General features: G+C 32.9%; 1 protein-coding gene, 3 long non-coding RNA genes and 2 pseudogenes across 7 annotated transcripts; 1 reads left to right on the forward strand and 5 right to left on the reverse strand.

Annotated features, from left to right (window-relative positions):
- Positions 1 to 8,770: 8,770 nt before the first annotated feature.
- LOC146935672 (putative disease resistance protein RGA4) lies at positions 8,771 to 13,019 on the reverse strand (annotated as a pseudogene). Its single transcript, XR_015030317.1, has 3 exons — positions 12,961 to 13,019; positions 11,795 to 11,879; positions 8,771 to 11,448 (listed from the first exon to the last, which is right to left on the reverse strand). The product of XR_015030317.1 is annotated as a putative disease resistance protein RGA4 (transcript).
- Positions 13,020 to 18,863: 5,844 nt separating this feature from the next.
- Positions 18,864 to 19,699, reverse strand: LOC146935673 (uncharacterized). Its single transcript, XR_015030319.1, has 2 exons — positions 19,443 to 19,699; positions 18,864 to 19,305 (listed from the first exon to the last, which is right to left on the reverse strand). It is a non-coding gene; the product is annotated as an uncharacterized LOC146935673 (long non-coding RNA).
- Positions 19,700 to 20,353: 654 nt separating this feature from the next.
- LOC146935674 (uncharacterized) lies at positions 20,354 to 21,664 on the reverse strand. The gene is made up of 2 exons (XR_015030318.1): positions 21,056 to 21,664; positions 20,354 to 20,579 (listed from the first exon to the last, which is right to left on the reverse strand). It is a non-coding gene; the product is annotated as an uncharacterized LOC146935674 (long non-coding RNA).
- Positions 21,665 to 32,571: 10,907 nt separating this feature from the next.
- LOC146935675 (tetratricopeptide repeat (TPR)-containing protein) lies at positions 32,572 to 35,740 on the reverse strand. Of its 2 annotated transcripts, none has more exons than XM_085750794.1 (5): positions 35,129 to 35,740; positions 34,888 to 34,937; positions 34,715 to 34,802; positions 33,505 to 33,621; positions 32,572 to 32,904 (listed from the first exon to the last, which is right to left on the reverse strand). In XM_085750794.1, the coding sequence occupies exons 1-5, from the start codon at positions 35,564 to 35,566 to the stop codon at positions 32,851 to 32,853; spliced, it is 747 nt and encodes a 248-aa protein (XP_085606920.1). In that variant the 5' UTR covers positions 35,567 to 35,740; the 3' UTR covers positions 32,572 to 32,850. The 2 variants fall into 2 exon arrangements, with proteins under 2 accessions (XP_085606920.1, XP_085606921.1); XM_085750795.1 differs by having other exon boundaries at positions 32,572 to 32,901; positions 35,129 to 35,737.
- Positions 35,741 to 37,585: 1,845 nt separating this feature from the next.
- LOC146935676 (uncharacterized) lies at positions 37,586 to 39,598 on the reverse strand. The gene is made up of 2 exons (XR_015030321.1): positions 39,200 to 39,598; positions 37,586 to 37,932 (listed from the first exon to the last, which is right to left on the reverse strand). It is a non-coding gene; the product is annotated as an uncharacterized LOC146935676 (long non-coding RNA).
- Positions 39,599 to 43,806: 4,208 nt separating this feature from the next.
- Positions 43,807 to 48,932, forward strand: LOC146935677 (protein XRI1-like; annotated as a pseudogene). The gene is made up of 10 exons (XR_015030322.1): positions 43,807 to 44,386; positions 44,775 to 44,918; positions 45,064 to 45,122; positions 45,194 to 45,313; positions 45,437 to 45,582; positions 46,459 to 46,522; positions 46,622 to 46,721; positions 46,804 to 46,844; positions 46,961 to 47,044; positions 47,605 to 48,932. The product of XR_015030322.1 is annotated as a protein XRI1-like (transcript).
- The last annotated feature ends 4,438 nt before the right edge of the window (positions 48,933 to 53,370 follow it).

Consider the following 53,370-nt stretch of genomic DNA (forward strand, 5'->3'; position numbering starts at 1 on the left):
TAGAGTTTCACAGCAACATGTGTCAATTAGGGTTACAAAGATTCATCTCGGATCTAATCTCTAAGAGATTTAGCTACTCATAATCGAGTTTACAAATAGCATAATCAATGAAATAATTAAAACATACATGAATTGGTAAAAGGATGAAGAAATCGCCCTTCTAGCCGTCTCCGATGTCTCAAAATCGCACTTTGCTCTCCAAAATCGTAACCCCCGTTCTTCAGATTGAGTGCAGTATTTATAGAAGTCATGGGCCTGACCCATCAAAATCGCGCCGCGCCTTGTTAATTGGCGTGCCGCGATTTCCCCTTTACAGGAAGTGTGTATTTTTGCTTCAAAAATCGCAGCACGGCTTGAAATTGGCGTGGCGCGATTTCCTTCGAACAGACTTCAAATTTTAAGCTTTTTGCACTCCAGAACAGTATAAATTGCATGAGAACTCTATCAAAATGTCACAATAAGTCCCTAATATTACGTAATGACAGAATGTCATCAGAATTCAGCGACAGTGCGTGAACCTTTCGTAATGGATCTAAGCTCAGATCGAAGTTGACGCGAACGCGTCTTCATCTGCGTGAAGCAGTAACTATGAATCTCATCCCAAACCTGCCACGAGTGGCGAAGGAGAACGAATCGCGAAAGTAGCGAAGGCGAAATCGTTGAAAGAATCCAGGTGCAGAGCAATGAATCTTGTTCTTCCCATTCAGTGTAAGCAGGATTCTCCGTTCCTGCTTCGCGTGCTGCATCTGTGAGATAAACCGGTGGAATCTCAGGTGAAATCACAAATTTCACCATCTTCGTTCCGCGAAGAACACCTTCGACTTGTTGCTTCCATTGAAGGTAGTTTGTATCATCAAGCTTAACAGAAACTACTTGTTTGAAGGTTTTGGATGCTGCAGCAGTTACGCGTTGCGCATCAGAGGGAGTAGGAGAAGGCGTAGCAGAAGACATGGCTCTGGATCAAGAAGCTCTAGATACCATATTAGAACTGAAAATATGTTTATTATATCATATTATGTGGTGAGAATGTACATTTATATAGGTAGTAGGAGTCTCCTAGTTAACCCCTAATTAATAAGGAAGATTAATCAACACAATCAATACAATAACTAGTGGAGTTAAAACTAAATAGTCACAATCTTTTCAATATCTCCACTAAGTACTTGATTAATTATTCTAACAAAGCACCAAGAGCATGGTATAGCAATATTGACAATTACTTCATAGAGAAAGGTTTTGAGAAGAGCAAGAATGAGCCTACTTTGTATGTCAAACGACAGGGTATGGTTGATATTCTAATTGTTGCACTTTATGTTGATGATTTAATCTTTACCGGAAATAACTTAAAGTTGATTGAAGATTTTAGAAAAGAAATGATGATGAGATATGAGATGAATGATCTGGGCATACTACATCATTTTCTTGGAATCGAAATTTACCAAGAGGATGATGGAGTCTTCATTTGTTAAAAGAAATATGCTGAGAAAATATTGAAGAAGTTTGGAATGTTTGGCTGCAATCCAACTGATACACCTTTAGTTGTGAATGAAAAACTGAAGAAAGAAGATGGAGGAAAGAAGGTCGATGCTAGTAACTATAGAAGTCTGGTTGGTAATCTATTTTATCTCACTAATACAAGACCTGATATCATGTTTGCTGCAAGTTTACTTTCTCGGTTCATGAATGATCCAAGTCATATCCATCTAGGAGCAGCAAAAAGGGTGTTGAGGTATATTCATGGCACTTTGGACTGTGGAATCAAATATGACAGCAAGGTTGAAAGTAAGTTAATTGGCTTTTGCGACAGTGACTGGGCAGGCTGTATGGATGACATGAAAAGCACCTCTGGATATGTTTTCTCATTAGGTTCAGGAGCAGTTTCGTGGTGCTCAAAGAAACAACAAACTGTTGCTCAATCTTCTGCAGAAGCTGAATATATTTCAGCTGGCTTAGCTACTCAACAAGCAATATGGTTGAAGAGAATACTTGAAGACTTTGGTGAGAAACAAGAAGCTGTGACTATCCATTGTGATAATAAATCAGCCATTGCTATGGCTATGAATCCCATCTTTCATGGAAGAACAAAGCATATAGCCATCAAACATCATTTCATTCGAGAAGCAATTGAAGATGAGGAGGTGCAGCTGAGTTTTTGCAAGACAAATGATCAAGTTGCTGATATTTTCACAAAAGCTCTTCCTAGAGAAAAAATCCAGAAATTAAGAGAAGCTCTTGGAGTTCAAGAACAGCACATTAAGGGGGAGAATGTTGAGTAATGTGCTATATCATAAATGTTTGTATTGGAAAAATGTATCTTATATCATAAATGCTTGTATTGGAAAAATGTACCTAGAGTATTGTAGAATCATGTACCTAGGCTAATGTAAGTTCATTAATGCTTTCTAGAGAGCTCTATCACTCACTATAAATGAGAGTTCTCAACCATCTGATATGTAAGCAAGCAAAAAAAAAAAAAAAAAAAAACAAAGAACCAAACAAGCATTATTCAGCCCCAAATTATTATTCCTTCGATTCTTATTTTTCTGCATAACATAGCAGACTAATCCCCTCTAGAATACCACCAACAATTCTGGTGCTCTGGATTCATCAGCATCATGGACGAGGAGGAGGAGGAGACGGACGAGGAGGAGGAGGAGACTTATAGTGGTGGCCGTGTGGAACATCATCAACAAAATAAAGTAGGCGTCCATCTTTGAGATTCCCAAACAGACATGGCAGCAACATGGTGAATGAAGTAGTAAGCATACATAAATTTCAAATGGAAAAATATATAAATAATAAAGTTCGACCATTTTTACTAAAAAAAAACCACAAATCGAAACTTGAATAACCAGTTCTTGATTCTTGCTAGCTTTGTCAGAAAATGAGATTAATTTCAAATAATTAATCAGTAAAACTCTCTTGCGAAAATTGCCTAGATATGTAGAAAAATGACAAGAATAAAACAAAAATGTAAAAATTCAACAAGTGTATTAAATAGCTTTTTGTTAAACAGATGCATATATAAGTTAATCATTTTTCAAAAGATGTGTATAATTTACTTGCTTTTGAGTACAAAAACCGACTAAATCAATTATTAATCAGATTTTACTTATTTCTGGATCAAACTATATATTATCAATGTTTTTTCTCCTTCTCCCAAAAACCCGAGAGTTATTAGATCAAAAAGAGTAATACTTACTTGTTTGGTGATGGGGCTCAATTTTCCACGGTGGTACCCTTGCTGTTGTTGCCACTTCCATTGACAAGATAATCACGAACAGCAAAGTCAGGTTAATTATAACCTTCTTCAAATAAGGCATGTATCTTCCTGCCAATTTAAGAGAATTTACAACATATATTTACGAGTGTGAGAAGTGGATGAAAATTAGATGGAAATGTATTTAAGTCTTGATGATTTAGCTCAAACTACTTTTTTTTTTTTTAAATTAGATTAGTGGTTTGAAATTCATAATTCATCTATTTAAGGTGAACAAGTAAGATGTACGGGTTCGAACTCTTATCCCTATATATATTATGTAATATTCCTACCACATACACTAAACTTATGGGACTACGAGTACTAGGTACTATTCTCCTAATAATTATTAATAATAGAACTAAAATATATCATCAATCAAAAAATAAAAAGTTAAATTTTCGTTGGACAAAGTTTTTTTTGTTGTCGGTAGGATATAGGTATGAAGTAGCATAATCCATTATTTCTTAAGTCTAAGTTTATAGTCGTCAATTAATAAATTTTGGTACGCATTTGTCAAAAGCAATGTCCTTCGCTATATATAAAAACAAAAGGGAGACGAAATTTCATCCCAAAGAAAAAAGGAAGAGGAAATTTCATCCCAAATTACACCATAGTCATTGTCAATGACTACAAGTTTAGAAATTTATAATCTGAATGACATGACATGAGAAGATGGATTAATACTGATGTTTGACTCACAATTTAACTTGACCAATTTAAATTATCATCTATCATCCATAGAAGTAAACAGATCAATGCATTTCTTTTCTTTTTTTAATAAAAAATTTAAAATGTCGACTAGGAGATCAATTTCAGCCCTCTTAATTTCTTTTGTTTAGTGCACCAAAGAATCGGGCGTCACCCCTCTTTTATTATGAAAAATGAAGAAAAAAAATGAGTGAATGAATATGCCTTTACAAACACCTGTAATCTTTTTATTCAATGACATTACAAATTCGAATCGTATTTGTGATTTGCATATTGATTACTCTATAAATACACGAAATAATTTTCCTTTCACTCCAAACACCTGTAAAATCAACTTTGATAATAATACATGGTTTTATTTTATAATCCAAGCAGTCCATGTTGATAAGCAAATAAACATGCCACCCGATGTTTACTATGAAGATGAAGACGAAGATCAAGATCAAGATCAAGATAAATAAGAGATACAAAATAAAAGGATTTTTAATTTGTACCCAAAAAAAAGATTTTTAATTAATTATATATAAGTCAAACATTATTGTACCGTTTTTGTATCCCTTACATACACACCTTTTTAAGAATTCAAAAATTAAAATCATTTCGTAATAAAAACAATGATCTGGTACCTTTTTAAGAATTCACTAATTAAAACCCTTTCTTAGTAAAATCAATGATAACGCAGTGATACTACCATAACATATGCCAAGATCAAAACAATTAATGACAATTAGCATAGAGAAAATGACACGTGTACTATTGAAAAAAAATAGCGCAAATATATATAATAGAGATGTAATATTCCTACCACATACACTAAACTTATGGGACTACGAGTACTAGGTACTATTCTCCTAATAATTATTAATAATAGAACTAAAATATATCATCAATCAAAAAATAAAAAGTTAAATTTTCGTTGGACAAAGTTTTTTTTGTTGTCGGTTAGCATAATCCATTATTTCTTAAGTTTATAGTCGTCAATTAATAAATTTTGGTACGCATTTGTCAAAAGCAATGTCCTTCGCTATATATAAAAACTAAAGGAAGACGAAATTTCATCCCAAAGAAAAAAGGAAGAGGAAATTTCATCCCAAATTACACCATAGTCATTGTCAATGACTACAAGTTTAGAAATTTATAATCTGAATGACATGACATGAGAAGATGGATTAATACTGATGTTTGACTCACAATTTAACTTGACCAATTTAAATTATCATCTATCATCCATAGAAGTAAACAGATCAATGCATTTCTTTTCTTTTTTTAATAAAAAATTTAAAATGTCGACTAGGAGATCAATTTTCCCCACTATTTGATTCAATTGGGAAACATGAGAGATTCCATACTTTTTTTTTTCTCTTTTTTTATTGGTAAAAAAAATAGAGAAAAAAGAAGAGAGAACATTAAAATATAAAGAGCTGTCAAAAATTTATCACAAAATATTTGTAAAAATATCATTTCTCTTTATTAAAAGAATCAAAACAACATTCGTACAAAACCTCCCAGGTATGAATAATAATAATAATAATAATAATAATAATAATAATAATAATAATAATAATAATAATAATAATAAATTACAAAATGGTAGTTTCAAAATTTTTGTTTTATTTTTTTGAAGGAAAATTTTTGTTTTATTTAACAACAATGTTTAGTACAAAATATAACGGACACTCCAACCTAGAATTAACTTAGTACTAAGTCATAGTACTTGGAATTAACTTATTTAAAAAAATAAAAATATATATATAGTGGTTGGAGACATTTTCTAAAATTATTAAACAAGTTTTGCTAGGATCTTTGTTTTGCTCCCATGTTTATTCTTTGCCAACATACTTGTTTGCCATTCTTATGATTCTGGTGCTCTGAAGAATCAACTGATTGGTGCAGGAGGAGGAGGCACAGCATAGTTATGGGAGCGTGGTCCATCATTAACACCAACAGAATGAAGTAGGCGTCCATCTAACATGGCAACAAGATGAAGGGAATGAATTAGTTAACCACGCACAATTTTAATGGAAAAATAATTCTATAGACATGTGAAGTTACTTAAATGCTTCTCCTACAAAAAGTTACTTACATGCTTCTTTGTGATGATGAGGCTTAATTTTCCATAATGGTACCCTTGCCGTTGCTTCTACTTTCATTGACAATAGAATCATAAACAGAAAAGCCAGGTTTAACATAACACTCTTAAAAGAAACCATTATATATCTCATATTGGAGATACAAATCAAGATTACTAGAAGACTTGTGAAACAACTTGAACACTATACTTTTTTTTGAGTAACTTGAACACTATACTTGGTCACTAAGAAAGATTATTATTGAACCTTAAAAAGTAGTAGGCACCGTCTCCCTTTTCCTTTTCCAAGACTACCGTTTTCTTTTTTAGCTTATAGATAAGTTATAGTTTGCTTAATTGATAAGATTCACATTTGTCTTTTAGTATGTAATGTTGCTTAAGGCATGTAATAGGCATTGTGTAGTATCAATTTTTTGATTGAAAATATAGTGAGTTTATTTATGGGGACAAAGCGCTAACGAACGAAAAATGATTGTTGGTAATTTTGTAGGAATATTAACCCTTGTTGTAATAATAAAAAGGGAATTAAAATATAATTCTAAATCACCAGAATACTCATGCTTTCGGATCTGCAACATTGACGTCAAAATCATCGATTGAATCTATGATTGACTGAAGCTGATCTTTCAATATGAACCAAACAAACACCGCAACAAGGCACAAAATCAAACAACGCCACACAAGACGACGAACAACACAACACCGCATTCGGATGACGAAATCTCGAAAAAAACACAAAAGAAAACACTTATGTGGAAATCACTTATTTAGATTGAAAGAAGGGGGAAAAAGATGCATGAGATGATTCTAGGTCAAAAAATAACCTAAAACCACTCCTCCTTAACGAGTGAAATAGAAAGAAAACTTAGAGAGAAGTTGAAGTTAGATAAAGTAGAAATATTTAATTGGTAATTAAGAAATATTTAATTGGTAAGACATTGCTTAATTTATGTCGGGGACGGGGTTCGAACCCCAGACACCCCACTTCTCCACATTTAAATGTGCGAGCTTCAACCACTAGGCTACTAGAGAAAAAAAAATTAAAATATTTAAAGTGATAAACATATACAACCATACATACATACATACATACATATATACATACATATTATTTAAAAGTTTATACGTGCATAATGGCGGTGTTTGAACAAAAAAACCAGAGATAATTCACTTATTGTTTGTGTATAAACAACGACTTTTAAATCGTTCATGTCATATGAAAATAAATAGGTCAAATGCATCTAAAGGTCCTTTAAGTTTTTCGTTTTTCCCAAAGTGATCATTTAAGTTTCAAAAGTCTCAAACAAGTCCTTTAAGTTTCAAAAGTCTCAAACAAGTCCTTTTAATTTTGGAATCGTTTCAAACAAGTCATTTTAGAGGATTATGGTGATGATTCAGATGATAGCAACAAAGAGCATTATCCACCATTTGTCATACCTAAAAAGATGACTAATTTTAAGTGGGTGTTAGGAGCCAGATTTGCTACCAAAGATGAGTTCAAGGAAGCAATTACCAACTATGCTATCTACAATAGGACTTGTTTGAAACGATTCAAAAACTAAAAGGACTTGTTTGAGACTTTTGAAACTTAAAGGACCACTTTGGGAAAAACGAAAAAACTTAAAGGACCTTTAGATGCATTTGACCAAATAAATATTATATAAGTTACAAGTGCTGAGACGTACCCAGTCTGGGCAAATTTGATAGCTCTAGTTATTTACAAGTTAGATTAGGTTATTAATAGTTGTATAAGCACTCTTGTGCTGTTGTGTTTTCTTTTATTACCTTTTATCAAAATCTTCGATGAACCAATCAAGTTTTCATTATTTATCTCTATTTTTTTTAGGGAATTATTTATCTCTATCCTTTTCCATGGCAGCAACAGGGTGGTGTTTACCGGTGTTTTTGGTAAACAACAAGACTAGTTTTGTTTATTACAAGCAGTATCAAACCAGAAATTTTATGACATGTTGTGCAATCTTTTTCAAGAAAGTGTATGAATGTTCATCATATCCATATGTTGCTTTGTGAACAAGACGAATTTGTGTATGACAATAACTGTCTCTCGACAGGGCAAAATGCAAGTAAAAGACTTAAAAGTTTAAAACGAATAAACTTTAAGAAAATATAAATTGCATTGCATTAATGTAAAAGTGGTTCGTCAAATCAGATTACATACATTCTGTATGACTCTTTTCTCTAGACGTCGGTACTTCGAGTGCTAGAATTCCATAAGTGATTTGCGACTTATTTTTCATATGAAAAACTACTATTTATACATAGTGAAAATAACTGTAAAAAGCTAAATGCCACGAACTGAACTTCTTCCATCGAAAACTGCTTGTCCCCTATGTCTTCAACAAGAAAACTTCTGCTTTTTAAATTCATATTCTTTCCCTTCGACAACAACTGTTTGGCTTCGACCAAATGCTTCTTATCGAACTTCAAAGCTCTTGAACTTCTCCAAATACTAAGTCCCAGACTCTCAAAATCTTCATGCTAGCAATGACATTTTTTTTTTTGCACAAACTAGCAATGACATTTTTAATTCTTGAAAGATCAAAAAGCCAACTCTTTGACTGCATTAAATCAGCCTTTCGAAATTACAGGGTAACAGGTGGATGAATTAGTAAACCAGACATAAATTCAAAAGGAAAAATATATAAATAATGGAATTCAACTTTTTTTGTTAAAAAAAAAAACCACAAATTGAAACTTGAATAACCATTTTTTTCTCCAACAAATTTTATTAATAAAACGTCAATCCGAATATAAGACGCTATTGAATTGAGCTAATGCAAGAAAACAGTATTGTTGTAGCAGTAAACTTCTAAAAGCAACAACGAAATACAACAAGCTCTTAAATAACAAAAAATATCAACACAAGGCTACCCATGATGCCAATGTCAACCACCACACCTTTGTAAATCAACACCAAATAACCTCCCTGTTCATAAGTTCTTGGATGCAAGAGATTTCCCTCACGTTTAATGATACGCAGTTAGAAATGCAAAGTGTCTTCAAAGATACAAGGTTACACACTTCGGACAGTGATGTCAAACTATTGCAATTGTGGAACTCAAGAGTCAAGAGCGATGAGAGATTCCATATCCAGTCTGGTAACTTTTTGCCACAAAACCCATCTATAACTAGTTTTCGAAGTGAGTGGTGATGTGGTTGCAGGCCTTGTAAAATGATCTCATCTTCCTCCATGATCGCATTCTGGTCGACATGATTCCATCGCAATTCCAAATGTTGAAGGTGCCGCTTCTCAAGAAGTACTTTTGCAGATTCAATCTCTGCAGCATTATTTCGCAGGAAATTCAACCCTTTTAATTCTAATCTCCCTCTCAGGTTGTTTAGCTCAGCCAACTCATTTACACTTGTACTTCCAGAGTTCAGTACAAAAAGTGTTAGTGTTTGAAGATCAGTCAACTGTCCTAGCCCCCGTGGCATACATGTCAAACTCTCGCAACCATTTAACTCAAGATGCCTGAGACTTCTATTGAGATTTTCTGGCAATATTTCAAGCTTAGAACAATCAGAAAGTTTTAGAGTTTGCAAGTTCGGTAGGCTAGTAATGGCCAGAGGAAGATTTTTAAGTACATTGTTCCGTGATAGATGAATATATCTTAAATGCTTCATTTCTTCAATACTATTTGGGATTTCTTCAATATTCAACCCACAAAGTGTCAACACACGCAAGAACTTTAAGCCTGAGAAGGAAAAAACATCTGACTGAAGCAAACGATTGCTTGCATTCATTTGTGGACTGACCACGTGAAATGTCCTTAACTTGTAGGAAGATGATGATGTTGGTGATAGCTGTATACCCCTACGAGATGACAAATAACGTGTTCTGTTTTCAATGTTTAGTTCTTCTCCTTCAACCACGACATATTCATTCCCGGTCACTACTCGCGCTAGATCATGCATAATGTCATGCATTTTACAGGTACTTATTCCACCACAATCGTCTATAGTAACATCTTGGAAGAAAGACATTGACAGCAAACTCATGAAGTACTCATGACCAATATCTTCTACACATCTAATATCATTTGATTGTTGAATGAACCCCTCAGCTACCCATAACTGAATGAGTGTCTTCTTTTCAAACATAAAACCTTTTGGAAACAGTGAACAATAGGCAAAGCACTTTTTCAGAAACGACGGAAGATGATCATAACTCAGTTTAAGGATTGAAAAGATATTGTCCTTGTGTTGATCTATCTTTGAAAACTCAACATCCTTAAAATATTCCCAATCAATCCTGCCCAAATTTCGAGAAAACAAAAGGCTGCCAATAGTTCTTATGGCAAGGGGAACGCCAGCACATTTCTTAACAATGTCCCTTCCTATATCTAACAACTCAGCATCATTTTGTTCTTTCAATTCGCTGAAAGCCACTCGAGAGAATAGCTCCTGTGATTTTTCTGAATCCAAACCTTTTAAGAAAAGGGGTGGATGTGTGCGTGTTATATTTGCCACGGTCTGACTTCGAGTTGTAACAATTATCATGCTTCCTCTTCCTCCTTCCATGAATAAGCTCTTCAATTTAAGCCACAACTCAGGATCCTCGTTCCACATGTCATCTAACACAAGCAAAAACTTTTTCCCTTCAATTTTGCTTCTAAGTTGTTGTTGCACTTGCTCCATCTGACTATTCTTTTCATCCCCAATGATATCCCGAGATATTTTCTTTATATCAAATTCATCCGAGACATGCACCCACATTTTTAGCTCAAAATGCCTTTGAACATCATTATCATTGTAGACTAGTTGAGCAAGTGCACTCTTACCTAATCCTCCAATCCCAACTATGGGAATTATAGAAACATTATCTGTTGCATTGACATCTAGTAGACAATTTTTAATACATTTCTTTTCCTCATCTCTTCCAATAACTTCATCTGTACTCACAAAAGAGTAAGTTTGTCTCTGTTCCCTATATACAATTGGATTCTCCATAGGGCGGTCATTCAGCTGCAGTGCATACTTATTTTTAGCAATGTCAACTAGCCTCTTTTGGATTTCTTTCATTCGATAGCCCAATTTAAGGCCACGGGCAATTTTGTTTGAATTTGAGAAGAAAGCTTGTGTCCGTCTTACTCTGTTGTTTCCAGCCATCACTTTTCTTCTCGAAGCTTCAATAGAAAAATCATCTAGTAAATCATCTGCATCATAAAGTACATCTTTCAGCTCCTCCAACCAATTGCTAACTTGATGATTATTGGCCTTGGACTCTGCATCAAGAAGCACGGCTTTTATCATGGAGACGGTGTTCTTCATTCGTTCCATATCCTTTTTGAGATTCCAAATGATTTTAAGGTCTTTGTAAGCTGCAGAGCTCAACTTTTCCAAGACTGTAACAGCAAGGGCTTCCATCCTTTGGCAAATGAAGTTAACACAAGCATGAGTAAAACTAATCACGCGTTCACAAACATGTGTATAATGGATTTAAATGGTTTCTTTATTTTTAATTAATAGAATACTCAGTGATGGAGAATGATTATATGGATTTGATATAGTTTAAAAATCGCAGAGTCACTGCAGTTAACAAAATGAAACTGTTGTATGAAAAACAGATGTCTCAAACTCAAAGTTTACATTTTGAATCGTATTCACTAGAGTCAGAATAATGCAAATTGTTTGAATCTCCATCTGGTCCTAATTAGCTGGCTGCAGTGACTACATGAGTTTTAACTGCAACAAATATAGAGAGAGAGAGTTACCTGGTTTCGAAATCTGAATCAAGAAACAGAATCAATAGCTGTATTGGAATGCTTTGTGTTGAAAATTGAAAGAATCAGCCACTCACTGCAGTTAGCAAACTGAAACCATTAGATGAAAATCAGATGTTTCAAACTCTTAGTTTGTGCTTTTTTCCTCAATAAAATCATGCTGCTAGCAAACACATGTGAACTAATGTTTTTATCACAAAGACTTGTAAGCAGATTATAAAAAGAATAATTAACAATAAACCCTTAATTTAGCTCCTCAAATATCACTCTCTAATTAGCAGGTTCGAAAAAGAATAATTAACAACAAACCCTGAATTTAGTTCCTCAAATATCACTGTCTAGCCCACTCAGTAATGAAAAGGATAAGTAGTCTCAGGTATATAAAATTTAGTTTGAATAATGCTACTAAAAGGTTATAGATTGATATCATAAACTTTAAAAAGACCATGACATGAATTTCAAACTGCTCAACCTAAACAAGCACCGGTGTTCAAGCTTCTATTAGAAAAGGCCACAGAAAAGTGTGCTTATGGAAAAGCTGTTTTAACTTGTTTTCGTATTCTGCTCAACCTAAATTAAGTTATATTGGAGAACTTATGAAAACAAGTTAAAAACAGCTTATGGAAATTGTCATAAGCTGTTTTCCAAAATTCTACCAAACAATCCCACAAAACATGCCAGTAAACAAGCTCAAATAAGACAGTTCAATTAGGCCCTCAATCCATTATGTCATTTGAACATCAAAATAACAAACATTCAAAGTGACGCCATGCACGTTTGATCTCTCTCTTATATGTCTAATTGTGTGGAAACAAGAATTGATTCTGTAAAATTGATTATGAGTAAAAATGAGATGAAAGTAAAGTAATTTATTGAAAGTAAAATAATTTATGTATGGATATATTCATGTAAAAATAAGTTGAATTATAAAATTCCTCAAAAAAAAAAAAGTTGAATTATAAATTGGTGTGTAAAAATCAACTTTAAAATCAAAATCTACAAATTCTAGTTTTAAGTAGAATCAATTCAAGATAAAATCAATTATACTCGTAAGCAACCACACATGTGAAAATAAATTCTACACCTTTGTATCAATTTTGGTTAGTGCATGTGTTACAAGTGTTAAAATACACAAATTCCAGAGAGAGATGGATTACCTTGTTTAGAAATAGGAGCATTAATAAACAGAATCAAGAGTTGTATTGTATTGTAACGTGGCCACTGAGATGATAAAGCATTACCAGAAAAAGAAAAGTGAAGTCAACTCCGGTCAAACATGGGAAGATAAGGAGCAAGATATTTCCATCCATGCATTTTTTTGTTTTTTTTAAGGAATTTCCATCCATGCATTCTCCTTTGAAACAATAAATTTCAACACCTAACTAACGCGTGATTTAGGTGATGTCTAGCATGATGCACTAAATCAAATACAATATTGACTATGGTGGTCTTATTGCCAAAAACATGCAATAGTAAAAAAAAATTAGGTCTTGATTTATACCCAGAAAAAAGTGTACATTTTAGTTTCTTTTAAGGTAGTGTGAATTTTAGTTGAATAATTACTTATTAATATTTATCATTAAACAATAATAAAAAGTAAGTTTCTTTTATTTTTCATTAATCATTTGTTTTTACTAAAAAACATTGGGTTTTTTTTGGCAAAAAAAAATACAGATATTAATATTTTTTTACTAAAATCATTGGTTTTACTAGATATTTTCTTACTGTCCCCGTGAGCTTAACTCAGTTGGTAAGGACAATGCATAATATATGCAAGGTCCGGGGTTCGAATCCCAGACACCACCAAAAAAGATATTTTCTTACTAAAATCCATGTTAAAAAAAATGCAAGGTCCGGGGTTCGAATTCCAGACACCACCAAAAAAGATATTTTCTTACTAAAATCCATGTTTTTTTAATTAAATCCATGTTTTTTTTTTACTAAAATCATTGATTTATTTAAGGGAAATTCATTGGTCTTTTTTAGGGAATCATTGATTATTATTTTTTTTTGAAAGAGGGAAGCATTGATCTTATTAACCAATTTTCATGCTATTCTTAAATTATAACATAAAAAACACCGATAATAACTGTTGTATTTTTTTTCAAAGTAATTAATTATATTTCTTGAAATTCAAACAAATGAAATAAAATGGTTTGGAAGGCTTCACTAATAGAGCTGTAAAAATCTACGGGTTGCTTCATTAGCTCATAAATCTATGTGCCTTATTTTTTTCTAAAAATATATTTTATTCGGATTTTATAATTTAAATGGAGTTTTGAATTCTATAATTCAAAACATTTCAGAGTTCAACAAATATCATGAAAATTATTCAATGACTTTGTAGAATGAACAATGACTTTATACTAATGGAAATATATATCATTATATCAAAAAAAAATCATTACACACACATACATGTATCATTCTATTAAAAATCATTATATTGTTTTTAATGATATACATTTTAACTAATCTGCCCAAGGTTTATGCTACAATCATCAAGTCCAAGGTTTTTGTCCTTTTCAATTTTGACATCATCTCAACCTTCATATCAGCAACAACCTTCATCAGTTATTCATTTCTAGAAATGATATTTTCTATAAGCTGCATTTTCCTTTTCATGTTTCTCCGGCATCTTCTACATCAAGTTCACCTTTACCTGAAATTTCACCCATGACATTTGATACACCTGCATCTGTTTCTCACCTTGTTGATTTACCTACTGATGGTGCCTTTAATTATGTCCCTGTGGTGACTGAGTCGCTTTCTCCAGTTCATGATGCATCCCCTTCTTCTGTTCAAAATATTCCTCAAATTTCATGTTCAAATTATTACTCCTCAATCAATTAGACATTCCACTAGAATTTACAAACGACTCAGTTACTTGGATGATTTTCATTGTAGTCCTCCTGGATCAACTAATCTTGCCTCAGGTATTGCATCTAGCATTTCTCACCCTTTATCTTCTATTTTATCTTTCAATAATTGTACCTCTTCCTATAAAAATTTATGTCTAACCGTTAGTACTTCAGTTGAACCTAAAAGTTTTCTTCAAGACTCTAAACATGAGTGTTGGCAAAAGGCTATGAAAACTGAACTTGATTCACTTGCTTTGAACAATGCATGGTCCATTGTGGATCTTCCTACAGATAAAACTTCTATTGGTTGTCGTTGGGTTCAAAATCAAACATCATGTTGATGGCACTATTGAACGTTACAAGGCACGACTTGTTGCCAAAGGATTTACTCAATTAGAACGGGTGGACTATTTTGAGACCTTTAGTCTCGTTACTCAACTCACTATTGTTAGAGTTCTCTTGGCATTGGTAGCTGCAAAAGGTTGGTTTTTAGAGCATTTAGATGTCAATAACGCCTTTTTACATGGCGATTTGAATAAAGAGGTTTACATGTCATTGCCCCCTGGTTTTTCTCTTCCTAATTCTGGTAATTCCACTAAAGTTTGCAAGTTGCACAAGTCCCTCTATGGCTTAAAACAAGCGAGTCGTCAATGGAATCATAAACTCACTACTACTTTTCTTTTTTTGGTTTGTTCTCAGGCTCAAGCTGACCATTCTATATTCATAAAAGCCTCAACATCGTGTTTTGTGGCTTTGCTAGTCTATGTTGATGTCATAGTCTTAGCTGGAAATTCCATGACAGAAATTAATCATATCAAGTCTATTCTTGATACACAGTTTCAGATTAAGGATCTTGGTCCCATATGTTTCTTTCTTGGTCTTGAGGTGGCAAGATCCAAAGGTGGGATTGCTTTGAATCAAAGAAAATACACATTAGAACTTCTTTATTATAGTGGAATTCTTTCTGCAAAACCTGTTACTACCCCATGTAATCTTTCCATCCAATCACTACAAGAAATATTGCATTTTGCCAGGGGCAGAATCCCTGGTAAAATGCAAAAAGCCTTGGCAAATGGACGTTTGCCAGGGGTTTTGCCAGGAGCAGAATCATCAGCAAATCCGCTCATCGCAAATTGTCCTGCCAGGGGTTTAGCTCCTGGCAAAATGCGCTCCTGGCACAAACCCTGGCATAACCCCTGGCAAAATGTGTCACATGCATGCAGGCTTTTCTGATGTACTCTGGCACATGCAGGCTTTTGCAGAGATCACATCAGTCATTTTCAGACCATGCCAGGGAAATTGCCAGGGGTTTACCCCTGGCAAAATGAGTACGAATTTTTAAAAAAAAAAATTTTTTTTTGTTGTTTAAAAAATCAAAATATTAAAATTTAATAATTAAAATAACAGTTTAAATTACTTTAAAAACAGTTTTACAAATTAATTTAAATTTACAAACTAATAAAAAAGAATTTCTTATTTTTTATTTCTAATTACTATTTCCAAAGTTTTATATCAAGAGTAACCTTATTTCTCATTTCAACCATCAGCAGCAGCATACATGCATACACAACATAATATAAAATAAAAGATCTTATGAGGAACAAAAAAATCAAAATAAAAGATCTTATGAGGAATAAAAAAATCAAGACAGCATAACAAATCTATTTTTTGGAACAGATCATATAAGGAAAAATAATTCAACACATACAGCACCACATTTATTTATTTTTTCGGCCAGAAAAAAATCAACACAATAAAATCCTTTTATTTTGTACATAATCAACACAACACACTTATACTAACCTGTCAAAGAAGAACAACAAACAAATCCAAGAGCAAGCTTCACAGGAGGCAGTGGAAATTACTTTGGCAAATGAGATACAACACTGATGCAGCAAACAAGAAAAAAATAAGTAAATAAGTGAGTATAAAATTTATTGTAAAAATAATACAATTATAACAAAACAATTTTTTACCTCAAAATTAGAAAATAGAAGATGAATGTATTAGAGAGAAAGAAGAAATGAGAAGAGAAAAATTTTCTAAGTGAGACAGGGGTGTTTCAATGAATGAATGGAACGGTGTTGTTTTTGTAGAAATTATAGATTTGCAATTTGCCAGGAGCCCAGCCAGGAGCAACCCCTGGCAAGGCTCGGTCTCCAACACAATTGAGTAGCCGCAGGCCTAAAAAAAAAGGTGTCAGTAATTTGCCACAAAATTGTGCATTTTGCCAGGGGTTGAGCCCCTGGCATATCAGCTTTTCAGAATTTTGTCAAATCTTCTGCATAATGCAGAGATTCCCTTGATTTTAGGGGCTCAAATTTGAATTAAATTTTCCCGCCCAAAATTTGACAGGGGTTACTGCACTTTGCCAGGGGTTTGCTCCTGGCTTATGGTCCATTTTGTAATTGCAATTTGCCAGGGGTTTCCCTGGCATTACTCCTGGCAAATTTGCCAGGAGCTGATGCTCCTGGCATTATTCCCTGGCAAAACGCAAGATTTCTTGTAGTGAATTAAGCAGTAAAGGTAGCCAATCTTACCCTAATCATTCTGCTTATAGAAGGCTTGTTGGTAGGCTATTGTACCTAACCACTACAAGGACAGACATTGCATTCCCTTTACAACAACTTAGTCAATTTGTTGATAAGCCTCTTGAATCTCATTTTCAAGATGTCATAAGAATAATAAAGTATCTCAAATATTCCCCAGCTCAGGGGTTATTCTTTCCTGCCTTCAATTCATTGTCTTTATCTGGTTTTGCCGACTCAGAATAGGCATGCTGCTTGGATTCTCGCAAGTCAGTTACTGGATATTGTGTCTTTTTTGGGCCCTTCTCTAATTTCCTAGAAGTCCAAGAAGAAAAATACCATATCTCGCTCCTCTTCCAAGGCTGAGTATTGAGCCTTAGCTAGTCTTACTTGTGAAATTCAATGTCTTCACTGTTTACTTGATAATCTTCATAATCCTCTCAATACGCCTTCTGCAGTTTACTGTGACAACAAATATGCTATCTACCTTGCCCACAATCCGACCTTTCATGAACGATCGAAGCACATCGAAATTGATTGTCATGTTATCCGTGAGAAGATCCAAAAAGGAATCATTCATTTACTACATGTGCCTTCCTCCTCTCAGCTGAATAATGTCTACACTAAGCCTCTTCATGTCACGTCCTTCACTTCTTTTATTTCCAAGCTAGGCCTTTGTAATTTACATAGCCCAAACTTGAGGGAGGGTGTTACTTAACTTAACTGGTTATAGTTATTTACTTACACTAACCATTGTTAGTTGATTGATTAGTTCTAGTTAGTACCCTAGTTAGTACATAGATTAGTGTGTGTGTGTGTGTGTGTGTGTGTGTGTGTGTGTGTGTGTGTGTGTGTGTGTGTGTGTGTGTGTCACTTGGTACTGTTACTGATTATTAGAAAAACCTTTGTACACTTTTCACTCTAGATTTAATATGAAGATGAGTTTATTATTCTCTCTGTGCTACGATACCAAGATATTTATCTCTATTCTTTTCTATGGCAACGAAATGGTGGAAGAATTAGGGTGTGTTTGTTTCTAAGGAAGGATAGTGGTGAGGAGAGAACGTTGATGGAAATAAACATTTTCTATAGTTTGGAACCCTATAACAAGGCAAAGGAAAGAAAGAATCTAATGGGACCCACCCTAAAAACCTTTCCATGCCAATATGGAGAGAAAGGTTGAGGAACAACAACATTTTGTTTGAAAAGTCCAAAACACCCTTACCTTTATTGTTTTTTTTATTTATGTTACTATCTTATGTTTTCTTTTAAGATACGTTACTATTCCTTATGTTTTTTTTTTTTCCAGTTTGTCATTTCACACTGTAGCACATAATTGAACTTACTCACACTTCTTTTACTGCAGCACGTAATTATATATATATATATATATATATATATATATATATATATATATATATATATATATATATATAGAGGACATATCTAGTGAGAATGAGTAATTTATGTGAGAATGGTGAGAACATTTATAAGCCTTTAGATAAAAAATGAATGGACCAGATTAAAAGCTTCACATGTGTCTCACCCTATTCAATCAATTTTCATGAAATGTTCATCTTCCCCCACAGTTACACGACCTTCGTCTTCCACCCACCTCATTTATGTTAACATTAATCTTCACCCCCATTAACATTGACAGCCAAATCTCAATGGTTTTTTACGTTCTTTTTTTTAATTGTAAATGAAGAGGTTCATAGGAAATGTTAATCCAACCATTCTTTGGTCTTTTAACAACTACAGAGATGAAATCCTACTAGATATTAATTTGGTTACTAAATAATTTTTTGAAAAACAATTCAGTACATGATATATGATTTGGCTTGTATTATATACTGACCCATAAAGAACAAATTGTCCTAACATTTTCTAAAATTATATATAGTGGTTGGAGACATTTTCTAAAATTATTAAACAAGTTTTGCTAGGATCTTTGTTTTGCTCCCATGTTTATTCTTTGCCAACATACTTGTTTGCCATTCTTATGATTCTGGTGCTCTGAAGAATCAACTGATTGGTGCAGGAGGAGGAGGCACAGCATAGTTATGGGAGCGTGGTCCATCATTAACACCAACAGAATGAAGTAGGCGTCCATCTTTGAGATTCCCAAACAAACATGGCAACAAGATGAAGGGAATGAATTAGTTAACCATGCACAATTTTAATGGAAAAATAATTCTATAGACATGTGAAGTTACTTAAATGCTTCTCCTACAAAAAGTTATAACTTACATGCTTCTTTGTGAGGAAGAGGCTTAATTTTCCATGATGGTACCCTTGCCGTTGCTTCTACTTTCATGGACAATAGAATCATAAACAGAAAAGCCAGGTTTAACATAACACTTTTAAAAGAAGCCATAATATATCTTATATTGGAGAAACAAATCAAGATTACTAGAAGACTTGTGAAACAACTTGAACACTATACTTGGTCACTAAGAAAGATTATTATTGAACCTTAAAAAGTAGTAGGCACCGTCTCTTTTCCTTTTCCAAGACTACCGTTTGCTTTTTTTAGCTTATAGATAAGTTATAGTTTGCTTAATTGATAAGATTCACATTTGTCTTTTAGTATGTATGTTGCCTAACTTTTTTTTTTTGGTCGGTGTTTGAACCTCAAACCTTTCCATATCAACTGAGCTAAGTTTACGAGGACGTATGTTGCCTAACTAAAGGCATATAATAGGCATTGTGTAGTATCAATTTTGTGATTGAAAATGTAGTGCGTTTATTTATGGGACAGAGCGCCACAGAACGAAAAATGAATGTTGGTAATTTTGTAGGAATATTAACCCTTATTGTAATAATAAAAAGGGAATTTAAAATAAATAATATTTTGTTGAAAGATATTTGGATACATCATAATATTTGAACCCATAAATTGCCCATATATGTAGAACTCATAAATTAGTAGTGTACTCATAATATTTGGATACAACTCATAGGTTTATTAATTATTAAGGGTTTGTCTAACATGTGCAATATTGCACATGTTAAGAAAACTAAATGCAATAACTTTTCATTGAAAAACACCAATTATTATTAAAAAGTTGTCTATTTAATATAGAATACACAAGTTCCAAAACAAACTTACCATTTTAAATTTCTTAACATGTGCAAATTTGCACATGATAGAAAAATCCAATTATTAAAGCATGTGAATATGCAATTACACAAGTTTTGTTTGCATCTTTCTTTTTCACCCTTTTTTTATTCGTTGTCAACTTGCTCTTTTCACCATCGTGATAATTCTGATGCTCTGGATTCATCAGCATCATGGATGAGGAGGAGGAGGAGACGGACGAGGAGGAGGAGGAGAGTAGTGGTGGCCGTGTGGAACATCATCAACAATATAAAGTAGGCGTCCATCTTTGAGATTCCAAAACAGACATGGCAACAACATGGTGAATGAATTAGTACTAACCATACATAAATTTCAAGTGGAAAAATATATAAATAATGAAGTTCGACTTTTTTTTACTAAAAAAACCACAAATCGAAACTTGAATAACCAGTTCTTGATTCTTGCTAGCTTTGTTAGAAAATGAGATTAATTTCAAATAATTAGTCAGTAAAAATCTCTTTCGAAAATTGCTTAGATATGTAGAAGAATGACAAGAATAAAACAAAAATGTAAAAATTCAACAAGTAGATTAGATAGATTTTTGTTAAACTATGCATATATAAGTTAACCATCTTTCAAAAGATGGTATAATTACTTGCTTCTGAGTTCGTAAACTAACTAAAACAATTATGAAGGCTTTACTTATTTGTCGATCAAACTATGTGTTAATATTACCAAAGCTTCTTCTCCTTATTATAAGACCAAAAAGAGTATTACTTACTTGTTTTGTGATGAGGCTCAATTTTCCACGGTGGTACCCTTGCCGTTGTTGCCACTTCCATTAACAAGATAATAATCACAAACAGCAAAGCCAGGTTCAATATAACCACCTTAAAATAAGCCATATGTCTTCCTGCCAATTTAAGAGAATCTACAACATATATTTACGTGTGTGTGAGGTGAATGAGGAATAAATGGAAATGTATTTAAGTCTTGATCAGAGAGATTTGCTCAAACTACTTTATTTTTCAAGTAGATTAGTGGTTTGAAATTCATGATTCATCTTTTTAAGATGAACAAATAAGATACACAGGTTCGAACTCTTACCCCTATATATATTATGCAATATTCCTACCACATACGCTAAACTCATGGGACTACGAGTACTATTCTCCTAATAATTAATAATAATAGAACTAAAATATATCATCAATCAAAAAATAAAAAGTTAAATTTTCGTTGGACAAAGTTTTTTTGTTGTCGGTAGGATAGAGGTATGAAGTAGCATAATCCATTATTTCTTACGTTTATAGTCGTCAATTAATAAATTTTGGTACGCATTTGTCAAAGGAAATGTCTTTCATTATATATAAAAACAAAAGGAAGAGGAAATTTCATCCCAAAGAAAAAAAGAAAGAGGAAATTTCCGGCTGCATTACACCATAGTCATTGTCAATGACTATAAGTTTAGAAATTTATAACCTAAATGACATGACATGAGAAGATGGATTAATATTTAATACTGATATTTGACCAATTTAAATTATTATCTATAATCCATAGAAGTGAACAGATCAATGCATTTCTTTTCTTTTTTTAATGAAAAATTTAAAATGTCGATTGGGAGATCGATTTTCCCCACCAATCTATGACTATTTGATTCAATTGGGAAACATGTAAATCCCATTTACGATATTTTATAAATATTAAAGAGAGTTGCCTCACCAAATCTATCTATGATTATTTTATTTATGCTTAAACTCTTAAATTTTTGAACAATTTTTTGCAGACATGTTTAGAACATTACTAAAAGTTCGTCCACAAAAAATTATCGCAAAATTTGATTTCTACATCCAGATTTTATTACTTTTTATCTTTAACTTTTGTCGTTTTAAAAAATTCATATTTAATCCATTTCATGTCAGAAAATTCTAAATTTTAGTAAACGAACCTTTCATAGTGTTCTAATCTTGTCTCAAAAAAATCGTTCAAAAATTTAAGAGTTTAAGGATAATTAATCAAACTTTGTTTTAGCAGGGACTAAAATTATAAGTAAATTTTTTTTTATAGGGACTAAAAATGCTATTAAAATTAAGTAGGGACTAAACTTACAAGGTCGCTATTTTATAGGGACTAGAAACATAATTAACCCTATTTTATTTAAATCAAAAATTCATTTGTTTATCATGCGTGATTTCTCCTTTTTTTTTACTTTGTATAAGATTTTTGGTTGGTTTGGATTTTGGAGTGGAGTTACTTACACCAGGAAACTTCTGTCAAATGTTCCTTGCTTTATTAGTCTCCTGCCGGGGATTTTTGGTATTACTAAGAGTTTAATTCCGTCCGTAAATGACAAAATTCTTGTAGTGGGTGGAAGAGATTGCCATTAATTTGGCACTCAATCATATGATCAATTTGGATGGTAGAATATCTTCTCCAACTGTGAAGGTGAGGTTTTACAAACAATTGATCGTTGGCTCAATTCAAGGGAGGACTCTATTTAATTTATGAGTCGTGTGTGGAATTTATGGATTGTCTTATTAAATAGAAGAGTAAATTACATTCTCCACTCTTAAAAGAATTTTGAACCACACCACACTTCCCTCTTAAGTTAAAATATACACTCCTCTCCCTTGAAAATAAAATTTATACTCCTCTCCCTTATGAAATGCTTGAATTACAACTCTCTCCCTTAACAATTAAATATGCACTACAATTTAATCTATTTTAACATAAATAAATATTTTTACCATAGCTACGAATTTTAAAACATTGTTTAAGGAAAAAAATCATTTTCTTTTGTAATTTAAATATCAATGATGATTAAATTTAAATATTTTGTTATTAATTTTATAAATTAGAATATAAAATTTATTTTTAAATAATCATATTGTATCGACTTTAGTAATTTTTCACTCATTTTAATTTTATTTTGCGTTGTTTTACATTTTATAATTGATAATAGGGTTTAAAACTAGATGTTAATGAAATTGTGAATAAAAAATAGAGAAAAATATTAATTTAATTTTTTTATTATATTAAAGTGGACCCACAATACTATTTTTCTTCGTAGTGTATTCGATTTTTTATTTTATAAATTACTAGAAAAAAAAACTTAGTAAGGGAGGAAATTGTAGATTTTAACATAAGAGGGGTGATGAATGTAATTCAAGTTTCTTTCAGCAGAGGGGAGTGAAATATTTTCTAATATGTGTTACATAGAAGGTGAGGGGAGTGTATATTTTAATGTAAAAGAAAAATGTAATGCAATTCAAGTATCTTTAAAAAAAGGGAATGTAATTTACTCTAAATAGAATGTACTTCCTTTAATATTTTTGGGGTCACACTTTTTTTTGTTTCTTAGCTCTTTTCTCGTTGATACAATTTTGAACACGAACATGATAGTAAGGCTTTTGTAGCTTTAAACATTTAAAAAGAAAAAATTTGGATTGAATCGTGGTTTAGGTCGATGTCTTTAAAACTTTATTGCGGTTCTGCATTGTCTCGAAGAGAATCCAACCAACTAGAGCTGTCAAAATGGGCCTGGTCCACCGGGCTGGTCCTTCGGCCCTCTATTTTAGTGTGGGTCAGACCGTAAAAAAAGCATGAAAAAACGACCCTATCTCTGCATTTTAGATGGCCCGACCTGGGCTGGGCCACCGGGCTTGTGGGTCGGCCCTTTAAAAAAATAAATAGTTTATAAAATAGTTTTATTAGGTAAGACTGAATTATTTTATTATGTAATATTGAATTTTGTTGTTTTCAATGTTCACTTTGTGAGTTATGATAAATACTCTACTTTTGCATCGATTCTTTTGTGCTATTTATCTTTATGGATGTTGATTTAATAGATGTTTTATGTATAATTTAACTAAATTTACGAAGACATGTGATCTATTTGATGTATAATAATTTATGTAATATGCTTATATCAAAAAAAATAGAGGAAATTGCATTCACCTCTCCTAAGGATTATGAAAATGACACAAACACCCCCTCTAGTTTTAAAACCTACACTAACCTCCCTTGAGTTCTCATAAAATAGATAGACACATCCCTTACATGTTAACACCGTTACTTTTTCGTTAATTTTCACACATATTCATCCATCTTCCGTTAATTTTAACACATATTTTTTAGAGTAGTGATATTTGTACATCCAATTGATGACAACTTTGGTGACAACCTTGTTTTTCTCTCTTCTTATTGGTCAAAAACAATGGAGAGAGAAAAAGTAAGAGAAATAATAAGAATGTCATGTGAGTATGAGAGGGAAAGTTGTACAAAAGTTGTCACAAAATGGTTGTACAAATATCATTTCTCTATTTTTTATTTGAACAACCAAATTATATTAAAGCCAAACAAATCCTCTTAAGGAAGAAGGATCGGGCAAGGGAGAAACAAAACACAGGCCATGTAATTCTGTACACAGTGTGGGAAAAAAACAAAATAAAACTCCCTAAAGCTGAAGAAGCACAAGTGCTTCCAGCAGGAAAGCCAAACACCGAAAAAACTGCATAGCAGAAGAAAAGCTCAGCCGAAGCACACAGGCTGCTACCACTGCATCAACACAGCACACCCCACAAAACACCCGACCCCCACCATTGATCCATCTTCCGTTACATTGAAGGACAAAGTTGTTTTTAATGAACAGTTGGAACTTGGAAACAAAGAAAACAAAAAGGAAAGAGTTCATAAACAGGAGAAAATCAGCTACAGGAATTTCGCCGGTTGCCACAACTAGCGGTGGGAAATTTGACAAAAATATTACGAGGTGAAAAGCTCCCACAATATAAAGGAAAATATCAAAAGTAGCTTTCGGTAGAAGAAGGAGCATGAATAGGATCACCGGAGAGGGAACAAAGTTAAACAATATTGAAGAACCTCAGTTAAATATTGATGGAAAATTCTCTAAAGAAATTAACAGAAAGTTAACAGTGTTAACAAACAAGGGATGTGTTTGTCTATTATATGAGAATTTAAGGGAGATTAATGGAAGTTTTAAAACTAGAGGGGTGTCAGTGTCATTTTAATAAACCTCAGGGGAGGTGAGTATAATTTTCCCAAAAAAATATGTTCGTTGCACTTTTTTTTTGAAAAAAAAGTAAAATATAGTGTAGTCCTTATTCTATAGCTCTCAGCAAAATCCTCGTTTACACTAAAGACCTAGGACTTATTCGTATAAACTTCAACCTAGGAACTCCTAGATCTGAGATCTCATCTCACTATCCTAATGGTCAGTCACAGCCCCTGTGACCTATAAGACCTAAACACAAACACAAAGATAAAGTTACCTTCAAACACACCAACTAACACCTTGTTTCACAACTTCGGTGTAGTACACAAGATTATCAAACAAAGTATAGCCCACTACTAATTGGGTTGGGCTCAATTTTAGTAGCCCATGAATCAAATGGGCCGACCCACTCAGACCCATTTATATGAGCTGACCCACCGGGCCAAGGCGGGCTGGGCCGGCCCATTTGACAGCTCTACAACCAACCAACACCCCATACAAACATACCTTTTTACTTGAAATACAAACTTGCAATATCTGATTTAAGAGAGTTTCATATCATCGCTAATATTTGAACTTGTATTGTGTTACATCATTAAAAACTCGATATATAAAAATAGAGTCATGCTACCTTGTGCCCTTAACGCACATGTTAAGCATTAATGTCATTTCATTAATGGTAAGAATTTATTAAAAAAATTAACATTACACATTTTGAGCAATAAATCAACACAATTTTCAATATATAATTTCTATTAGTGGAATTCTTAACATGTGCCCTAAAGGCAGAAGTTAACATTTCCTATAAAAATAATATTTAGAGATCAACAGTGAAATTTAATCTATTGATGTTCATATGAAACCGTAATTCCAGAAGGACACCGTCATTTTTTTTTTGGTACAAGAAGGACACCATTATTATTCTTATAAATAAATAAAAGGGAAACCAATATTGAGTCAATATATCCAGAAAAATTAAAAAGGAAACCAATATTTTATAATTTTTTTGGCTTTTCAACAACAAGAATCTTTCTCATAACTGCACTGCCTCAATCTATTAGGATCTCTTTCTTATTCGTCTTCAACATGATTTTCCAGCATATAATTGAGCTTTGGATCCTCAGGGATTATGATGAAAATAGTGGTGGTCTCTTGGATCATCATCACGTAGTAGGCGTCCATCTTACAGGTCACAAAAATAAAATAACAATATCAATAAACAGTCCAATTAGCAAAAATTAACACAAACAGTCCATAATTTGCAAACAAATTTTTTTTTTCTTTGGGGGGGGGGGGGGGGGGGGACACATTTTCTTGTATCTATAAGTATATTACAATTTACAGGACCCATGTGTAGTTCACAAGATTGATTATTGCCTAGTGAGTCAATAATATAGCAAGTATCGATTCATTTGATCCACACATATTGGCGGGTTTGATTAATTAGCTTATTTCCAAAAAGAAAAATAGAAAATTAAAAAAAACGAAAATTAAATTTTCTCTATTTTATTATATTTAAAAAAACAAAAAAAAAAGATTAATAAACTGCACCATAAAAAATAAAAACAAGTAAAATAATAAATGACAAATAAGCAAAAACTTTCTGCAAAAAAATGACAAATAACCAATAACTAATTTTATCAAAAAATAAAATAAAAACCAAAAACTAAGATATTTTATTCACAAAAAAAAAAAAAAATTAAAAGGGAGTTGAATGGATTATCCCAACTTGACCCAAGATAATCTGTCTCGGCCCAATGAATTTCTAAAACATTCATTGCAAAGGAAGCTCCCTTCACAAAATCTTGATGAAAGGTAAATTTTTACAACCCATATTTTAGGGCTTTCTGGAATATATGTATAAATAGTTCAATCTTAAAGGTTAAAACATTTTTTAAAATGAAAATGTTTTAGAGATACTAGGATACTTACGTGATTTGAGATGAGGCTCAGAAATCCAAAGGGGTACCCTTGCTGTTGCCAATTTAATTGATATAAGAAGCACGAACAGTAAAGCCATATTCAATATAAGCTTCTTAAAGTAAGCCATCTTAAAGAAAAAATATAGAAAGCTAAAAAGATATATGTTTTTAAACAATAGATTTTCCTGCAATGTCTGAGGATTGAATGGAAAATAGGACATATGCATATATAATAGAGCGAGTAAAAGTCCCCTTGAGAAATTTCAACTGTATATTATACTCGTTGTATTCACATCAGCTTTCATAGGAAAATTCATTCTTCATATAGTATACGGCAATAATACATCGTAGTCATTGAAAGTTTCAGAAATTTGAATTAAAAGGACTTTTTCTTGAAAAAATTTGCTTCGACCATATCCATTTATTTTTTTCACAAATTATCTTTTGATTTAATATGTATCAGTATCAATGACATGCCTTATTGACATGGTTTAAACTATAAATAGCTGGTAGGTTTAAGTCATTGAAACAATTGGTTATTTTGTCATCGAGCAGATTTGTTTCTAAGATTTTGGTGGCCTAAGGCGAACATATAATTCGGATCCTAACTAATAAGTTAAAAAAAAATTGAATTTCCAAAATGTTAAAATAATTTGCTTGAAGAGAATAACTTTTATTACATTAAGAAACAATCTAATACAAACATCAAACATCATTTTTTTTTTTTTTGGGGAAAAAGCATCAAACATCATACAAATAACATTGAAATTTTTATTTAATATCCAAATGATCATTCAATACAATTTCTACAAGAATTTTTAAATGTAAAATCATTAATAATCGTGTCTACATCAATATGTTTTATCATATCGTTCTCGATACATAAAATGGCTAAACCAATCAACATTTTAGTGACATTGACGGTCTCAAGTAGTTTTTTAATAAAGTAGGAGGGTCGTTAAATAAACGAGTTGAACTTGAGCTAAGTATGGTTCGACTCGTTTGGTTCATGAACCAACTTTAATAATAATATATAACTATTTTGTATATTTTTATATGATATGTAATTTGTTACAAGTTTCTTCTAATAATTATGTACTATTTTTTATATAAGTTATTACTAATTTGATTAACAAGAATTGTAATAGAGAGAGTAAAAACAAGCTAATTACCTTTTGTTTTTGTAGAACAAGTTAATTACCTTGTGCAGGCTTTTAAACAAATATGCGGACTAAATAATAAGTCCCACATCGGAGAGTATTGAAAACATCAGAGAGGAAAAGCATATATATAAAGAGGTGCATCACATTGTAAAACATACATCGGTATAAGAATTGAGCTACAGTAGTAAAAGTAGAATGCTACAGTAGTTCAAAATGCTCAATAGTTTTATTATAATTATAATTATAACTATAATATAATTATATTTTGCTCTTTTCAAAAAAAAAAAAAACTTTTTTTTTTTGAGAAATCAAAATGGAATATATTAACACCAAGAGACCATCCCACCAGCACAAAGAGTGCCAGAGAGGACAGACCAAAGTTACAACAAGAGTTCAAACAACATAATAAAAATAATTAAGTACCACCCAAGCATAATAATGGGTTTTGGCACCAATCATGAAACTGATAAGGGAAATAAACGCAATTTGCTTTACGCCGCCAAAAGGAGAGAAGTTTTATATTTTCCAAAAGCTTAAGAGTTGTGTTCTCTTGGCCCCGGAATATTCTGTTGTTTCTTTCCTTCCAGATAACCCAAGAAGTTGCAAACTAAATCATAAACATTGAAGAGCACCGCGATCTTGCATGAGCAGAAGCCGAGCCAAACTGAAGGAAGTGATCCTCTGTGTTTGACGGCAAAGCTGTATAAACGTGTAACCAATTCTGAACCAATTGCCAAAGCTGCACAAAAACACCGCAATTTAAGAATAAATGATCATTAGTCTCCTGCTCACCACACCCACTGACACACAGTTGATCCTCATGTTGTATTATACCCCGACGAAATAAATTAACCTTTGTAGGCAACCTATTTCGAAAAAGCCTCCAAGCAAAAATCAAGACCTTAAGCGGGATGTCCTTCCTCCAAAGAAGATCATCAGAAATCAAAGGCAAATCAAGGTTGAGGCGTGCGCCGTCCGTGAGAACCTGATAAGCCCCTCTAACTGTGTAACCTATCAAGGGATCCAGAATCCAAGTCCAGACATCATCATTTAATTTTCAACCTGCAATGAAACAGTCAGTAGTAAAGTCCTACACTCCTCTACTAACTCCTCCTCCCACACCCAAAGCCTTCTTCGCCATCTCCACTCCCCCCCTCCCTCGGCCCACCCTAAAGCAAACATTTGAGCCACCATTACCTCTTTATTATCATATAAATCAAACAAACGACGATAACGAACTCGAAGAGGAACATCACCCACCCACCTATCCAACCAAAACAAAGTATTTAATCCATTTCCAACTTTTAGCCGGACATTGTCAGCATACCAATTGCCCAATACCGACCCTAAACCGTCACGGATATTTATTATCTCCCTCCACCACACCAATCCCTCGCAACCACCTGGCTGCACGCGCCCTCCCTCTAGACCATATCTAGCGGCTAGAAGATGGAACCACAACCCCTCTTTATCTGTCACCTGCTTCCAACACCACTTCCCCAACAAAGCTAAATTAAACTCCCTAAGTCTCCTTACCCCCAAACCACCAACCTCCTTATGCAATCAAACAGTGTCCCATTCAATCCACGAAATTTTCCTATTATCCTCACTTCCCCCCCCCCCCCCCCCCCCCCCCAAAAAAAAAAAACGAATAAAAAGAGAATTGATAGAGGAGATGATACCTGAGGGAGCTTTGAAGAAGGAAAAAGCGTAGACAGGGAGCGAAGTCAGGACAGACTTTAGGAGAACCAGACGACCACCAAAAGATAAGTACTTACTCTTCCAACTTGACAGACGAGATTTGATATGGTTCACAACCGGTTCCCAAAAAAAAAACTTTTGAAATGTAAAATGAGCAAACGAGTCGAACCGAGTTGCTCGTGAACTTTAAACAAGCCGAACTCGAGCTAAAAAAAAAGTTCGTATCGAACTCGAGTCGAGTTTTGAGCTGACTTCGACTCAGCTCATTTCCAGCCCTACTCGTGGCAGATTTTTTCCACGGATATCCACAAGTGCGGATTATTTTGCTATTCCTAAGTCACACTTATATTTTGTCTCTTATCCTGCACACCAACGAAATCTATAAATTTATATAATAATATATATCCGTATATAATACTATTAGGACACCTAAAATTCAATTTTTTTTCATAATAAATAAAATAGCAAATCAACAAATTTAAAAACATAAGTATTGAAATTTAGATTAGTCCATATATAAAGGAATCTCCAAAAATAACTAAAAACTTTTATTCCCCTAAAAAATTAAAACTAACAACTTATATGTACAAATTTGTCCTTGCAACACATTTTTTGTTGCAAATTTAAGTTTAAACGTTTCAATAATATAGATATTATGAAATTGAAACAATGGGGACCTATTTTTTTTGCCATTCTTAATTTACACTTATCATGTTGTCTTTTATCATGTGCACCAAACAACCTTAAAAATTCATATATTATAGTATATCCGTATCATACTATTATGACAGCCAAAATTCAAAATTTAAATTTTATTATACATAAAATAGCAAATCAACAAAATTTAATAACATAGATATTGAATTTTAGATAAGTTCTTGTATAAAAAGGAAACTCCAAAAATAACTAACAACTTTTATTCCCCTAAAAAAATAAAAAAAAAATAAAAACTAACAACTTTTATGCACAAATTTGTCCAACAAAAAGGAAACTCCAATAAGTTCATGATTGGTGCGGCCAACCCTATCTCTGATTTTCTCAACATACCACCAGATTGGATGAAATCCCACCTAAAAGCTCCTGCCAAAGACTTTCATTCATAATAATTAGTGGCATATCCCTCAAAGGCTCAAACTTTGAAGAGTGCTTTCCGTAATCTCCTCAACTTTGTCAATAGAGTTCATATCCCTGCAGAGGTGACAGTTGATGAGAGATTTTGGAAAGGTGCAGATAGTGGAAAACTTTCCTTGAAGCTTGCCTATGAAATTCAAACTCCAACTATGAAGCACGGACACTCCTCGAATAAGCTGTGTCTCAGTGTCAGACATGTGTTGTGTCCGATACCGACATGACACCAACACATATAATTACACTGAATTATATGATTTTCTTAAATTATTAACGGTGTCAACGTGTCAGTGTCCGTGTCGTGTCCAGTGTTCGTATCCATGCTTCGTAGAACTCCAACAGCAAATCATCCTACATGGGGAAAGCTTTATATGGAACTCATCTATCCCCCCATCTAAATCTCTTTTATTATGGAGGTTTTTTCATTGTAAGTTGTGCTAACTGATGAGATTTTGTCTACTAGAAGTCTAAATATGCCTTTTGTCTGTAATTTGTGCTTTAAGCAATCAAAAACCTCTCAACATCTAATCTTTGACTGCACTTATGCAAAGAATATTTGGAGATGGCTCTCTAATGTCTTGAATTCATCCTCAACTATCTCTTCATTGGACGATGTATTGGCTGACTTGAATAAGAGTTATTCTCCCTAACTATTGTTCTGTCAGCTGTGCTTAACACTGTAAATTCCATTTGGTTTGCAAGAAACCGAATCAGATTCAACATTTCAAAAATACATTGGAGATCTTCTATATCTTCAATCATGGCTCAAGTTAACTTATCTGAAAATTTAACTCAGTCTCATCTTCTGCTATAGCTGACTTTGTGATTCTGAGACCTTCAATGTAACAATTCACCATCCTAAAGGGCAATTCAGATGGAGCTGCTGTAGGCTTTAATGGTTTCGCAGCTTGTGGGGGTATATTCAGGAACATGAATGCTGATCATTTAGGAAGCTTTGTTGTTAACATTGACAATGGAAATGCTCTCAAAGCTGAATTGATAGGAGCTATCTTTGCTATGGAAATTGCTTACCAAAATAATTGGGGAAAATTATGGTTGGAAATTGACTCAAAACTGGTAGTTGCAGCTTTTAAATCAAATCCTTCTGTGTTGCCTTGGCAGCTAAGGCAGAGATGGAAGAACTGTCTGCATTTGATCAGCTCTATGGATTTCTGTGTCACATTTATAGAGACGGAAATAATTGTGTCGACAAACTTGCAAATATGGGTTTGACTGTTCAAGAGTTCACTTGATTTAACTTTGTTCATAGGAACCTTAGAGAGGACTTTGCTAGAAACAAACTAGGACTTCTCACAACACAATTTTTGTTCCAAATTTAAGGTTAAATGTTTAGATAATATAGATATTATGAAATTGAAACAAACTAATTAAATTAAAATGATCATTATGTAATAATTACAATAAAATATATACTCCTACGATGAAGCATAATAAAAAAGTGGTGAGACAGGCGCTTAGTATCTCGTGTTTCTTCTAGTTAGAGATAAAAAAAATAGTTACCTTATAATAAAATACAAAAACCAAAAGGCATATACACACCTGTTAAGATAAAAAAAAATCATTCATGTGGCCATCACTATAAATTGAATTCACTGGATGGACATTTTTCTTCCCAAGCCAAATCCTATGATGTATTAACAGAAGCAAGTTTTTCCTGAAGCTTTGTTATTCGAGCCTGCTTAAACATGGATGAGGAGAAAAATTATTACTCCAATAGAATTTCCCCTTCAAATTTGTACACGTGCAAAACAGTAAAAGATATGATGACTTTCCGATTAATTCATCAAAAAATAAGAGTTTTAACCAGTATATAACAATTGAAACAAAAGACACTAAAACTATTTACATAAAGACTCTACAAGTGAAACAAAACAGAAAACTCAAACAAATAGTTGTAACTGATCAATGAGAGGGTGAAATATGACAGCATGAGTGAGGCAAAGCAAGAGAGAGGATAATTGCAAAATTCCTAAAATACCTCGATCAAATAACCTAAACATTTAAATCTCAAGAGCTTTTTGGGAATTTTTTTATTGCATTATGAACTGTAGCTGTCACAACAGCCGCTACACTAAACTGTACTACTACACAGCTATATTGACAATATTGTTTGATATCATTATACAATTTCTTCTATTTTGAGATCAATGCTTGACATAGATCTCAAAAATCTATGGGAAATACAATCAGTTTTTCCGCATCTTCCTTCGAAAAAATGTAGGTAATGTTAAAGAAATACATATGTTCAGAATAGCTCAAGTCAAAGATTCAATGCTACCTTGAATGATTTAGACTGACGGATCGAAGGATCTATATCTAAACATGCTAAATATGCCTGCTCTGCCAAATCGAATTTGTTCAATGCCAAATGGGCATCACCTTGACAGATATAAGCCTGCAAAGTGAATAAAGAAATATTAGAGTGATGAAAATCCGTAAATCATTATTAATTTATTTGTCGTTTAATTGATGTTTGTTTAAACGTAGGCACAACAATTACATGTGAAAAATGATCATAGCCACATTGATGGTCGGTAGGCAAATTAAATCGAGCAACATTGAGACCAAAATCTCTTGTTGTGACATTGCAGCCATGGATTTTGGCAACAATCAGAAAGTATGACATTCACTAACTACCAAAATATGAGAAACACGCATGGTAGGTTGAGTTAGCATTCAGAACATGGTTATTAGTATCTTCCGATACATGTGGATCGTATGTTGATTCATTACAAAATTGAACCCAATCATTATTAATTCCAAGCATGCATCTATTTTGGACATGAATCTTATCATACATCATGATTCACTGTATTGAATCACGAGTCATTCTAATAATTCACTACCTAAACTTCGTAGCCACTCTTTTTGTCAACTTTGTATAGTCAACAACTTTTCTTTTGTCATTTGATTTATGATTTGAATCTTGAGTTATTTTGAGGTTTGTATCCAATATCTCGGCTTATAATTTTGTTATGTAACTTATTTTAACTTAAAAATGTCATATTTTTATTGATAAGTATCTTACTATTCATCATAAGAATTGATTTAGCATTCGGAAAATAGGTCTTTCCAATCACGATTTGAATCTCGGTTTGATAACCATGCTTCAAATACTTTATACTTATATGGAAATGTGAACCTCAAAAGGATAAAAAAAAAAATATACACAACATTGCATTTTCAAAACACTTGTTACATTGGGAATTCTCAACCATTTAACTTGTTATTACAAATTGAGTAATTTTAGCATTTGTAATTGATAAAGTGACAAGGTTTTTTATCCTCGCGAGCTTAGCTAAATTGTTAAGGACATTGCATTATATATGCAATGACTAGAGTTTGAATCACGGAATTTCTAGACACTAGGCTATAAGTGGCAAGGTTTTTAAATTGAGAATGAATGAGTTACTAGTAGATTTTAGCAAGGATAATAGGATATTAATCTATGGTCGTTGTGTAGAAAAGAATATGAAAATTTGGGTCACCTCTGAATACTTGGGAGCTAATATCAAAGCCTCCTTAGCATCTTCGAGGGCACCCAAGTAGTTTCCCAATTCCAGCCTTACTGATGACCTGAATATCGAAATAAGAACAATTGGAAAAACGAGCAAGCACACACCAATATACATATAATAATTTTGATTCGGGCAAACCGTACCTGCATTTAAATGTGACATGTATACCTCCAAATGGTTTTAAATCTATAGCCTGCAATGCATCAATCAATCATGTTAGTTGAAGCATGGCTGGCGCGCACACACAGAATCAGTGGTCTGGTCTTTGTTACGCGCTATGAAGCACAGACACGGACACTGACACGCCTACACACCTAATAATTTGAGAAAATTACATAATTCAGTGTAATTATACGTGTGTTAGTGCAGGTTACAAGTATATACCTGCGAGAGCAAAAGCTCGGCCTCAGCGAAATTTTTCTTCTCTAACTCAACATCAGCCTTCTTCCTCAAAGCAAGAGCATCCAAACTATTATCTCCTCCACCAAACAGACTTACCATGGTCTCCAAACACCGAGCAGCCGTCCCGCAATAGCGGATGATGAGGTAATCAGGAAGGACCACCAGGTTGGGACCAGCACCGCACTTACCCAAGCAACCGGACGACTTTACAGTGACGTTTGGAGGAGCGATGCCAGAGAGGGTTTCTAGAGTTTGAAAGGAGCCTTGTTTGCGGCAGGCACGGTTGGTGCACACCCGTATTTCTTTGGGCTGCTGCTGTTGCTGCTGCTGCTGTGCTTTGGTGGTGCAGGAAGGAAGCCAGCTTCGTTTCGGTGATGGGGCCGTCGCCACATGGAAGCTTACAAAGAGACTGTGGTCCATTGATTTTTAATTAACATATATACATATCTGTAGGTGGAGGTGGAGGTGGAGGGTGGAGAAGGGAATGGATAATTAAGGATTGAATTGGCGTGGACGCGGTTTCCGTGGGAGTGTAAACAGTGTGGATTGATGAATTTTTTTTGTTTTTTTTTTAAATGTGATTGGGGATTTAAAAAGTCAGGGGTATTTTAGTATTTTTAAAAAATAATCAACATTTTTCTCTTTTTTATTTCTTCTTTCTCTCTCTTATTTCAATCAATACCTATTTTTCTAAAGTTATTTTTTAAATATAAAACTTATTTTTTAACATTTTTTTAACATCTTAAAAGTTTAAAAAGTTATTTTTTGTAATATAAAACTTAATTTTTTTAGTCTATTTTAAGCTCATTGACTTGTACTTTTAGAACACAAGTTAGCATGACTTTTTCTTTATATATAGTATAAATAAGGGTTTCAATTATGTTTATTCTTCTAATCTATACAATATATAGAAACATGGATTTGGGCCGACTTTTTCACTTCCAATTATACTCTCAAACAAATTTGATTATAAGAATGTTATTTTATGATGTCGTTCAAAAAAATAAAAAATTATATTATATCTTTTATATTGTTGGTATCATTGAAAAAATAAGTATGGTTTGTTACAAATATGAAATGAAAGTGCAAAATACATATTATATATACCAGTAATTTTAATCAAAATTTTTATAAAACATTATTGTCGTAATTTATACACATTATCGCAATAAAAATAGCAGACAAACGGACACGGAGTGCCCCATCCGAAGGCTAATATTTATTCAAAATTATGAATAATTTTTTGGTAAATAAGTGTAAAAACTCAAAAAGAAATAACTTCATTCGTCAATCGTGATCACCTGAGTTCGAACCTCGACCATATGTTTGTGTGTGTGATTTTTTTTTAAAGAAGTTAAAATGGAATTATACTGAACAACTTTCTTTACTTACCCCACACAAGAAGTGCTAGAGAAAAGCAAAGTGAAAAGTAATGTTACATCACGAATAGTTATTATACACCAAACAGAAAGAAAAGAGAACCTTTACAAGAAATTAAACGCATTTAGGCACCACATGTAGTAATCAAAAGCAAGATTGTTGTATTTTGCTTTCAATCAGCCAAATGATTGCGCTTTTATGTTGTCGAGCAAGTGGTGGAAATTATCATTTTTATGCTTGAAAATTTTTGCATTTCTTTCTTTTCATAACACCCAAATTGTAGAAAACTAGATTAAACGAAGAATGTTGTGTTTGCGTTTAGAGATCTGAAATAAATTAAACTGAGGTAAGTGATCTGAAATACGAAACGAGATAACCATGATGAAGCCTAACCAATCAGAAACAACTGTCCAATTTGACAGAAAAAGTATCAGTGAAGAAAGAGATGAGCCGCATTCTCTAGATTACCACACCCTCCCACACAAGATTGAGAAGTAGTCGGAATCACTCCTCTCTTGTGCGTGTGATTTTATTATTATTATTATTATTATTATTATTATTATTATTATTATTATTATTATTATTATTATTTGAATAAATTATTATTATTATTATTGCTGCTGTTGTTGTTATTATTATTATTATTATTATTATTATTATTATTATTATTATTATTATTACGTCTATATGCTTAAAAAAATCACATTTAAATTCAAAATGTTAGTAGGCTTGATAATGTCATACAATTAATTGCTAAAATACCACAACAACAACCAAGTCTTATAGCATTAAGTGGAGTCGACTACATGGATCAAGTTACGTCATAATGTTATATTATAAATCATATTTTGATCCAACTCATTAATCGATAAATCTTTCAAAATAATTTCTCTTATAAATTTGTTTAGGTCTTCCTCTGTCTTTTTAGATATGACCTACCTTCATCTGATCTATTTTTCTTACTACAACATCTACAAATCTTCTCTATGTCAAAATCGCATAAGCCTATTTTCTACCGTCTTTTCTATTATATATCTGAATGTGTTGAAAAAGAAGTAATCATCCAGAGGGTAAAGATTAATACACAAATTTATATAGTTAAAAAATGGTGGTCAATCCAAAGTAAAAAAAACTTAGAATTTAAAGAAAACAAACTTACACAGATTTATATTTACCAATTACCACATTTCAAGCGTATTAAACATTATGAATATGTAAATTCACAAGTTTTGCTTGAATATTTCTTTGGCTTTCCTTTTTATTTGTTGTCGTATGCTTTTTGCTATCGTTATAATTCTGGTGCTCTCGATCATCAAGATATTAATACGGGGGAGGAGGAGGAGGAGGAACAACAATATAGTTGTGGCTGCGTGGACGATCATCAACAATATATAGTAGCCGTCCATCTTTGAGATTCCCAATCAAACATGGCAGCAACAATAATGATGGAGAAATAATTAGAAAATCATGTATATTTTTAATGAAAAAAATAAAATAAATAACGAATTTAGTGTTTTTTTATTAAAAAAAATAACAGAATAAAAGTCGAGCAATTCATTCTCGAATCAAAGTGTGTATTTCCATAGACGGATTTAGAAATTTGGTATATGTTTGACTAAAATTTCAAAGAAACAATAATTTGATGAAATCAATTCGTTGAAAATGAGTTAAGATAACATCATTGTAAACTGTTAAAATAACATCTATTTTTATATACTCCCTCCGTCCCATATTACTTGACCTAGTTGACTCTGTCACGTATGTCAATGCACAATTTTAAACTTAAATTTCTTTAATAATCTAGTAGAAAAAATTACGAAAATTGGATATTTTGAAAATATTAATCGAGACGAATCTAACAACATCTTATATGCTATATTTTGTTTTTATATATTAGTAGAAAAATAGAGTCAAAGCATGGTACATGAATAGTGCAAATATTCTAAATAGGTCAAGTAATATGGGACGGAGGGAGTACTACGTTACAAGACGGTCATTCAGCCACTAATCACTTACTTTATTACATAGTTGACTCTTCACAACTTTCGTAGCTGAAAAAACACGACTAACACGTGTAGTTGCAACCGGCAAGCGCAAAGCCAACTTCAAAAACTTATAAAATATAATAAATGTATTGCATTTATATATTTTGCACGCAAGAAAAGTGTTTTGATATAGACATGTGTTTTATATTTTAAAAACTTTGGGGAATGATGTGTGGCTTTAGCCACAATAGCCCATCATTGGGCCCACCCCTGTGTACTCCTACCTAATAATATTTATTTTGTTTATAAAAAAATAAAAATAATAATAAGTTTAATTTTAAAAAATGAATTAGCCAAATTCTCTGGGGAAAGATTGCATTTTCATAGATATATACATGGAAGAAAAAAAATGGCACAAAACATAAATTTCCAATTCTAAGATGTAATCAAATTTATTATAATCATTTTCATCGAATAGAAAAAAGGTATCACATTTGGAGACATACAAACACCTAATCACATTCAAAGAACAAGAAATAAAGACAGATGTAGATCTGAAGTATTGGTCATGTGCCAAATAAGAGATAGGTTTTGAATGTATGTTTGAAAGTTATGTGTATCCAACTATAAGTTTGAAAGTTATGTGTATCCAACTATAATCACAAACAGAGATGTCAAGTTAACTTACATGCTTCTTCTTGATGAGGCTCAATTTTCCACGATGGTACCCTTGCTGTTGCTGCGACTTGCATTGACAAGAAAATCACAAACAGCATAGCCAGATTCAATATAACCTTCTTAAATGAATCCATATATCTTACAACAAATATATTATAGAAGCTAGGTCTCTAAGTCTCTAAGATATTGTACATGTATTCATGAAGTGAATGAGAAGAAGTGGATGAAAATACATAAATATCTTAAGAAAGGGAAAGATATGAACCAGAGGTTTGCTTTATGATATCAACATTTAAAACAGTATAAAGGTAGACATATATGGAATTGAATATTCAAGAGTACGGATTGTTTATGATTAAGTACGATTGATACCTTCAAAAAAAATTACACATAATTAATGAAGGGTAAATGAGCACCAAGTTACGTTGTTAATCTTTTTGGATGGTTATAAACTAATGATCTTAAAGAAAACATTCATGTGGAGCTAGATGACATAACATTGTTATAGATAACTATTTAAAATCTTTTTACAAAGTTAACTGTCTGAGGGACCTTGGCGCAACTAGTAAAGTTGTTGTCATGTGACTGTAAGGTCGCGGGTTCAAGTTCTGGAAACAGCCTCTTGTGTAAAAATAGGGTAGGGCTGCGTACAATACACCAAATGGTGGGACCCCTTCCTGGACTCTGCGTATGTGGGAGCTTCAGTGCACCGGGTTGCCCTTTAAAGTTGACTGTCTCTGGTTATTATTTTTGGTAAAATAATTGAATTTTTTTTAGATCGTCGAAACAACGATAACTATTAAAAACTGATACACACATGTGAAAGAGATGAGGTTCAAACCTCATTCACAATTTTTGGTCTAAAAATTTCAACATCTTCGGTTGAGCCGATACTCATAGACAAACTAAAAAGAAAGAGCTGTGTTATATTAATAACCAAAAACCAACAACTTTTAGCCACACCGTATCATTCTCAAGACAATTCAAGCTGGCACAGATTTCGAGATAGCATAAAATGAATAAAAAAAAATCAATTTATACTACTTTACCGTATCAAAAGACGGTGTGTACAACCTGAAGGTTGTTCATATATCATTCCTGAAAAAGAAATTGAATTTTATAATAACAATTAGGGAAGATGTACAATATTTTATAAAAATTTGCATAAAGTAAGTCTTCACCTTAATTTGAATACTTTTTTTAAAGGACATGCACCTAGGGGTGGATGTCTGGCGGGTCCGGATCAAGTCTTGAATAGCAAACCAAAGCACATTTATAGAGAGAGAGAGAGAGAGAGAGAGAGAGAGAGAGAGAGAGAGAGAGAGAGAGATAGTTCAAGTATACAAAACTTCAGATCTGTATTATAATATGACCGATGAAAACGCAAGAGGAGAAGGATTAAGTGACGATTATCCTCTGTTTTATCAACAAATCATGGTATGGTATAGAAGTCTCCTTGTATCCATAAATACAAGCCAAGAGGGAAAGAAAAACCAAGAGGAGGAAATTATGGTGTTTATTATTACTTGAACCTTGAAGAAGGAATGAGTGATGTTGTCTTGCTACATGAAGAAGGAAGGAGTATTGATAAATAATTAATAGTCTAGTTCCTATGTTGCATAGGCATAGGTACGGGTATGGTATCCGGTATGATACACGTACCTATACGAGAATACGATAATTTTAGAAAAAGTAGGGAATATGTATTGTACGTCTATAAAATCATAAGTTTTGTTATAGAATATAACCTGAAAGAGTTAAATTCTTCAATTTACAACAAAAAATCACAATATAAGTTTAAAAGTTAAAATTTAAAGTTTGTTATAACAACAAAAAAAACTCAATACACAAATAATATTATATTAGTATATTAATGTATAAGAAAAAACCACAAATTTCACTCACAATACAATAATGAACAAAAATGGAGTACCATGAGTATCATACGCGTACCTAGTACGGGGTGCGTACCTCGTACGGGTACTTCATCATTTGACAAGTACTCGTGCTTTAGTAGTTCTATCAAACTATCAACAAATATATGTTTGTATTGAAAACACAAATGACAAGTCTTTTCTTTTTTCTAACAAAAAAATAATTTGTACTATCCCAAGGGGGTTCCGTATAAAATGAACCCATGAGAATAATGGTCCATGATGGACCAATTTTATTAACGGTTAGATTATATGAACCCACTGAATTTTATCATGGACAAAACACTAAATCTAACCCATCTTCTCTATCACTCCTGTATCTTTTATACTTCCAGACTTCCTCACTCAGACAAGCAATGTCTTAATAAACTTGTTGGATTTCAAAATTCTTACAATCCTAATACCTCTTACTAAGATTTTAAAAGTCTTACATTAATTAATCAAATAATGAACAAGATTTGATAAAATAATTTTAAAAAACTCAAATATTTTGAAATTTTAATTATACATGGGATGTTATATGTAAGTATGGTGTCCAGATTTATAACACAATACTCACAACCCAAGTGACAAACTCAAGGTTGTGCTGCATGCTGTAGAGGGTTGTATCTCTTTTTTCTATGGATTTTTGTTATCTTTTTGGCACATGTTTGGTAATGGTAGGGTTACTTTGAATTTTGGATTTTCTCATTGTAAAAAAACAAAACGATGAAACTTGCTTCAGCCATTAAATCGTGTTTCTATGATATGGAGAAGCTGTAGCAGGGATTGGGAGGTTGGAAAAAAATGGAATATGATAAAATTTTGGCTTTGGTTTCTTTGGAGTTGGGATTGAGAATGGAGACTCTTTATGTTTGCTTCAAAGCTCTGTGATTATTAGTATTAAGCTCTTAAACCCATTTAAAGAGAAAGGATCGTCGGAAAGAGGGAGCTTGCAATGAGAGAGATAAAATTGATAGGTTATATTTGGTGTGGATAGACCATGATAAGAATTGGTAGATGATTTAATCTAAAGGTGAAAAAGAAATTGGTCCATCTTAGACCAAAACTACAAAGGTCCAAGCTAAATGCCATCTCCCAAGGGTATGTTTGACAAGACCCATAAACTAGTTTAAAGTTTTAGCTTATAAACGCTCATATGACAAAAAAAGATTTATTTGGTAACTGTCTTTATGGCACGAGTTTTAACAAAGTCTTGAACAAGTTCGGATTATATTATCCGAACATTTCTAAGATTGTTTTGGGTTATATAATTTGAACCAGTCCAAAGTGTGGACGGTTGCATTCTCAGCAAAACTGACACACGGAACACATTTTTCTTTGGGACCCTTGACTGGTCAGGCCAGTTTGACCATTTTTTTTTTTACCTTAATTAATGGACAGTCACACTCTATACACCATACTTCACAAATTCTCTCATGTAAACACTCATCAATCCTTCACAAATTATCATTTCATCTCACATTCTCTTCTTCTCTTTTCTTCTACAATGTGCATCCATTGTTGGCCTATCATACAAAAAGGTCACTCTAATATTTTAGGGATTATATGAATGGTCAAAGGGCTTCCTAACAAATGGTATTTTTGAGAAAAAATAGGACACGTGAGTAACATATAGGATGAGAAAAGTAAAAGTCAACAAAAAAACAAGAGAGGGTGGGCTTCCAAATATCTTTCAACTCATATTAATTTTTTTTTTATGGTGGTAGGGATTTAAACCACGAACCTTGTATATATTACACATTGTCTCTGCCAACTAATTTAAGTTTACGGGGACAACTCATATTAACTCTAAACCAACACAAAAGCAAAAAAGTAAAAAAGAAATTAAAATAATAAGGACTTCCTATCTGTCATAGAGGGATGACTTTTTATATTTTTTTAGGGGAGAGGGAGGACTTTCTATATAGTTTTTATATAATCAGATAAAATATTACAATTTCTATTATCTCCATGAAAAAAAGCGGAAAAACGGATTTATGATAATAATTGAGCAGTGACATAAACAATTGGGAGATACTTAAAGAGATGTGACCACTCTAACCAAAATGTTCAAGGACAAAAGAAGAAAAAACTTCCCCCACTTAAAAGGAACGAAAATGACAAAATTCATGGTGGCCCAAAAGCCCACATGTTATGTCTTCTTGATCTTAATCTGTTCTCCCTCCTTTGGGGAAGGATGCAATCGAAACAATAATCAATTAATGCAATGCCACTCATCCAAACCAATTGGAACTAGGAAAATGCTACTTCTCTAGACAAATAGCATCAAGAATTTTTCAAGACACAGTTGGCAAGTTTTAATTGCATGATATATTTGTCAACTTCCTATTTTTCAGCCACACCTCCTTGAATTGTGGCAAATAATACATTGTGATTGACTGCTCTTTATTCTTGAAGAATTCTTGATGTTTTTTTTAGACATATAGCATTGCTCTTGGAACTAATGAGCCAAATAGTTAGTAAACAGTAGTGTAATTGTCATCTTATGCGTCAATGTTTTTGGTTTTATTTGTCCATTATTCTTCAAATTAAAGTATTTCCTCTCTCAAGGTCCAAACAAGATCAAGCAAAGCCAGCCTAGATAGATATATAAGTTCAATCAGTTTTGATATGTGGGGGCTTAATGCACGAGAGTTACATATATTTGTTATATTTTCACTACTACAAAATATACATTTAACATCAAGGGGGTTTCCTTTTTCACATCAGCACAAAAAATACCTGAAGGGAAAGATACATACTGTGGTCTTTTACATCAGTTCACATAAGTAAATGAGGGGAATTCATAATAGCACATAACATTTACATCAGTGGATAGTTGAAATGATGGGAGAAAAACGCGGTGGCATATTCGCAATTTAGGTGAAAACTTTGGCTAATTTTTTCCACATCAGTGGTGAAAACTGCCTGAGGCAAAAACACCTTTTCACTTTGCCTTATCCCTTTCCTCAATCGTAAAATGTAACTTTCCTTCCCTGCATCAAACCCTTTCTTCCAAAACAAATCTAGAACCCTTCCTTTCATATCCACTTCTACTCAAATTTTACCCTTCTTCAGATCAATCTAGGGTTAGAGATTGAATATCGGGTTCACATTTCTTCTTCACTAGATCTAGCCGTAGATCACCGTTGAATCGCCATCACCGTAGATCTGGTTCACATTTCTTCCTCACTAGATCTAGCGCTCTGATTTTCTCGTTTCAACAACGATCCATCAACCTTCATCATCCTTCATCAACTCTCCTTTCTCTCAAACCTAAGGTTCGTACTTCTTCTTCTTCTTCTTCCTTTTTTTTCTCTCAATTTTTCGATTTTTTTTTTAATTTTTTTCGGTATTTTTCATACCTATGATCTTCTATCGCGTAGTTGTTGATTGTATTATGGAGTGAGAAATTTGTGTTAGGTTTTGTTTAATCGAATTCCGCATTTTAGTTTTTTCATGCGGATTAGGGATTTGGGGAAGTTCGAGTAGTTTTGGATTTTGAAGCGTGAATTTGAGAGCGATTTACTGTGGTTTTGGTTCGTTTTTTCTTTGACTGTGGTTTTTCAATTTTGAAATTCATTTTTACATTTATTAGGGTTCTTTGTATTTCATGCATGTTTGTGGTTTGTGTATATTTATTGTGTTATTATGGTGATTTGTGGTTAGGAATGATCACTGATATGCTTTTACAAAGTCGGGAGCTACTTATAATCTATGAAGCACAGACATCTCCACGGTCATGGAAAAGAAGAATACACCACAGAGGGGGATGAAGAGTTTGAATTTACATGTCTTTTTTTAAATAAAAATGTAATCTAAGTGATTAATTTTAATTTGACGGTTAAAATTAAGTTTTCTCGTTTCTCATCACTAGTTGGTATTCTCACCTGAGTCACTCCCCATATAATTTGAGTATTTTCGACATAACGTAAATTTCTGAATATGTCATTGTTAGGGCTCCTTGGAATTGGCATAGGGAGGAAGGTTATTGTCTCCAGAAGACGTCAAATTTTGGTAAGTTCTAATTATGATTGTAAGTTTAGTGTAAATAAATGATGTTTAAGAAAACCTAGTTGTTTGATCAGACATTTCACAAGAGCTGTGGAACGAAGTTCCTGGAATTGAAGACCTTCCTATCGAGCTCGATGATGAAACAACCCCTGTGAAGGCTTGCATGGATTTTCTATACAATGTCAATGGCAGTGGTAAGTTCTCTCTGAAAGGCAATTTTCTTGACCTTATCTAATTATTGACATGTACCATCTGAATATATGTTTATTATTTGTGGATACAATGTCATCCTTTTAATTTAAAGAAATGCATTTCAGAATCAAATGATATACAGAAGGATCAGGAAGAATGCTCGGAGACTTCTTCGCAAGCCAAGAGACGGAGGATGCTACAGTTCAACAATCAGAATAGGAATCATTCCCTTTCGGATGAACAGATGTCTTCAGCATATCTGCAATTAAATGTCAGTGTTAGTAGCTTTCATATATAGTTACTTTTCACACCCATATCATAAAGTATAGATAGCATAAACATACCTAGTGGGATAAATCTCCCAATACGGTGGGGTCTATAGAACAATCAGACCCATCATAGGGTCTGTTGTAGACAATCTTATATATCTCCTGATACGGCATGGTCTAGTGAAGTCATTTCTCATGCAAAGTGTATATTTTTCGTTAATAAGTTCTACATTGATTTTATCATTATGTTCATGTATATGGAAAGAATAAATCATGTGATGTTGAGTAACCATATTTTGTCTATCTTTTAGTTTTTCCTGTTAGATTTCTATTTTTTATATTAGATTTAATAATTTTCTTAAATGAAATGATTGGTTCAGCTTTAGTGGTTTGTGTTAATGTCTTGTATTGTATTGGTTCATCTGTGAAATACCACTTTTTCAAAGCTCTTCACTGCAAATTTTCAATAACTGTAATTTAGAACAGGCTTAACATAGAGTCTTGTTTCACTTAAACATTTGTAATGATAACGAGGTGTTATTTTCAAATCTGTGATGGTCTTTATCCCATCCTTCGTAGTAATTATTTGTGATCTATTTTTTATTTTACATGATACCTAAAGTCCTACATATAATGTGAAGTATCCTTCTGTTTTAAGTTGATCCATAGTGGTTACTCTTTTATGATTCCTTCAAATTTTCATGATTTGTAGATAGCTTCAAAACCACTTATAATGATAATACAAGTTCCTTTTAACATTTGTGTGTCAAATGTGTGTAGTAGTACTATACTGATTTTATTGTAAAATGTTTAGAGTTAAAAATTGTACTAGAACTGTGCTTTTGTGTGAATGTATGACTGTTTCATTATGCATATAGGCGACGGACTACTCCAACGAGGATATTTTCCCGGAAGTTTCGCAATAGCTATCTGATGATTCAGGTTTTCCTCATGCAAGATTTAGCTTTGATTTTTTTAGTGACTTTTGATAAATTATTTGGATGCTTATTTCTATTCTTTCCCCAATGGAATATGCATTAGAAAATGCTTCGTCTTCCAACTACGAGGACCTTGAGTCGGCTGAAAAGTGGTTCGCAGATTGCTTTAAGGATACTGAAATGCAATTATATCCCGATAATCCGTACGATTCTAAAAACCACTGCAAATATAATTGTGGCATATATATATTTATATAAAATAATCTTATAATTATGCTCTTTCAGGAACTTTTCTGGCGTAGATGATGTTCATGTTGATACTACTAGTATGAGACATTGTCTTCTGTCCACTGTTGTCTTCTAATGTTTATTTCCTTTTTTTTCTTCATAATTTTTACCGCTGTACGTTGAACTTAATTGAAAACATCATTTGCTACTGCAGAGATCTGCAATTTAACGCCACCATTTGAACAGAATGTGGCTCAGCTTCAAATCTCTTCAACTCCCAGATAAATTGTCTTCAAAGGTTTGACCTTTTTTATCCTTTTGTTGTTTATTTTTCACTTGATATTGAATAAAGTGGAGACAAGCCTCCAAACGCATACTTCCAATACCACTTAACTAGAATTAAAACAAGTAATATTTGTCTTAGTGGAGGCATGGATAAGGAGGTTTGACTCGATGGAAAGTAGTCTAAAAGTTTGAGCTAGAGGGAGACAGATATGTATAGGTCAAACTTTTAAAAGAGATTTATAGTATATGGTCTTTCTTTGACTTTAATAATACTTGACAGGAGACTAGATATTCTTTAGTGAGAAAAGGCTTAGTTATATTGTCTTTTTTTCTTGTTTTAGAACGAGATGTCTACATAATTTCTCATGATTGAAAGATCCTTCGTAGACATGACATGATCATAAAACTGAATTCTATTGTTTTCATACTTTACTAAACTGGTGCTTTTGTTCCTAAAGCTGGGGTCTTTAATCAATCAATTAATGTAATAAAATGCTAAAGTTCCTTATGCCAGAAGTTTTAGTAGATAGCAGTTAATGGCATGAAATCTCTGACTCGCATTTACATGTGTAGGTCGAAAATCTATTATGAAAACACCAACAGGGTTATCTTCTTCTGTGGCCTATCCATTTGCCTTCATTAAACCCTGTGGTGACCGTGGAGATGTCACTCTGAAGGAAATAAATAAGCGCATTTATGGTGTTTTTGATTGCAGTGAAAGAGAGTATCGACGAGGGCATGGAATTGTGTCATATGCTGATAGTACATTTTTAAACCGGCCTGCCATTCTTTCCACCTTCTTCGCCTCCACTTCAATCCACTAGCATCAGAAGAACGTTGCCGTGCGCGTATGAGAGAAGACCGGTTCTGTCAATATCTTGGCCCAAAATGCTAAAAATCTGTTATGGGTGAAGGAGTTTCATCCAAATCTGTTAATGTTATTTCAGTCCTTGACCTCAACTCTAACCCGGTATGTTTTCTCTTTGGCAAAATGGTACGAATCAACTTTTTTTGGTTATATATGGCTTTTTAGTTTTTGAAAAAATCAATATAACATGAGAATTTGATTGTTTAGCATTTAAAAATGACAATTAGTTTTCAAAGTTGCTGGAATTTGATTTTGTTTATTTTAAAAAATCAGCTGAATTTCATTGACATATCATATATTGCATTGCTAGATTTGCTCAGGTAAAGATTTTAGCATATTATATATACGTAAAGATTTTAGCATGGCAAGATTTGCTCAGGTATACCAATTCCCAGAACTATTGCATTGCAATTCATATTTGGTCTGTACCGACTGTAACATCTTCCGTCTTTTTCTGGGTGCACACATGAAAGCACAACAGATCATGCTTACAAGAATATTTTTTTGAACTTGCAGGTTATACTGATCCTGATCCATCTAAATCACATTTTACCCACTTGCATGAATGACATTTTCGCTCAGGGCTTGATCGATACATATGGATAATTGGAATGATATATGCTTATTATCATCCAACTGTGAGTTTCTCATTTTATATATTTGAACAAGCCAAGACAAATCTAATATTCATCTCCATCCTCTCTGTTATTGAGTGATGATTTTGAAGTGGCAGACTATGGCCTGGTTGGGATGATCTTCTAGCTTATAGGAGTTTTTCAATTTTGAAGTGATAATTGCATGTCTTTGTAATTGTGTGACTTCTCCATCTGAATGTGATCTTTTGCAAGCTCATAAATTATCATTGTCTTATGTTTTGCATTTCTGGTATTTTTTTCATACAGATCTTGGCCTTGCTTCTCACGTGACTTACATATTTATTATGTAATTTGCATAAGTTTGAAAGTATACTTGTGAGGGTTATAAATAAAATTTTGTATCTGTTAGCTTTTTAGCTTCCTTTTTGGTATTAAAATATCATATATTTTTTTTCATATTTCTAATATAAATAAAAGAAAAGAACGTGGTCTCAAGCTGATTTTATAAGCAGTATTAATAAAGCATAATTTTTTTTTTAAAAAAGTGTAGATTTCACATCGGTGGGATAGAAGACTGATGATAAATATAATTATTTTACTTCAGTGTCTCTCATAAAACTGATGTGAAAACCCTGATCTTAAATTTTAAAAAGAACATATCACATCAGTGGGAAAAAAAGCCTGATGTGGAAATATTGCTATTACATCAGTCCGTACCTGATGTGAAATGACGTGCACATTCCACATCATATCAGTTTACATCGGTTGCCACCTGATGTGAAAAGTAGTTTCCAACTGATGTGAAAACTGATTTCTGTAGTAGTGTTTATTGGGGAATTTGTCACTTTAGTCCTTGAATGAAAAATGGATAGTCACTTTAGTTCCTGAATGCAGAGAAATTGCAAAACAGTCCCTGAATGTAGACTTTGATGGTCAATTTCATGGACTAAAGTGACCAACAGAGTCTACATTCAGGGACTAAATTGGCTAACGGAGTCTGCATTCAGGGACTAAATTGACTAACAGAGTCTACATTCAGGGACTATTTTGCAATTTATCTGCATTTAGGGACTAAAGTGACGACTTCTTTCATATTCAGGGACTAAAGTGACTAATCTCCCTATTTTATTAGCTATGGAACGTGGTGTGACCACTAATGAAAATGCTTGATCGGAATCTCACTCACATAGTCGAAATATCGTGGTTGTAAGATCAAAATCGGATAGTCGAGATTTCAAAGTCAATGTTTTGTTTAGAAGAAAAATCAACATCGACATTAAAATTTAGATCGTTCGATTTGAACACTGATGTGACAACTGTCTGAATGCACAAGATTGCTGACAATTCAAATTCATCTCACATGGGAATCATGTTGAGGAGTGGAGGTCTAAGTTGATCAAAATCAATTCTCGCCGCCGCAAAACCAAAGACACATGTAGTGTCTTCTTTTGCAACTAACGTGTGTAAAAAACCAAGTGCATGTATATAATGTTTCAAGCTATAGTTTGTGGTGTTGTTACTTTCGACTTCTTTCCATTTAGACAACTTGTTTCTGTTCAAAAAAATAAAAAATAATCATTCAAGAGTTTCAATAGTAAAAGTAAAGTTAAAATCAAAGAAAATGGATTTAGATATAAGCGGTACAAAAGTGTGGCAAAGGATATAACTTAGTTAAAATATATGTTTGCACGTGCTTGAATTTTACAACTTTAAGCAGCTTCCTAGAGACCAAGATGTCTGAGGGGGTTTCTCAACACAACAATCATGCTTAACTTGGCAATAAAACTTTCTCATGGTTAACTATGCAACATTATAAAGGTCGGATCTTCCCCTTTCTTTTTGAAAAAAGGTAAGTCTATATATACATTCAAGCAACCTTCCAAGGTTATTATCTCACTTGAGCTTAAAAACGTAACTCGTATTAGACAAGTAATTTCGCAACTTTTCTCTCTCAAGCTTAAGGAACTTGGTGATAACCTACAAAAATGTTGGTTATTATCTTGTCTTTATCCCCCATATTTTATGAGATATTGAGTGATTGCATGCTCTATAACATCTAATCAGTGACTATTAAAAGAAAAGAATTTAATTGTTGTAATTGTTATTAGTTTTTTTGAACCACTAATACTTGTTTTGGTTGGTTTTGTGGAGCAGGTGGAATATCAAGTGTGGCGATACAAGGGATCCCTTGTCTTCCAATACGGATCGTACAAACTACTGGATCCCTTGTCTATCATTATTGGGCGAAGTTCGATGAGTTGTCCCCCAATTATTGTAGTATGAGGAGTAAAAGAATATGTCAAATACCGAGGGGATAAGACAAGAACGTGTGATATGAGAAATTACCAAAGGACACAACACTTAGTGGTTGAACTTGTTCTATAAAAGGATAACCATATGTTGATGCCAAGAATCCAAAATTTGATTGTTTGAATCGAGTGGCTAAGGTCCAACTAGGGTTAGCAGCCATTAGAGTTCTCGCTTAATCTCATCTCCTTCGTAGATTATTATGAATGTTAATTTCTTAGTTAAGTGGAGTTATAGGATTACTTAGGTGATGCGAAAATCCCACCTCCATAACCCAGGGCTGTCCAATGCGTAGGGGTGCATGGCTCCATGAGCAGGGCCGCATGAGGTGGTAGCCAGAACGTGAATTATGCAGTTTTTGTCCCTTTTCAAGCGTTTTCCATCTTAAAATGCATTGAAAATTTGGATGAATTTCCCCCAGCTTATATTGTCTTAAAAAACCTTCTAAGAATCATTGATCATCATTCTGCATATCCCCTGATCCTTCATGTGGTGTCTTGCTTTGTCGAATTACATGATTTAACAACAAAACGACTCAAAACATCTATAGAGTTGCATGATTTGGGATAAAAGTGAACTACAATGACTCGAATGAAAACAATACAAAATGTTCCTCAAACCATGAACAACTCCTCTATTAATATAGCCTAGAATACAACTAATAATATAGCCTAGAATATCATATGATGCTCCATCATCACTAATCCATTATAAAAGGCACTTTCTCATTAGTTCCTTAATCCTTTCCCAAGCTTCGAATAAAGTTACTTCATCGGTTTGCTTGAAAGAGGTTATGTCATTCCTCTTTCTTGAATTAAAGACACGAGGAAAATACTTCACTAAAAAATTTCAGCAAGCCCTGGATATATCTCTGAGAGAGTAAGAAAACAATCTTAACTTGAAAGTATCATTTTCCACGCCAATTATCTTAAAATTCTTAGCAACTTTAGTGAATTTCTTCTAGTGTAGGTGAAGATCATTTATGACTGCTCCAACAAACTACTCAATTGCTTGTAACATTTGAAACATCATGAATTTGAATTCAAAGTGAATTGTTGTATGTCGGGTCTCTTTATACTTTAGTTAGTTTCAAACAAATACAACTTATTCTCTTATGGATATGTTTCTACCATTAGCCATGCCAATGGTATCGATTAAAGTCATCTTCTTTGTGTTTTTGTTGTTGATACTAAAGTTTGCTTCAAGTTTCTCTAAGTGAGGGTTGCTCTTAGATTTGAACAACTTTTTCTCATGATAGTCGTTTCTATTTTAGAATAAAAATGAAATTCACGTGATAATTGTGACTTGTACATTCAAGTCCCACCTGTTAAGCATTCACCAAGATATTAGTAACAAAAAGTAAACACGTTAGCTATATAGAAAAACTTTAAAATTTTCAACAACATAATCCCCCCCCGCAGCAACACCAAAATTTTGATGCATGTCAAAACTAAGTGAAAGTACAAAATTAAACTCTTACCCGAGTTTTTTTTTTTTGTAGTGGCCGGGGTTTGAACCTCGACCTTGCATATTTTATGCATTGTCCCAATCAACTGAGCTAAGCTCACGAGGACTCTTACCTCTGAGTTTGCCACTTAGATAACAATTCAAATGTTTTTTTGAATAAAATTCTTTTAAAATATCGTTTAATAATAATAAATTAAAAACAATTTATTTTTCCAAATATAATAGGATCTAGGTGGAATAATATTTGGTCAAACTTTACTTACCTTCCAAAACCAAATTACTATAACCACCTATCTCTAAGAACAAAAGAGTTAAAATAAAAAATAAACTCTAATCTCAGTGTCTTTTCCACAATTAAGAAGTCAAAGATAGAACTCTACGTAAAGAGAACTGAAACACAAACGCCAAAAAGGCAAAGAGATCACAAGGCATTTTTTTTTTAACAATTAATGCCAATGAAAATGTTTAAACACAAAAAAATTTATACCACCTCCCCACATGTAGACGGTAGAATTGAACCCCTAAAATTAGTTGATCCTAGATCAGATATCAAGTTTTAAAAAAAAAATATATATCATCTAGTATTTAATGATGGTCGATGATAATTCAATTTTTAGTATAAATTGAACATCTCAATCCTAAAACACAATAATTTGATACCTAAATTATATTGGTCATAAAATACCATGTCCCCTTGTTTTTTTTTTTTTTGTCAATGTACTATCTAGTTTTTTTGTCAAGTAGTTTAGTGGCAATAATTTAACATTTAAGATGAATAAATGAGGAATTTGAGATTTGGCCCGACCCTTACATATATAATGCAATATTCATACCATATGAGATATGCTTACGGGAGAACCAAAAAAATCTAATTTATAGTGTAAAATAATTAACTTTTCATTTTTATCCCAAATAAAATACTAAATTTAAAATTTTAACATTATTAATCCCAAATCCTAAGCATAACAGTGGTGCACAAAATTAGCTCCCTTATTATTAATATAAGGTCTCAAAGTGAATTTCCAAAATAGTTTGTTATTAGGTGTCAATGTGGTAGAATATTAGACAACCACTATCTCTCTCTTTTTCCTTTCTCTCTTG

The sequence above is a fragment of the Medicago sativa genome, chromosome 3 (assembly GCF_051527215.1).
Source record: "Medicago sativa cultivar Bolivia chromosome 3, Bolivia_mono, whole genome shotgun sequence".
Taxonomy (NCBI): domain Eukaryota; kingdom Viridiplantae; phylum Streptophyta; class Magnoliopsida; order Fabales; family Fabaceae; genus Medicago; species Medicago sativa.

Coding starts and splice junctions, on each gene's coding strand:
- LOC146935675 (XM_085750794.1), bottom strand. CDS start 35,566: ATGGACCACAGTCTCTTTGTAAGCTTCCATGTGGCGACGGCCCCATCA. Junction 34,938..35,128: donor CCGAGCTTTTGCTCTCGCAG/GTATATACTTGT, acceptor GATGCATTGCAG/GCTATAGATTTAAAACCATT. Junction 34,803..34,887: donor CATGTCACATTTAAATGCAG/GTACGGTTTGCC, acceptor TTCGATATTCAG/GTCATCAGTAAGGCTGGAAT.